Source organism: Panthera leo, chromosome F2 (genome assembly GCF_018350215.1).
Source record: "Panthera leo isolate Ple1 chromosome F2, P.leo_Ple1_pat1.1, whole genome shotgun sequence".
NCBI lineage: Eukaryota > Metazoa > Chordata > Mammalia > Carnivora > Felidae > Panthera > Panthera leo.
The window spans coordinates 28,434,881-28,506,969 of record NC_056695.1 but is presented as its reverse complement, the minus strand read 5'-3'; the positions used below and the strand labels follow the sequence as shown (position 1 = coordinate 28,506,969).

The window sequence follows — 72,089 nt, the reverse complement described above, 5'->3', positions numbered from 1 at the left end:
TTTTCCTACAGCAAATCCTTTTCATAGTAATATTAACTCATTTGCCACATGTAGTTCAGATGGTTTCTCCCAGTCTCTTGTTTGCTCTCTGCTCTTAGGGCATCTCTTGTCACATGGATTTTTTAAGTCATTCACTCTCTTTTTAGAAATCTTTCCCTTGTTTTCTGCGGTGCTGCAGTATCCCTGGTTTTTCCCTTCTTCTCTGAATGATTCTTTTTCCTTTTATCTCCTTGTTTCCTCTTCTTTTTCTTCATTTTTCCCTATAGATATGAGTTCTGACCACTTAGTCTTTTTTTTTTTCCTTTTTAAAATCTTGAACATTTATCAATTCTTTTTCATTTCTCACCTTTATGCTGATGATGCCCTGATCTATATCTCTGGCACCAACCTATATATAGCTTTAGGTTTCCAGTTGGCCATCAGACATCTGCACCTGGATCTGTCTTCCTCACCTTACAGACAACTTGGGTAAGAACGCTTACTTTAACTCCCCAAACCAGTTTCTTCCACCAACTTTCCTGACTTTCTCAATACATTCGTTCTCTGTTACCTGGACTTGAAACTTTGGGATCGCCTTCAACCCTGATGGCAAGGAACTCATCCAAGTTTTTTCAAGTCCAATCCTTTCCTCCCTATGCCTGCTGGCCCCTCCCTGGCCTAACACCTGCCAACTTGTAAGGAAATACTCCCATTTTTACGGATGTGTAGTTCCTCCCACGTGGACACAATGGTGTGGTGTATTAGGAAATGCTCTTGTGCTAGGGGAGACTGGAGACACACTTCAGGGTGAAGGTGGTAGACATGGGGGTGATGGACAGGAAATCTCACTGGTAGAATGAAGTCACATGTGATATTGATCACTTGAGGAACAGGTCTTGCAGGTAAGTCTATGGAAATGGGGCAAGAGTTCCACTAACAAAGATCTTTAAATCAGATGTCTAGATAGTTGCTCCGTACCACATGTTTGGAAGATGGTTTAGGCATATGGAACAGGCTGGAAGGAGTGCAGGGATATCAGCCTTTGGGGTGGTGTGGTGTGCAGAGGAGATCATGAAAAACAGGGCTAGTTAGCTGTAAAAGGATTAGAGACTTGTGTTTCATAAGTCAGGTTGGTTTTCTGAATATTCTTCCTGTGTTTCCACTCTACTCTTTATGATTTAGTTTATGATTTAGTGAAAACTTTGACAAGCTTTGGCTTGTGTCAGTGCTGCAAGGAACAGAGCAGACCCTTCCTGGAATTAGCATGGTGGTGGTGGTGGGTGGGCTCAAAGGGGAGGAACTGAGTCAGAGCAGTTCTTCTGGGAGGCAACGTAGTGAAACAGTTGAAGGTATGGCTGCATAGCCAGACTCCTGTCCACCACTTACTAGTTGTATGACCTTTGTCAAGTTACCGGACACTTCTGTGTCTCAGTTCTCTCAGCCATAAAATTAAAGTGACAATAATAATGATATACACTCAATATGGTTGCTGGGAAGATTAAATATATTAATATATGTGAAGTGCTTAAAACAGTGCCTGGCATATAATACATATTATATCAACCTTTGCTTTTCACCAGGAAACTCTAGGAACTAAAATTTGGAGGTTCTGTACTTGACTCTCTGAAAGGAAAGGACATTATTACCTTATATTCTTCATGCCCTGAAAAATCACTCACCTCCATTTGCCACCCTGGTCCAGATTTTCTAGTCTGTAAACCATAGACTGCATCTCACTCCCAGAATACTCTTTCTCAGAGCTCACTTCCACCATGATGTTGGACTCATTCTCTCTGTGAAACATTGCCTTTTTTCTTATGCTTTGCTTTGTTCAGGTGGGTCTCATAATTATCCTTGTTCCTCCCTCTTTGACTTCATTAAGAATATTCCCTTACCTGGAAGATCCTTCATTCCCAACTCTTTCCCTCATTTCCACCTCCACTCCACAAATACTATCTATTCTTCTAGATCTAAATTAATGCAAATGTTTCCAGGACATATTCTATGACTACCTTAGCTTTCAACTACTTATGGGTCATCTCTGGGATGCTTATGTGACTCAGTCAGCTGAACATCCAACTCTTGGTTTCAGCTCAGGTCACGATCTCACATTTTTGAGCCGTGCATTGGGCTTTGCACTGGCAGCTGGGAGCTTGCTTGGGATTCTCTCTTTCCTTCTCTCTCTGCCCCTCCCTTACTCATGCTGTCTGTCTCTCTCGAATAAATAAATAAAAACTTAAAAAAAATTATGGGATGTTTTATGGGATGTATATTAGATGTTTCACATGTACCTTTCTTTGACTCAACATATTTAGCTTTGAGCTGTTTGTCCCTCATTCCTCCCATTTGGTTTCCTATTGCTGCCTGCCAGCATGTGAGTTGAGAACACCCAATCATGGCCCAATAGAAATTAAGAACACCCAATAGAAATACATCATCACTGACACTTCTCATTCCTTATTCCAAATATCGATTGGCTACCATGTTATCTTGGTTCTACATCCTAAATCATTCTGTATTTCCTCCCTCTCATTAGTTTTTGTCTTGATTACTGAAATAGACCCCTAACTATTTCCTTGCTTCTAATCTTATTCTATTCTAAACCATTCTCCACACAGCAATTATAATAATTTTTCTAATACACAAATGAAATTGTCTCAGTCTTCTCTTTTGATATTCTAAAGGTTTTCTACTGTGGAAAGATAAAATCCTTTCCCCTTTTGCCATCTGGTCTTCTACTATTCTCCCTTCATTTCTCAACTTTCACTATGAGCTTCAGCCATTGCTGAATCATGCCATTTCCTGACTCTGTGCCCTTGCACACTTAGTTCCTTCTATCTGGAAGGAACTCTTCCAGAGTCTATCTGGAAGACTCTTCACTCATGAGTCTGCTTGGAAAACACCTTCAAGACTCCCCTTAAGTGTCACTTTTTCGTGATTTTTTTTTCTAGCTCTCATGCTCATCTGAAGCATTATCTATCTCTATCATCTATCTATAAATAATTCAATCTTTATATATTATAAAAATAAATTATATAAATGCACAAATATATGTATACTCAATAAATATAAATGATAAAATATAATATAATATAATCCAATCTTTATGTATATACTTTATATATATTATATATGTATATAATTACACATATACACTATATTGAAAGTAAATTATTTGTTTGTTTACAGGTCTGCCTCCCTTAGCAGACTGAGTTCCTTGCGGGTGGGATTGTGGGTTATTCATATCCCTCTTGTTTAGCATTATGCTTCATATGTTGTAGGTGGTTCATTAATATTTATTGAATAGATTAATAAACAGAATAACCCATCTCTTTACAACTAGAGAGTAAAGTCTGCAAAGGCAAGCAGAGTACCTTTTATATATACTCTTGCATCTCAGTCCTGTTTGGAACTTAGTAGGCAATCAACAAATATCTATTAACAACCTCTGATGAGCTCTGCCACGTAGGTCTGTTTTATATTATTATTAACAAATGTTTTCATGCATCTATGCGATGCTCTCATAATTAGATTTAAGTTCCTTTAGGGTAAGGACAATTTTCATGCATTGCTAACTGCACAGTGACTTTTGCAATACTGTTTGATGAATGCCCATTCATCGAATAATCAGGTAGCAAAGTCTGGATTATTTCCTTCCAACTTTTGTGGCTGTTTTATTTCCTGGAGCAGTATCTGGCCTCTCCCATCAAAGGTTCCTAGTGAAGATGTTGCCGAGGCCTCTGGGAACAACCTACTTTGGGCCAAGCAAGGGCTCTAAGCTCTTTATACACGTCCTGATGTGCTGTGACAGGAATAACATCTCTAGGTGTCTCAAATAACACACTCTTGAAACCACCTGGTCGTTGACTTTTGCCAGGAAATGGCAGTGCTCCAGGGCTTGTTCATTCTGGCTGGTGGTGAGCTGAGTGAGTTCTGGGCAGCCTGTCAAACTTGGGTGGCCATTTTCTATTCTGCCCCAACCAGCCGAGAACTCCTCTGTGTCTACTTATGTGCCAAGCAAAAATGATAATTGCCTCTCATCTGTCTCAATGAGTTATGATGAGGCTAAACAAGACTATTCAATATGAAGGAAGCAGCGGTTGGAAGTGCTTGAACAGCATAAATGCAGAGTAGAAACCGGAAAACTCCTTTCACCCAATATTAATACCTGCTGTGACCTGTAGTTGAGTGATGAAAATTATAAATGATCAGGAAGTGGAGATTTGTTCCGTTAGATAAGGATAATTATAGAATTATGAATATGAAACGCCTCTTTTTTTCCATTTTAATACATTTTAATCTAATTACAGTATTTATTATCTTCGAGGAATGTGTATTTCATTAGTAATGTAAAAAAATAAATAGCAGTTATGTTCAAGTCCTTTATTTTTTAACAGATGGAGCAGGAGGGAGTGTCTCCAGAACACAAAGATTGCCTGAGGCAAGAGTTGCCCTTACGTGTGATCAGACATTGCCCCCTGGTGGTCCAAAGTGATCTGGTATTTCCTCCAGAAATGGAAAATCTGAATGCAACACATTCTAGTCTGAGATACCTGAGCACCTCTCTCCCTCCCTCTCTCTCTCTCTCTCTCTCTCTCCCTCTGCCCCACTCTCCGTGCCCCTCTCACACAGACACACACACCTTCTTTCTTACTGTCCTTCCTTTTCTACCATGTTATTTAAACCACCATAACTGTCACGTGCACTTTTATAATTCTACTGAAGTCTTACTTGCTCAGTTTGATAGTCAAGGAAACATTTGTTGAGTACCTACTATGTGCCAGGATTCGTTACCAACAGAAATCTTTGGACAACTTTATCTTATCTATCCCTTTATTCTCACAGAGCATGAATCTTATCATTTTCATGGTCATTTTCCCAAACATGTGTGTGTGTGTTTGTTTATATTTAATTGTTGTCGATTTCTTCTCACAATCATCTAAGCTCTGTGAAAGCAGGCATCATTTCTGGTTTGCTCACTGTTGTCTATTTAGGACCTAGCCATGCATTTGGCATTGTCGATAATGTTTGAATGAACAGATAAGTTAAATCATTTAACTTGTAATGTGATAATTGTTGATGGAAGCAGACACACAAGCTTATAGAAACAGAGAGGAAAGCCAGCCAATTTAGGGAGAAGGGAGAGGATGGAGGTATGTTCGGGAAATGGAACATTGGATGCCTGAGCTGCACAGGGTGGTAGGCAAGCAAGCAGAGCGAATAGCATGACCAAGACCACGGGCCTTGGAAGGCACATGGAGAGTTTGGGCTGCAACGATCAGTAATGTCGGAAGGCGCCATGGCTGAGACTCTCCAGTGGGTGACCGGCAGCCACTACAAGAACACGAGATAGCAACATTTGTCTCTTAAGCAGATCACCATAAGGCTGGCCTCTGAGCCGAGGATCAGGTTCTCTTCCATGCTGGGCCTGGTGTGCAAGAAGCACTCCATAAAAGTCAAACGCAAACATGAATCAGTAAGAACAGAAGTGAAATGAGAGCAGTCATGAGGGTGATTGGAGCAAGTGGAAGGTAAGTGAAAAGAATGGCCGTATGTTCGTGTGTAGAAGAGAGAGCAAAGGACTGAGAAAGAAGGTGACATTTTTGCTCAGGCTGCGTGAACTGCATGGTAGATCCCCAGTGACTCTTTGCTGAATGAATCAATGAACCTTAGGACTAGTCGCCAGAGAAAAAAGTGAGCTGGAGTTGTTGCAGTGAAATCCTACAGATCCTGCCATTTCTTCAGTGTTCCTTCGTTGCATTAATCAAGTCCTATTTTTGTTCTGTCTGGTGTTGCACTGCTCACCCTGTAGTGTCTTGATTGTGGGCGCCACGCAAAGACCTACACCACTGATATACTTGGATTTGACCTACATTTCATAAGGTTTCATCTGTAAAATGATTGCGGGCCAAAAAAACAAAAAAAACAAAAAAACACCTGACCTCTGAGTATCACTCCTAAAATTTGATTCCTACTTCAAAGTGCGTAAGCTTTGTTCCTGATGTGGGGCTGTGAAAATTATCTTCCTGCTTATCATACAGTAGGAATTTAGCCTAAATTGATAAATATGGCAAAATCCATTTTGCAGTAATTTTCCTTACACGTTTTTCTCTTTGCAGAGACCAATTGAGATTCCTCGGTCTCTTAACCAATATATTACTCAAAGTAAAACTCGAAGTGAGTTTCACTGCATGGCAAAAACTTTCTAGAATTTACTGCAGTTTCTGGAGGACATGAAAATTTAAGAATCTAGCACCACACTTTGTAAGTATTCTAGATTTTGTAAAATTTTAAGAAACAATCTATTTTTTTTACTAAGGCTTCCTGTATTCTTAAATTTACTAAATTCTTAAGTGATGAGACTGCATGGGAAGAGCCTGATAAGAGGTTTGAAAAGAAATTTAATTTGAACTTGAAATCCAGACAGTTTCTCTTTATGAATAATACTTTTTGGATAACATTTTTTAAAAATTCCTAATTATTATTACTTTATTATTTGTTTACTTACTTCCTAATTGTTATTACTTTCAATACGGGCCATTATTGGCCAAAATTCAGTCAGAAACCACTTTAGTTATGTCAAAAGGAAAGAGATTTAAGGCAATTCGGTGTCTACCAGAACTTTGCAAGTCCTGCAAGAATGAAAGTCGAAAGGCCTTTAGCTGTGCTTTCCAGAAAGTCACAAACTGGCTGTTGCCACCCAGGAGCCAGGAGATGGCAGGAAAGGTCAATGTCCATGGTCACAGTTGTGTTGAAGTGAGGCACTGTCACGGGTATGTGACTGCTACAAAAGATCATGTTTACAGAAGCTCACACATTCACTGTTACTTCCAGAGGGGAACAAATTCCTTGTCCTCCTCTTCCACCTTCCAAATCTGATGTAAGCACATGTCAGGATCTATAGAGTATCAAGAACACTGCTGGCAAAGGAAATGTCTCTAGTCTCCGGGACTAGTTTCTAGTCTCTGGGAATAGTACGGAGGGAACAAGAATGATGCTGAATGACATTTGATGATATTTAGTATATTCTTTGACAATAATTAGAATACTTATAAATATTTTTTTTTAATTTTTAAATGTTTTATTTATTTTTGAAAGAGGGAGAGAGAGAGATGGAGTATAAGGCAGTGGGGCAGGGGATGGGCAGGGAAAGAAGGAGACACAGAATCCGAAGCAGGCTCCAGGCTCTGAGCTGTCAGCACAGAGCCCAACACTGGCTTTGAACAAACCGTGAGATCATGACCTGAGCTGAAGTCAGATGTTTAACTAACTGAGCCTCCCAGGTGCCCCAGAATATCCATAAATCTTACTGGCTTCTTATATCAACAGAGTATATCCTTGAGTAATTTTTTTTCAGAAATGAACAAAGATTCTAATGGGTTTTTATATGTCCGAAAATATCTTTACTTTGCCTTCACATTTGATTGATTACTTGATGAATATAGAATCCTATATTATTTCCTCAAGACTTTAAAAATATCATTCCATTAGCTTTTAGCGTTCAGGGTTGCCAACAGGAAGTCAGAGGCAATTTGATTTTTATTCCTTTGTAGGTACATTGTTTTTACCTCCCTTGATAATATAAATGATAGGATGTTTCAAAATTTCAGCATTTGTATGGGTATAGTCTTTTGTCATTCACTCTGCTTAGCACTTAGTCGGTTCTGACAAGAATAGTGTAGGTACAGTAGAATGAGGTAAAGCCTTTTTGGAGAGGGATCATGAGAGAAGAAAGGGAGAGAAATGATAGTGAGGGGAATTTTGTTGCAAAATGAAGCAGAGAAATATGTTAGTAGCTGTTGGAAAATTTTTTTTTAATGTTTATTTATTTTTGAGAGAGAGCACATGTGTGAGTGGACGGCAGGGCAGAGAGAGGGAGACAGAGAGAGTCCTAAGCAGGCGCCGCACTGTCAGCACAGAGCCTGACATGGGGTTTGAGCCCACAAACTGTGAGATCATGACCCGAGCTGAACTGAACAGTTGGATGCTTAACCGATTGAGCCACCCAGGTGTCCCAGAATAGAAAAAATTTTAAGATTTTTTTAAGATATTAGCATGTTTGTATGCTGACATTGTAGAAAAAAAAATGATGAAATAAGAGGGAGAGGAGAGACTTCCTGAAACAATATATCTGAGCTGGTTAGAGGAGATGTGCTCTAGGGCACAAATGGAAGGCCTGGCTTTGGACAGCTCATCTGTGGTAATGGCCAGGAAAGCAGAACATAAGTGTGGTAGGCAGATAAATGTGTTGTTGGGAGTGGATGGATATTATATTGTGATTACTTCATTTGCTCAGTGAAGTAGGCAGGAGAATCATCAGCTAAGTGTGAACACAGGGGAAGCCATGTTGGAAGTTTGAGGAGGTTTGAGAGAACATAAAGATAAAACCAGAGAAATAAAGTGTGACTGCTGGGGAAAATTAAGGGCCCAACTGAAGTTCATGTTCATGAATTTAAAGAAAGACAAGTCAGAATAGTTGTGTGGTTTCTGCAGCTCTGTTCATCTGGATGGGTACAAGCATGGACCATAGGAGAGTTAATTTACCTGGGGTTATGGGTTCGGCCAACTAAGCACGACACATCAGAGGAGGGGGTTGTAGGGATATATAAGAGAGAGGTGGCAATGATTGCCCTTGGAAAATAGGCTGATAAGGGGGAAGTGATGACTGAGGAGGGAAAGGCACGTGAAAAGTTATGATCAAGGGACTGGAGTCCCAGTGTGGTTGAGGAGAGGAGTCAAGGTATTAAAGAGCTTCAACTGGAAAGACGGGAGGTGGTGGTCAAAGAGTGAGATGCAAGGAGTAGAGATAATGGAGGGATTGGGATTATTGATAATGATAAGGCCTAGGGAATAACCATGAGGCTGAGTGACTCAGGAAAAGTGGAGGAGCATGATCACTCAAGAAGGGGAGGCCAAGCAACCCAAAGCAGACCGTGGAAGCTTCAACTGTGTGAATATTAAAATTGCCAATCATTGGGACAGAAGTAGAGTTGAAGAGAGTTACAGTGATCCAGGAACTAAAAATCGTAGAGAAACGAAGGAGTATGACCTGGAGGTTGGCAGTGAATGCCAACAATGAAGAGAAGAGGTTGAACAGTAGGGTGACATGAGCTTCAAGACTGGGTGTTTTAGAGAGGAAGTAGAATGATCTAGAAGTGGCAAACAAGAGCAAGGTAGATACTTACCATGTTTCCTTGAGACACCTGCAGAGAAGAAGTGTACTCAGGGGAGAGAGGTCTCTATTGGGAAAGACGTTCACAGAGGGAATTTGTGGTTTGAAGGAGACAAAGCACATCCGGTATTCAGGACATAAATGTGAGGGATTTATTTGTTGCCAAACCCTAAGAACTATGCTGATGCTATACCTTCCCATTTCTGAAGAGAGTTTAGATCAGCTAGACTCCCTTTCCTCAGGAACAAATGGGAGCTTCTGGCTTCAGGGACCTGTACTAGGAGCTGCCTGAAATGGCATAACTTGTGAGCAGAATCAGCAGCCCCGGTGGTGTGGTCTGTTGGGACCAGCGTTGGTTTGATGGTGTGTGGCTGAAAGTTTTGGTGTTAAAGTTATGGTCAAAGGGTTGCCCCCAAGTGATTTTTTTTTTCTGATTTTCCTTGTGGTTAGATGTAAGGAAGTTTTTTCATCCATCACAGAAGTTTGTTTTTCTGATCATCTAAAATGGTCCTTTGTATGATATAAAGCTTAATTTCAAGCTCAAATAAAAACCAAGCAGACACTATCAGACTATAATAGGAGGAAAGAGGTGGGAACTAATATTTATTAAAATGTCTCTATACACCAGGCGCTGCGTAAATATTTGTCATTTGGATTCATAAATTCATTTTGTTCACTGACTTACTAACTCACCAGAAATGTGTGTGTGTGTGTGTGTGTGCACGTGTGTGTGTGTGTGTGTGTGTGTGTAACACTTGCTAAATACTAGGGATTCAGCAATAAATTAGAAACTCCGTCTTAGAGGAGCTTATGGTTAAAGGAGCTAAGCAAACAAATTATAATGCAGTGTGATATAGGTTACTAATGACTAATTATTTAATATTTACTATGTACTATGTGCTGTGTGGAGATCTTTTGTATTAGCTCATTTACTCTTCTCAGCAATGTTCTCAGACATTGTATTAATCATCTCATAACAATGCGTTATAAGCCATTTCAAACCTCAGTGGCTCATGACAACAAATACTTCTCTTGTATATATATGTGTGTGTGTGTGTGTGTGTGTGTGTGTGTGTGTGTGTATTTTAGGCTGTCAGTCAGCTGGCCATGACTCCTTGATTGGACTTAGGTCTGCTCATGTGTCTCCACTGTTGTTACAGCAGTTCCTCTGTGACATGTTTTCATGACAGATTAATAGGAATGTAAGGTAGCAAGCCTCTGCACATTTAGAGAATTTACTCATGTCAAATTTATTATTATTCCATTGGCCAAAGTATGACACATAGTCAAACCAAACATCAGTGGGGTGGGAAAATATACTCTGCCTCCTCTAGTTGGAGGTCCTGCAAGTCACATGGCAAATGGCAAGGACACATGGAAAGAGTGACAAATTGAGAACAGTCATTCAATCAGCCATAGGCATTTAGTATTATACTATCCCGAACTTACATGTGAGGAAATTTAAAGGAGATAAGCAACTTGCCCAGGATCAGAGGGCTAGGAACCTTAAACCCCAGAGACCATGCCCTTGACCACCACAATATTTTTGCGCTGGTGCTTTGGGAACACATAAGAGGTGTCTTGCCAGCCTAGTGGGGTGTGAAGGGTATAAGGAAAGCTCGTAGGGAAGGTAAGATGTGGGGCTGACCCTAGCAGTATTTGGCCAGACTAAGAGTATCTATTTGGTTTAGCACCAAAGAGACCATAGATAGAGTAGTAGAGTGTAGTTTTCCTGGACAGGTGAGAACAGAAGGCAGATGGTGGTAGGCTAAAGGGTGCATGGGAAGTGAAGGAAGAGAAACAGCTTCTGGAAGCTTGACTGAGATGGATAAGAAAAACTATGACACTAGGATTGGAAAAGGGTAAAAGATAGCATTTTTTTTTTCTTCAAAGACCTGAGTGCTTAATGCTAGCCTGAAAGTTAGAGAGGCCCTGTTGGATTTGGATTTGGCCTCTAAAATATCCACCACATCCTTGCCCCTTGGTACAAGATGGATTATTAGGGGGTGAGGAAGAAAGAAGAGTCGGATTTGACTCAAAAACGAGAGAGAGGGGATCATATTCATGATTGTGTACGTCACTGTGTACTAACATGTGGTCTAGCTTAGTATCTGTCGTATAGCTTACAGAACTGAACTGACACATTTATCTAACTGGTATTCAGGGTATGAGGTAACATATTTATCACAAGGAGAAAGGATTTTCCCAAAGTACCCACGGATTTACATGAAATGTTAATACACCTTGCGTCTCCCTTTAATACACAAAAGGCTCTACTGAACCTCAGTCACGGGAATTGGTGTGTTAGGAAATGATAATGTTTAGAGGTAGTTGACAGAAGTACACATGTGAACACTTTGTATGCTTGAGTTTTCTTTTGTTACTTCTTTGCTCTTTTACCCTTTAAAGCGATGTGGGTGACAATAGTTGCCATCATAACAAACCAATGAAAAAAATTAATTTGCCTTTTAGTATCTGAGATAAAGAGTTCATGAGTTTAGATCAGGCCTCCCTCCCAATATCCTGGCTTTAACTGGATTCCTTGGCACTTAGCATTTAGATGAATTGAAGATATGGAAGCCACTCAGAAGCTATTGGAACATTCAATTTTGGACTGAGGATGATAAGAGACCTGTGTGATGGTGAAGAGTTTCAATCCATGAATACTTATTGATGAATGACAAACAACTCCAAAATTCAGAAGCTTAAAACGAAAAGGGTTGATCTCACTCATGCTATGTGTCTCTAACAGATGGGAACTGTGCTGTACTTCATCTTTATTCCAGGTCACAGAGGTGGAGGGGAAACAGGAAGGTGAATCATGAATGTGCTCTTAAAGCTTCCACTCTCAGGGACACGCATTACTTCTGCTCACATCTCACTGACCAAAGTAAGTCACAAAACCTTACCTGATTCCAGGTGTGAGGAGAGAGCTATCTCAAAAGGAAAGACGCAGAAATATTTAGTGAACAGTGCTAATGACAAATAAGTGACAAGGCACCATAACTGTCATTAGTGCTGTTCACTAAACCAGTCTGTGGCCTGTACTGCAGGTGGCCACATTCTCTGTTTGCCCCTCAAGGGTCTCTCTCTACCTTTCCTCTTCTTGCTCAGCCCCGGAGGCTGACTTCTATGCAGGCATCGCCTGGGCTCTTTTGCCCTCTGGTTTATGGTGGCATTTGGCCAATGAGGGGTCTTGGCTAGAGATTGAAAGGTGAGAGTGGAGACACTTACCGTTGAGACACTTATTCCCCAATCCCTCCTTGCCAGATTGCATTTGTTAGAGGCTGAATTCATCTCCAGAAGGTCATAGCCCCCAGATTAGGCAGCCTTTTTCTACAGGTACAGCTGTCTCCTGGGTCTTCAGGTCATAGGAGGAAATTATTTCTCTCTGTTGGTACACCTTCAGTGCTTTACCATCTTTTAAAATTTTTTTTAAGTGTTTATTTATTTTTGAGAGAGAGACAGAGTGTGAATGGGGGAGGGGCAGAGAGAGGGGGAGACATAGAATCGGAAGCAGGCTCCAGGCTCTGAGCTGTCAGCACCAGAGCCCGACGCGGGGCTTGAACCCACGAACCATGAGATCATGACCTAAGCAGAGGTCGGACACTTAACTGACTGAGCCACCCAGGTGCCCCAAGGGCTTTACCATCTTCAGCTGGTTTCTTTTAATCTGTCCATACCATTCTATTCTGTCTGATGGAATCTTCATTAATTTCTCTTCATCTACCCATTTATAATAATGTATCATCCATTTCTTGCCAAGATATGGACCAATTTTAGATCAGTAAAGACTTAGCATCTCTTGGAACCACATGATGGGCAGCAAGTTAGCCGAGAGAGTTCCTCGGATTCCAAGGAAGGCATATTCTCTATACCCTGTAAGATGTGGCCAAGGAGAATGAAGGAACAGGCACATCTACTTAGAAGACAGAGCCTAGAGCCACAGATGGGAGAATTCCTCTCTGGCAATCAGAATAGAGACAGAAGCAAGAAATGTTTCATCATTGTGTATTGATTATGTTGGGGAAAATAACTTGTCACCTTCATTAACTTGTCTCTGGTCAAGAGGACTCATGTCCACATCTGTCAGAGAGAGTACTGTGCATTACCCAGAGACCCTGGATGTTGAGCTTGCTGCTGTGATCAAATGGACCTGGAGATTTTATCTTAGGGACAGTGTGAGCGTACTTTACATGTGGGAAGGAGGGTGACTGAGTGTTTTGTGACCAGTAGGGTGGCAGTCACTGGTGCTGTTTATTAAATATTTATGGCTTTCCTTCTTTAGAGCTTATGTTGAGATTGTATTTTTCTGCCCATTTGGAGTTAAATGTGGTCATATCACTTGCTTTTTCCAAAGAAATGTGATGTCTGCTGCTTCTGGGCCAGTGCACAATTGGCCGGCTTCCCACTTTCCCTTTTCCACAGTGGCCAGCAGTATCTCAGATAAAGGCAGTTCCTTGGCCTTTAGCGCAGAGTGAGGAAGGACAGAGTCCACAGTGACCCATGCTGGACATGTATCAGGAGCAGAAAATAAGCCTCTGTGATTTAATAGCCCCACTTAGATTTTGTAGGTTTCATCACAGTCTGGTCTAGCATCTCCTAACTAATTTGTAGTGACCATAATTCTAAACAGAGAGTACAGCATGTGCATAGAGACCAGAAGGTTCTTGTTAGAGTGAATAGTTTGGTGTCCAAGGGGAGCAATGTTCTTGAGAAATGAGGGGGCTAGTGAGGCACTTTACCGCCATGCAGAGGAGTGCTGCTAAGGGGGACGAGGTGGTAGAGGACTGGAGAAATGTGGTCAGAGTGGAGAGGGGCCTGCAGATTAGAATGAAGGAGATACGTTGGTTGTTGTAAGAGTATAATGAAACCCAAAGTAGGGGAGTGATTATGGAAATAGAAAAGAAGCAAGAAATGAGGGGCAATTTGGGGGTCAAACTGATGATACTTGATGATTAACCGGAAGTGGGTGGTGGGGGCAGTGAAGGATCCAAGATGACTCTATGGTAATTTGGGGGAAGAGTTTGGGAATCTCAGTTTTGTTTGGGGCTGTGTGTTTGCCTTAGGAATTTTCAGCAAATGGCCTGATTAGAAGTCAAAGCTAATTGTCTCATTCAGGGCTGAGAACGCAAGATGATTGATTATTTGGTTTGTAAAATCACGGGTGCCATATCTCCTCCTTCTTCTCTCCCTCAGTGGGATGGGGGTGGATGTGGCAGAGTATGACTGTCAGTACACTCTTACATATGTTATCTCCTGAGAAATGTTATAAAGGCTGGTGCTTGCCTCCAGAGAAAACAGAATTTGTCACCGTCAGTTGTTCCATATATTTTGGGTATAGAAGAAATAGGAGAGGAGGGTAAATCTGTAAACCGATGAGCTTCTGTGAATTTTCTTCAGAGTGCATTTTAAAGTCATATATTCAATTTAAACATAGTCCCAAGGATACCGGACTCTCTGTAAAAAAAATTATAAGTGGAACAAGACTACCAAACTGTGGATAACTTGCAAAATGACATCATCTCTGCAAAGATCTCTTAGTTCAACTCTTAAAGGGTCAGGAGCATCTGAGGCGTTTTAAGCCTTACTGAAATAAGATGTTGTGAGAGAGACAACGCTTTTGGTTCCTTGACCTCATCTGTCTCTTAGACGCTTTCTATTCTTTTATGAACTTGCAAGGTCTAGTTCATTTTTTCCTTCTTCTTGGATTCCTTCGGGTTCCACTTTTTTGAATAATATTGAATGAATGAGTTTCTTTTCATGCCCCACTCCCATGGAATATGCCCTGAATGAAACAATACCACCACCGTGGCCATCACCAAGAATCCACACATCTGTACCGATTTCATTTTGCAGCGGGGCCTCTCAAGTGAGGTTGCAGGCAAGCAATGCCAGTGCCACTTGAGAACGTGATGGAAATGCACATTCTCAGGCTTCCACAGACCTCAGAAATCAGAAATTCTGGGGTTGCAGCTCAGCAATCTGTTTTTAGCAAGTCCTCCAAATGACTATGAAGCATGCCAATATTGCAAAACATTAGTCTAGGGGAACTTTATAGACATAACACATCCTTGCTGGTGTGGTAAGATTTGAGGGTGGTCTGCTGATGAGCTACCAATAAGGAGAGAAATCACGCTAAGTGGAAACCTTGACCTGGAGCAAAGTCACTTATCTTCTGTCTCTCTGGGCCTTAGTTTCTCCACCTTTGGGGTTTTCAGTTGGATTGGTCAACAGTTCCAATGTAGGGACCCACAAAGTAGTGTGAGATGTTTGTCAACTATTTCTAGTTATTTCAGAAAGCTTCACAGAAATTTTATGCTTCCCCTCAGTATGCTGCAGGGACACACCAAAATATCCCCATTGCCTCATAAGTAGATTGTGAGCTTCTTGTGGTCATTCATTTTCATGTTTCCGGGGCTCAGTCACAGGGTCTGGTCCCATGGAAACCCTTCAAATAATGTTTTACGAAAACATTACAAACTAAGTTGTATAGAAATCAGTACGAAAATGAAGATTGGTTTATGCTAATCAGAAGCTCCAACTGACTTCCCAAAGGAAGATCGTGGCGTTCAGGCTTGCAAACATGTGTATTGATCGTTGCAGTGTTAGATTCCCACAAAGATAGGGACCAGGTGGCCTTGTCCTCAAACCTGGCTCACTAGTGCTCCTATGGACTATAGCCCAGTTTACTTATTCATGAATCTGCATGGTTTCAATTATTTGTGATTTTCTGCTAAAGCTGGATGGGGTTCCTTTGGTCCTGTAAGATCCATCTGGGTCATTGACAGGACCCTGCTGTGTCCATGTGTGCAGTATGCTTACTGGTGGTGCAAAATTCAGCACTATGGCAGGGAGATCTCATTTTAACAGGCTGGTGAAGGTGTTCTGTGGCCACATGGGAGAGCACGAGGTGGTGCCAGGAACCTTCCAAGTGCTTTGAAAGGGGGTCTCGTTCTCAGAATCGTCAGTCTGAACCTGTGGTATCTCCTGCAGTCCTGAATATTTTCAAGGGGAACAGATTGAAGACCTCTCCTGCTGCGTTGGCCTGTCAGAAGCAGAGAGAAAAGAGATGCTGCCTGCTGCCCCAGAAGGGAAGTGAATCAGCAGGGCACTGGTTTCCTTCAAACTCTAATCATTGTCTCTTTGCTTATGAGATTGTCTAATCCATTGGCCACCCTTTTAAAATCTGAACTCCAGGTCAGATACATGAAGGGGCAAGAGAACAGACTGAACCTTTATTAGTTCACAGAACTCCAATTCTTTATTAATCACAGCTTGCTCACAATGACATACAGGAAAATAGCACTAATGAAGAGTAAATATGCAGGCAGCAACCTTCAGGAGTTGGGATTTGGGGGAGAAACGACTTCAAAACTGCGATAGGTACTTATGGTGGGTGTCTGGTGATTCTTAGTTGGCACAAATGCCCTGCCTAGCCCCCTTAGCTGTATCAGCCCTCACAGATAGAGTAATTTTTTTTTTAATAGGCAGGATTGCCTCACACTGGGGAAGAAAGACCAGCTTGAGTGAAAGTCCGCAGTGTTTTTGATCTCGTTTGTATGTGTGTTTCAATGCAACAACCAGCTCACAGTTTCCAAGTGGAAAAATATTCAGTAGCATCATGTACTTGTACTATAGGTAAGAGCTTAAAATGAACATCATCAATCATGGCATCCACAAATAAGCCACCTGACACATTAATTAATTCATTCCATCAAAAGAACTTAAACTAGAGAATTAAGCCCACTTCATGAAGAGCGATTTCATGGCTGCTTGAACCATTTGGATTCGAATCTGCGTTCAGCGCTTTTAAAGGGTTTAACTTTCTGCTTCTACCCAGGTTGATCTCAGCTCTGTCTTCTCATCCATCCCTTTCTAAAGCCAAAGCACATTTGTAGCACATAATCCAGGAGAAGCAGAAGTAAATGCTATGATTGGTGTTTTTGTTTTTTTTTTCTTAGCCTGGTTTTGTAGTTTCTAGGCAGTTAGTAGATTATGAGTGAACAAATGTGGAGGTTCGTGTGGAGTCATAAAACCTGTAACCTAGGTGTGGTCTTAGTCAAGTTCAGAGATTACAAAGCCATCTAGGTCATTAGGCAATGGTGGGTTTCTAGCACCATAGACTGTCTACTGACCTCATTTTTCTGTTGGAATGAAAAGGGCAGGGAATGGAGTTCGACATGAGGGCTTCAAAAAGAACAGACCTAGCAAATTCATTTGAGTGGAAAGACACAACATCAAAAGCCTGTTACAGGACATGTAAGATTATGAAATAACTTGCATAATGCAATACTTGTATTTTTTAACAAAAATGTAAGTATTTACAAAATAAGATCCAAGGTATTTTTTAAACATCAAGCAAAACATTCTGCAAAGAGACCGCATTGATTTTTTTTTTAATTTTTGATTCTGTTTTTTTGTTTTTGTTTTTTATAATGAGTTCTTTTTAAACCATGTCATACATTTCCCATACTGATATCGCATGATCCATTATAATATAGGCAGGGGGATTTACTAATGGTGGGGCGTGCCATACCCTCCATCGTTTCAGCCAGACAGTTCAACCTGGAGTTCCTTGTTCCTGCGCACCTCCGCGGCATGCCTCTCCTGGAAGACACCAAAGGGAGAAGTAATGTCACAGAGCCTGGTTGTCTGCTCCACAGAGAACCGGAAAGGCTTGCCTACTTCTTTACACAATACATGCCTCGTTGGAAGTCACCCAGTTGTTTGATGTCTATCATTAGGAATTCTCTTCACTTCACGAGAAAGGACAAGGGACCCAGTAAGTATAACATAACAGAAGATCTTGTAAGACTTACAGCGCCTAAAAAAACCCTTAATACTGTATTTGAGTAAAACTATTAAAAAGGTCATATGATCAAGGGAATCCAGAATATTATGATCGCTATATAAATCCAGAAAATGGCAATAGAACATCCTACTGTTGTTTACACTATTTAGTGGTGTTTTTCCTCTTCCTGAATATTTTAAGGGCTTTACAATTATCAGTGGACGCTTTGAGAGGATTAGACGCAGGAAGAAGACTTTTTTATATGCTTCTTAAATGCTTAACCTATTAGTCAGAGCCTTTCAAAACTTGAGTCCCAGTGACCTTTCCAGTCTTACCTTCCTTCCTCCCATCAATATAAGGGAAGTGTAATAGATCATATTTTAGCATTGTATGTAACTACTCCCTTGGTATGCAAAAATGTATGAAAGATGGTTTTAGGAAACATTCCATTTCCCTAAGAAGATGTGATTAGAGAGATTTCTGTACTGGAAGCCAAGAAATATGAGGTCTTTCTTTTTCTTCTTTCCTTTTTTTTTTTTTTTAATTTAATTATATGTATACTTTTTACCTTTTAAGGTCTCCTTTGCCTCACTAGGTATCAAATACAAACAAGGGATCTGAACTAGATGACCTAGAGTATCAGCTCCATCTGTGAAATTCTGTTGCATGAGTCGATTTAAATGCAAGATGAGGATTGCGGTCAATGTCATCAGAAATTCTTTTTACAAATGGCTACGCACTTGCAATACAAAAGAGGGGTCAGGAGTGAGCTGTGAATGCCAGGAAAGAACGTTTTCATATATCGAGATGATAGTGGTCATTGGAGCGTAAACTTCCAATGGTACTGCTAAGCCTGCTTACTGTGTGGTGTTTGATGATCGTCAACGAATTGCAGCTTCAGCTTAGTATAAAGGTTAGTATAAGGGGTGGAATGAAAAAGACAGGGGTTCAGAGCTAAACTCTGTCGTCTACTTAGCTTTGTGATCTTGACTAAATCTCTCTAAGGACAAATTCCTTAGATATGAAATGGAGACAATAACAGTATCTCCTTTCAGGGTTGTTGTTTGGATTAAATGCAGTAGTACATGCAAAATGGCTGGCCTACACGGAGCAATCAAGAACAGCTAGTTTTACGTCCTCTTTTCCTTTCATTATTCATTCCTCAGACAGGTTCAATAGTAAATAGTTACATAAATTGCATTCATGAACAAGAATGACCCCTCCCCCCAAACAAAAGTCAGAGGAGAAGAAAAGTTTATGACAGATGAAAATTAATAATGTTTGAAATCTGTATCTAAGGAGTTATATAACATCAAAATCACCTCTTCAGAAAAGAACCACAGAATCTTATTCCCTCAAAATATTTTTATTATTTTAAGCTGTATCATATTATGGGATGCTATTGTCACTGAAATAATGATACAATGTTTTTGCACCAACTTTTCTATATTGTTAGAGGTGAGATGATCAATATACTAAAACATCTCTTACTGACTAAGTACCGTCCTTTGTGGTTGGCTAGGTAAAGTAGCTGTCAAGGTTGTCTGTGTTTTTTTGCTTCTCTTACTCCTGAACACCATGGGAAGCTCCTTTGGTATTTGTTACAATATTATGATCTGGGCGGTCTTGGCCTTGGCTAGTGAATCGTGGGGTAGAGCTATAAAGGCAAGAAGATGTGACACAATTTGAATTAAGTGGAGAATTCAACAAGGTTCACTAGAAGTCCTCTTAACTGATCTGGTAGGTTAACCAACACTCTCCATTCCCGCCATCATCCTGGTATCACCTAAATGTTGGGTTGCTTATGAGGCTAGTAGGCTCTTCCCTATTATTTCCACATACTTTTCCTCTCACTGGCTGAGTTACATGCTTACTTGTAGTCAATGATATTTCCACCCTGTTCGGCTAGCTAGTTGAGAATTTAATTACATAATTTAATTAAAGATACAGTAATAGAAGCTAGTGTGGGTGGAGGAAAAGCTTTGGAAATACCTGAGAAAGGGCAGTATGATCAGATATTGGATCAAGTATAAAAGCTAGGGGAAATTTGTAAAAAAGAAAAGTTGTTAAGGTCCTATATTCATATTATTTTGCAGATATCTTTAGCCCTTACCCAATTTTAAAGAAATTGAAACTGTAAATCATAGCTAATATGATATCGGTGGATAATGGGGAAAAGGGGGACATGGTACCCCAATTAACTGATCCATCTCTCAAAATGGTCTTGGCCTACATGAAAAGATTGGTAATTGGCTGTACCTTTAAATGCTTGATGTTAAAGTTAGATGTATTATGAATGTATGCAATATTGTGAAAATGATTATACCTGCTTTAACTGGTTTTTAAAAAATACCCACTACAGATCCTGGTTGGGTCTGATGACAGAGCTGCTGTTACTCAGGGTTCCTGATGGGCCAGGCAGTGAATTTTCTGCTAGATACTGTTGAATGCGTTAGAGGAGAAAGGACATGTTGGGGGAAGAAGAAAGTGTCTCTTTAATCCTTTCGCATGGCAGGAAAAGGTGTTTTTCTATCTCTGTCTCTGTCTCTCTTTCTGTCTCTGTCTCCATCTCAGTCTCTGTCTCAGTGTGTCTCTTTCTATTATATTATTCCATGAACAAGAACATTTTAAACTTCACCAGAGTGTCAATCATTGTCCACAGACTATACTTTTGAGTCCTGGGTATGACTATTTATGTCACTCAATTTGAAGACTGTTGGGTAGTTGTAATTTCGATGTGAGTGGCATAAACAGATCAGCCTAGTGTAATTCTCGGTGGCAGATGCATTCCTTCTTTCACACCTTTCTCCACATTTGATTCTTTCCTTTATAATAAGCTGGGGTGTTGAGACGAGGTGCTATGAAAACAGACATTGAAAAAAAAAAGCGTAACATTCTTTTCTGAAGGAAAAAAGAACACTTCTATGGAACGAAGATAAAAATACTTTAATATAATTTACGACAATATAACAAAGTGTATTTAAGAAGTCTTTAGCTCAGTGGTTCTCAACTCCTGCTATTAGCATCTACTGGTAAACTTTAGAAGTAATACTGATCTCTGGGTGCCACCCCAGACAATTAAATCAAAATCTCTTAGTTTAAAGAGCACTTCAGTGGATTCTAAAGTGCAACTGAGATTGTTTTTGCTTTAGGCTTTCAGTTTTAGCTAAAGACTTTGAGCTAACATGGCTGGATCTCCAAGAAGTTTGTGGGAATTTGTCAGTGAATGACACTGAGGAAACCGCGGACACCATGGCTCTGTGGAACTGTATCAGGTCGTCTGGCTAATTGACAGGCTCAGTGAAGTGAGGCCTGTCACAGTGGTGAGAATTTAGTGTGCTAGCCTTGACATGGATTTCATTTTTACTAACATTTTTCAGTGCTTTTGTATTAACTATCTATATTGGTCCATATTATGTGTTGTCTTATTCTCTAATTTTTGGTGCTATGCTATTTGTTGCTAGTTTTATATTATCTGCATAGGGAAAGAGACGGTTGGTAAATGCTCTTTGATATTATTCCAGGTGTCTAAGCACATAGTAGGTGCTCCACGAATATGCACTGAATGATTAACTGATTAATCGGTGTCATTTTCAGTAGTAATCATCTTTTGATGCATCGGATTCCAGAACAGCTTATATATGTTAGCAGTTTCATGCATTTTCAGCATTAGTATTATTATTGATTCCCTTTTTAATTTAATCTTACTGCAGTAATTTCATTCAAACAAAAGGCTAGATATTGGTCATGATGAAAACCTTACTCTGTCTTATTTAGGAAAAAGAAAACATATTTAAAATACGTCAAAAGGAAGAAAATTTGGTACTCCCCAAGGAGTACCTCCACTTTATGGAGATGATAATGAATTTTGGAGGACACCGGCCAAAGGTCCCATTAGATTTGAAAAGCATCTCTGTGGCTGTGAAATTCCAAGGGGAATGTGGTCCTAAAAATGATCTGGGCTGCATTATCCAGTGTGGGATAGAATACTGTCAGTTGGGATTTAAATCAGAATAGGCTATAAACCCCTAGTTCTCAAACCTGGCCAAATATTGGAATCACCTGGAGGGTTTTAAAAAATATAGACGCCTGCGTCTCACTGGGAGAGTTTGCAGCTTGATGTCAGGATGTTAAGCCGTCCACAGGTTGATTATTTCTAGGACAAATTGCATGTCTGTATGCAAGTGTGTCTGAAAGGAGGTGGAGACTAAATCTGGGTGAGAATGGGAAAGAGTGCTAAAAGGTGCTGGGCTGGGGAGTGGGTGAAGAGAAATACACAGAGAAAAAGAAATTACCTATTAAAATCCAACACCTCTGGAAATACTAGTTAAAACACGCAAATTTTATGTACCACTTTATAGTTGAAATCAAGAGGGATATGCTATATATTTGCATGTGTGTAATTTCAAAAACAATAATGCTCCTGGTTGTCAGTGATATAAATCTTGCACTAGATATTACGGTCTAATTGAAAAGCCTGGAATGTGATCAGCATGCCCCATTTCTAGCAACTTCATTAATTTTTTTTTTTTTTAGGGCCTAGGATATGAGATGGTTGAGTCATAATTATCCCAAACAGAACATACGGTGGTCTTCTGCTATCCACGGTATAAGCACCAGTCAGCAGGAATCTCCTTGGTTGTACAGAAATGTGTGAACTGAGGGCAAATGGAGGAAGACTGAATGGTTCAAGGTGAGGCAGATAAATTTTGCCCAATGGAACTTTGCTCTCCTGCATCTCAGCAAAGCACTTGCTATGGTACCACCATGTGTAACATGCAGAGAGCTGAACTGCCTCCTTGAAATCCTGACCTGATGCACTTGGGTGAAACACATGACATTGTTCTGAGAGTATGGAAGCACCAGCTTATATGCATAAATTAAATTTTAACTTTAAGGTTCTGACCAAGGCATTCAGTGGTTCTCTGCTCCTGACCAGGTCATCTAGTACTTTCTCCACATACCTCTGAGAGCCTCAGTGTCCTACTGCTGTGTCAGAGCCCATAGGCCCTTCCCTAGGCAATGCTTTAAAAAATCCCTCAAAAGCACAGATGCCCATGAAAATCTCCATGAAATTATATATATATGCATATATTATATACTATATATATATGTGTATATATATATATATGCATATTTATGTTTTGTGCCTGATTTCCTTTGGTTCTGGATTGATATTTGTCATCAGAGAATGAGAGTAAAAACAGAGTCATCAGAACTTCAGAACAGAGTTGCCTGATCCCTGGGTCTTCCTAAGAAATACTCAGAAAACAGGAGGCTGATCTTGTCTAAACTCTTAGTGCTCTGATGACAGGGACAGTCCTACTTCCGTCTGTATCTCCAGTGCCAACATGTAATAGTACTCAGTGCTGGTGCAGAGGGCAACGGCTCAGAAAAGGACTGAGGCATTGTTTCTCAAAGATCATATTTCTCAATGCTTAATCCAATTTCTGGAGATGGAAAAAGCTACACTATTCATATCTATACTACACATTTTCAAAGGAAACTTTTCTGGGTGGTGGTGGTGGTGATGGATAGATAGCATAGCGTCAACAACAGGGAAAGAGAGAATACTTTTCAGAGGATCTCCTGCTCTGCTCATCCTGATTGATGGGAATGGGTATATTTCAGGGTTGGTGAGGAGAAAGACACCAGGATATCAGAACGTGAGGAAATAAACATCCCTTACTAGCTTCCCTTCCCTTTGGTTCCATGAATGTTACTATACCCTGGTTTCCCATGTAGATTCTCCTACATAGACAGAATGGGCTTTCCATTTTTCCTAGGTAGTCTGTCATTTCTTGAATATATTTTTCCAAGTTATTATTTATTTTTATTTATCTATTTATTTAAAAAAAATTTTTTTTAACGTTTATTTATTTTTGAGACAGAGAGAGACAGAGCATGAACGGGGGAGGAGCAGAGAGAGAGGGAGACACAGAATCGGAAGCAGGCTCCAGGCTCTGGGCCATCAGCCCAGAGCCCGACGTGGGGCTTGAACTCACAGACCGTGAGATCGTGACCTGAGCTGAAGTCGGACACTCAACCGACTGAGCCACCCAGGCACCCCCCAAGTTATTATTTATATATTCAATATTACACTCAATGAAGTAGTAAAGTAAATATTGAATGTATTATTTTGTTATATATTATTGTTACTTATTAATATATATTTTTATGGCGTGTTTCATATTTCCAATTTAATATTTTTCTAATGGATTGGTTCTTAAAGTTTGTGCAAGTCTTTTATATATTTGAAAAGCATGAATCAGCTTCCCTGAATCCATTCACTACTAAAACATTTCACCAAATTCTAGCTTTAACATTGGATTCCCATTCCTCTCCCATGTCGCAGTGCCCACAGAGTCAGTGCTACAATGGAAGAACCTGTCCAAGGCGTTAGCTGTCTCTGTACTTGAAACAAGTTTTGACTAAGTCCCTGGTGCCGGGCATTTGGAACTTCACCCAGCTGTGTTGCGTATGAATGCATGCTTATGCCCAGAACTTTGTCGGGATTACCTTTTCCTGCAGACGTTCAATAATAGCAGCTAGATTAGCCTCACGGTTTTCTTTAATTTGTTCCATTTTCAGGATCAGCTTTTCCTCCGCCATTTTGCTGAAGTTGTTGTTCTCCTCCAAAGCCTTCTGAAGGACTTCTCGCTCATGTTCCCTCTTCTCTGCCAATTGTTTCAGCACCTGGGCCTCCTGAGACTGGGGAAGAAAAACATATCCATTTTATAATCACCCAAAAGCAAACCTGGCAGAATAATGGTCCACTGATTTGAGAGAGCGGGTCCACCGATTTGAGGGTTCCAATGAACACTTGTTCTAGCCTTAAGCACTATTGTCAATTCAGTACTCATCTACATGGCTTTGAGTTTTCTACTGAATGTGGCTAGCTGAATTTTCAGCTGGGGATTTTTTGGACACACCGTCTTAGAAGAAGCATTTAACCCTCATTGAGGAGTTTTTGTTTTGTTTTGTTTTTTAGAATAAAACAAGCTAAGCATTGATGCTAAGCATTCATGCAACCGGGAATGCTATAATTAATCATTGGATAGCAGCGTCCATTGAAGCCTAAGGAAAATATGGGAGGATTGGGACAAGTTCACCTCTTTCCCCTGCTCCATTTTTCATCAGCTGTAGGCTAAGTCTTGAGCTTTTCAACTTTAGCCAATCAAATCTCCAAATGTACTTTCTCGTTTTATTCCACACGCACCTCTCCTCACTTGCCTGTTTTACTTTCATTACCCAAATTTTCTTTGGAGACGTGTGAATGGTGTAAAGGTAATATCCACTTGGCCACAGAAAACAGAAAGTCCTTGTTCTGGCCCCCTCTTGAACATGCCAAGGTCACCTGGGTAATCTTTGAAACCCTGTGGTTACTTAGTGATTAGAGTAGAAACGCCAGAGGCAGTTGCACCCCACCTGGCATCCCCCCACATTTTGTGCACTGTAGTTTCCCTGCAGCATCAGGAGGCTGTATGACTCTGTACAGTGTATATTAACAATCACTGAAGTGGTTGATAAAAATGCAGAGGCCTGGTATCCACTCCCCAAAGTTCTGATTCTGTGGTTCTTTGGTTAAGACCCAGGTTAAGACCCATAGATAATATATGTATATATGTAATATAAGTTTATTTATTTATTTTGAGAGAGAGAGAGAGGATGGGGAGAGAGGCAGAGCGAGAAGAAGAGAATCCCAGGCAGGCTCTGAACTGTCAGCATAGAGCCCCATGCGGGGCTTGAACTCATGAACCATGAAATCACGACCTGAGGTGAAATCAAGAGTTGGATGCTTAACTGACTGAGCCACCAGGCACCCCCAGGAATCTATATGTTTGATAAGTATCCCCGGTGATTCTAATGCAGGCTATTCAGGGTACCTTTTGGAAAATGCACTGGCATGGCCTCTGGTGTCAGGCCTGTGTTGGTGACCTGGATGTGCTATTTAACTTCTTCCCACATTCATTGTTTCTTTCACAGTATGCAGTTAAGTCTTACTCAATGCCGAGCTATCCAGGTTGAAGACTAAATTATTACACAGGCATTGTTCCTGGGTAATTTCTTAGGACTGGCTGGTGCTCTGAGGTGAGACTTTGCAGGAGTGACTGTAACTCTGAACGCCTAAACAATGGCAGCTTAAAAATGTGTTTCATGGCTTGTCAAATATTGATTAATTAATGTTAATGTTAAAAGCATTAATAGGAAAATATTTAGTTGATAGCCATCATGGGGTCTCACAGGAGAGATCTTGGTATACATACAGTATGAGGCTTGACGGAGAAGAAACTTTTCTTCAGATAGGAAGGGGAAAATCAGACAGCCTTGAGACTCTTTGCTGATATGTTTATCCTGAAGTTTACCAGGAATAGGTCTTGTGACTCATGGGAGATTAGAAAATTTGGGGAACTAGCCCCGCATCTTGTTTTAGTCCCCAAATGGTTTCACTGACATCCTTAGGAGACTACATCACATACTTGCTTTGTTATAGCTTATGGTAAAACCCAATATGAAAAACAACGGGAAATGTTAACACGGAATAAATTCAAAATCAAACGGCACCTTTCTGGAAAAAACCTGAAAAAATATTTTCTAGCTGGTTCATCCTTCTGCCTCTAGGTGGGACTATTGGTAAAGCATCCTACATTGATTTGCTTCTTTACTGCTACTAGGACCACTGACTTCAATGTGAGAGACAGACTGACTAAAGGTGTGTGTGTGTGTAAAAGCTTCTCTCTGATGGACTTCATGGCAAGGGGCCATATGCCTGCCGTTCTTTACTATATCAGCTCACAGAGAAAGTTACCAAGGATGGTTAATCAATGAGCAACTGAGTAATTTTTAATTTTCAGAGGCTCAAATTTACTGAGGCACTTTTAAAATTGTATTTTAACTTACAGTTCATATTTGCATTCTTAATTTTCTTTTGTGAGAGACTTAAAGACAGGAGACAGCAGAGGAAGGGAATCGAGAAGGGAAACCCTGGGGACTAAAAGGGCAATATCGCAGCACATACCTTTTCAAATGTCTTGCCTTGGTGGGGCACATTTGGCTTGCGTGAACAAACACTCCCACTGGCCCCGTTACCAGTAATGGAGAGACAGGCCTATTGCCTTACTGGGCGCAGCATTTGGCTCTGTTTGAGGTGCCTCAATTAATGGCGTTAGTACTTTTGCAGCCATTGGGGCTAAATGAGATTACCCAGCACAGGTGTCGAGTGTATTTCTTTAGCACAATTAATGGGGTGAAACAGAAACAGAAGGCAGTACAGAGCGTTCTCACATGAGGCTGCTGATAGGTGACGGAGACCCGCCAAACTGGGCCAGCCCCCTTCGGGGCTGCTCATTTCTGTGGTGCCTTTTCCTCTACTGAGGGAATGTTGCATCCACCCTCCTCTCCACTGATACATTTTTGGGACCTATTGATCATCTATGTTTCAAATATCTAAAGCCACATCCGTTAAAAAAAATACATCGATTACGGAAAGGATCCCACACTGAGAAGATACTTTTGGCACCCTATTTTGGTTTTTCCTCACAGGCACTCAACTCTTAGACAAACTCTTCTGTGGAGCTAATAGTCTCGGGGCCTTTACCTCAGTTCTTAAGGTCTCCACCGCTGAAGACAGCACTACTCCCTTTTCCTTCTTTCACACCCTAGCATCCAGATGTCACTGCCTACAACTTCTCTGACTTTATTCCTGGGGAGAGACTGATTCTCTCATCAATACACCTTTTAATCTCCCGGTCACAGCCTCAAGGAAGAAAACTGGTTACGCTTCAGTGAGCAAATAAGCATTTAGTTCAGAAAACTGCCCTGAAACATAACATGTGTGAGGATCCAGAATAAAAATATGTTTTCGACAAAAGTGGAAGCATTTCCCTTCATTTTGGTAAACGTTCTCACCACATGGTTGAAGAGGTGATTTTATTTTCTTCCTCGCTTGGGCAGATTAGCAGAAAAGAATCTTGACTGGGAGGCTTAAAAGGTAGGATTTGCTGAAAGCTGTTAAAAATAAATTGTTTAAGGGCGAAGGATCTGACCACGGAGGACCGTCTCTGAATGGCATGTACCTAACATAGAAGGTCACTGAAATACTGAAATGGAAAATTAGGGCATGATAACGATCAGCTGATACAATGCAAATGTCAAGACAAACTATTTATAGAGCTAAGACATCCAACATGACATTCTGGGAGACCAGGGAACCTTCTCCACCTTGCTATTGTAATAATGGAGGCGCAGAATTGGTGCCCACTTTTTCTAAGCATACACTGAACTCAGCATCACCGAAATGATTACATGAGAGGTACGTGAAGGGAAAAATAATGAGACAGGGACAAGAGTTATTGTACATTTAGGAACACTTTAACATTTTCCAGAGAGGTTCATTACCATGCCTTATATTACTGAGTATAAGAGTTTAATTACTATACAAATGAAATGGAAGATAAATTTGAGTTAAGTGATATATAAAACTCAATTTTATTTTATGTACTCTTATGAGATTTAAGACTATATTTTAGTTAGTACTAGTGTTCCATTTCTTTCTGGAGTGAACACATTTCTAACCCTTTATTTTATTGTCCCCTTTCATCATCTGGATATATTACTTGCCACTAACTAGAACCATTTATCAGACACTAGATCTCTGAGTACCTAAATATCTTTAAAGGATGTGTCTCTAATTATTGGCTTTACTGTTAACAGTGACAAACCATTAGCAACCCAGTTAGAGTCATAAATAATGTCTTGTTAAAATATGATAATTGAGGGTCACCTGGATGGCTCCGTCGTTAAGCATCTGACTGTTGATTTCGACTTAGGGCATGATCTCACAGTTGGTGAGATCGAGCCCTGAGTGGAGCTCAGCATTGGCAGCACAGAGCCTGCTTGGTATTTTCTCTTCCCCCACCCCCCCTTCTCTGCCCCTTCCCTGCTTGTGCTCTCTCTCAAAATAAACAAACATTAAAAAATATGATAATTGAGTATAATTGTGCAAAACAAAAGTGTGCAATATTCACTGTGTGTTGAAGTGAGAAGCATAATAAAACATTTTAAATGGTTAAAACCCAAGCCCTTTAGAATGAGCTCTTCTGCTAAAGCCTGGAATGCGTTTACTGTGGTTAACTCCTAGGAAAAGAACCATGGGGGTGCTCTTCCCTGAGGGACAACACATGACACATGTGAGGGTTCTGTGGACCAAGTGTCACATCCTCCAAGGAGCAGATGCCTCCCGAATGTTGAATCACAAATAAGCCAGCACTTGAGTTTATAATCGTTGCTGTACAAACCACCCCCTCTTTTCCTGGATGTGACAGTAATTACCATCTATAATGTGAGATGCCAACAAACAAGAAAGTTAAGTCTATCAGGTTTGGTGACTAATCATGGCCCAGTTTACACCATTTTATTTAAAAAAAAAAAAAGCAATGCAGGGGTGCCTGGGTGGCTCAGTGGGTTAAGTGTCCAACTTCAATTCATGTCATGATGTAATTAATGGCTTTGTGAGTCTCAGCCCCACATTAGGCTCCATGCTGACAGTGCAGAGCCTGCTTGGGATTCTCTCTCTCCCACCCCGACCCTCCCCTACTTGCATGCTCTCTCTCTCTCTCAAAAAAATAAAATAAAATAAGCAATGCATCTTTCTTTCAGAGGTTCAGGGACTTTGCAGTTGATTGTACCAATATCGTCAGTGTGTCAATTATCTCACTGAACTGTGAGTACTGTTTGTGTAGTACTCTTCTTAATTCAATCTGTTTTAGGGTGAGATTTTATTAATGTCATTAAAATTCTTAAATTGCCATCTTTTTTTCATAATACTTATTTTTTTCAAGCCACTGTTAGTTGGGCAGACCCATTTATATACCTGTCACCTGTCAAACTGTTTCTCCTTTGTAACTTGATAAACAATATTTTATAACATTTAAAAATGTTCAAGAAATGTATGGTAACATTTCAGTATCTTTTTTAGCAAGAAACTTCTTTTCTCTATATGATTCTGAGTTTGCTGGACTATAGTTTCTGCAGGCAGGAACCAGCTGTGTTTTGCATAATAATAGCTGGTTGTCTCTCACAGTACTTGCCTGCGGCTTCATGTAGGATAGGTCTTTTAATTCTCATTGACCCATGGTCAATAACTCCATGACCCAGGTCCTATCATTAGGCTCATTTTACAGATGGGTAAAATAAGACATAGATGGACAGGTTAGTCACTTGTCCAAGGTCACACAGCTATTATGTGATAGAGCCAGACTTTGATTATGGGTATTGCCTTAAGCATGTTCTTAACCACTGTGCTTTAAAGACACTCTTAAAAACTATTGCTTGGCTTAGATGACCATATAATTTATTGTCCAAACTGGGCACTTATGACATTGAAATGATAATGATGATATCAAAAAAAGGAATAAACAGGAGTTGTCCTGGGCCAATTGGGAAGTGGTTAGCTTAGGTCTGCTGTTACTTGCTAAATGTTTGTTGAATGAATAAATGGCGGGCTGGCTGGCTGGCCGACTAAAGTCTTTATATTGCTTCACCCTTGTGGGCCAGTTGTGGTATGGAAATTTTGATTTCAAAATGTGAGCTACAAGCTGACCTCACGATATAATATATAGTCTCATGGAGGTGAAAGCTGAGTCCCAGAGATAATCAAAGAGAGCAGAAAAAGCAGGAAAAAGGGCTATTTCTTGTATAACAAATTTCTTCTACCAGCAAATCAAAGGGGCATTAATTCTGGCTCAAAGAAGCCCGAGGGAGGGTTGTCCAACCCAGTAACCAGGTGGTCAGTGCTGCGATAGTGGCAACAGATGGAGTGAGGGACTGGGGACACTGCCAAAACATTTGTCACACAGTGAGTCTGGGCCCAGTGGAAATGACTCCGTGGCAGTCCTCCAGCTGTAAATCCAGAAGGACTCACACAGGCAACACAGCCTGGGTCACGGGTTCTCAGATGTGGTCCCTAAACTCCCAGAAGCAGGCCTTTCAATGGTACCAATGGAGGCGAGAGAAGCTCACAAACTTTTTTATGTTTTAAAAGCCTATCAGAAATCTTATTTTGCTTGTATGGCTATGTCTATTTTTACATTTACTTTGAGTTAGAATTAAGTTAATTTAGTGAGAATATGCTTATTTTTATGATAATAAAAATATTAACTGGCACTTATAGATTCCTTTGACTGTAACCACGACAAAGGAATTTATTAATACTATTTAATGTATTCATACTATTATACTATTATTATACTACTATTAATATTAATAGTATGTTTGATAGGCAGAATCTTTAGAAACTTGTAACTTTGAGAAAGGAAATGGATCCAGGGCAAAATGTTGCTGATCACCGGGCTCGGCTGAACATCTATTATTAGGAACTATTTTAAAAAATAGTAAAGTTGAAATTGAATAATTATCTGGTATCAATTTGAAAAAGTAAAGGCCTAAAATTCCTCCACGGTTCCCTAAAATTTTTCTGGTCTGATCATCTGTCTCTGTGCTGTCCAACTCAGTAGCTACTAGTTACCTATGGCTCTTTCACGTTTCCTTTTACTTTTAAAAACGCAACTGCTAGAAAAACTGAAAATGCATATGTGCTCACATTGTATTTCTATCGAGCAGCACTATTCTATATAGCTGCAGACATTTATTTTTTATCCATGTTGGCAGGGCTACAAGCTAACCGATTGTACGGTTATGAGCTAAATAGTTACTATAATTGTTATACTAACACTAAACGTTTACAGATAAAATTGTGGACATCTGCAATTTTGCTTATCTAAATTCTATTTCCCCTTCTCTGGATGAGAACATCTCAATTTGCTTTTAGGGGTCTATATGTCCACATTTCTCTGCAGAGATCTTACCTATTCGGGGAGCGCCTGGATGGCTCAGTCGGTTATGCTTCCAACTCTTGATTTAGATTCAGGTCTTGATTTCATGTTTCCCAGTTCATGAGATGGAGCCCTGTGACTGGCTCTGAGTTGACAGCATGAAGCCTTCTTGGGATTCTCTCTCTCTCTCTCTCTCTGCCCCTCTCCCATGCATTCTCTCTCTCTCTCTTTCTCTCTCTCTCTCTCTCTCTCCCTCCCTCTCTCTCTCTCTCTCAAAATAAATAAATACACATAAAAAAAGAACTATTGAGGGGCGCCTGGGTGGCTCAGTCGGTTAAGCATCTGCTTCGGCTCAGGTCATGATCCCGTGGTTCATGGGTTCAAGCCCCACATTGGGCTCTGGGCTGGCAGCTCAGAGCCTGGAGACTGCTTCAGATTCTGTCTCCTTTCTCTCTCTACCCCTCCCCCACTTGTGCTCTGTCTCTCTCAAAAATAAACATTAAAAAAAAAAAGAACTATTGGGAAGGAAAAGCCCTCTTTCTGCAGGAGTTGCTAATTTGTGAGGAAAAGAAATGTGGACTGATGGTTGAAAACTAAACTTTCTTGGTATTGAAACCAATTAGATGCAGCAAGAGACAGATGACAGATATAAAAAGGTTTTCTGACCTTATTGCTTGATCTGGATCCAGCTGTTTTTGAAGCTGTAACCATTCCTAGACTTTTTAGTCACATACCCACTTTGTATTCTAGCTAGTTGAATTGAGTTTTGGTTACATGCATGTCCTCACTAAGGTAATCACTGAGATATATGCACTGGCTGGAGGCTCTTTGACGAGAACTAACAGTTCTTCTAATGAGCACTTATTAAGTCAGCACAACCCAACAGAATAAAATCAATTAATGATTTTTGTAAGTTGGCACTTTCTGTTAATTATAGTTTCTTCTAATTAAAACCCTACTACCAGGACATAATCTATACAATGATTTTTGCCTTGAAAATTTTAACGAGTAATACCAGACATGTGAAGGAATACTGATTTTAAGGGTTTCAAAAAACATTTTTCCTAGTGTCATAATGTTAGATAATATTTGTAAATGTCTTTTAGCCATGTGGCTGGTTTCTAGTTCCATTCACTTATATAAACGTGTAATTGTTGATAATTTATCATTGCCAGGGTGTAGGAATTTTACTGGAATCAGTCATTAGCTAACTCAGGGAGTTTTGTGAGAACAGCGAGTTAATTTTGATAATCTCTGTGTCGTTCTTTTCCTTTTAATAATATCCTTCAAATCAAATACATTACCTTAGAAACACCAGCAGCCTTCTGAACCATGATCTCAAAGTTTCAGTTGCAGCTCAGTCACTGACTTCCTATTCTAATCAGGTCACGGCATCTCTATGTGGCAACCTAGGATCTGTACCTGGTGCCCATTACCTCTAAGAGGACTTGAGCTGCTTTGATGCAACCCACTGTCACTGCTGGAGTTACTTACTTAGAGCTGTTGGCAGCAAAGTCTTGATGGATCGTAAATGCAAGTTAAGTTAGCTTTACTATGAGAAGAAAGCTCTAAGTAACAACATTTGTTAAAGCAACTTCCGGTACACAGATTTGAGTTAGTAGCTCAGTTTCCTCCTTTTAAAATCCACCTCTATGACAACAGTAATTGACTAACTACAATAAATATACATGTAAAGAAATACTTGTCAGATGCTTGGAGAACCTCACTCTTCAGTGAAAACTGAAAATGTGATTAGGATGTTTTCTGACACAGGAAGATTTTTCAACTACAAAGGTCAGAACAGAACGTAATTTTTAGTTCAGAAAATGTAATCTGAGGACTTCTAATCTTTGGCTCTTTCTTCCTGATCTGAAGATACACATAGTGTATCTGTTATTTGTACATACACATACATGTGTTTGGTTTTGTCCCGCTTTGACTGTTAGAGAATTCAGTTTTTAGGAGAAAGACTGTCTTTGTTTTCTTTGTAACTATCCAACATAGAGGTGTTGGATGTATTGGCTAACTTTTTATAGGCAATATATTAATAAAGTTATACATTATTATAAATGCGGACTGTCCATTCAAATAAGACTATGCATGGAGCATATTTTTAGTGACTACATGCTTCTAAAAAGAAATGATAAAGTCAGTGGAAAATACAATGTAGGAATGAATTTCCTAAAAATAATTCCATTTGGGTTGATTAAGAGCATCTTGATGGGATGAACTCTAATAATCACATGGTACACATGTGTTTAGACATAACTTCTATCTTTATGTGCAGAGTCCTTGGGATTTCTGAGTGCCCCTTCATTTTTAGTACCTTTGGCTTCTTGGTCACCTGATTGTGAAAAATTGGAGATCTGGAAAAAGAAAAGTGCTCTAATACAAAGAAAGGCTAATGGAAAAAAGGGAAAAAGATGCCATCAAGGTTTGGAACTGAGTAGAGGAGGATACTAATAGATCCCGGAGAAGGTCCTGATCTTAGAAGCACAAACTTTAAGGGCAGGAAGTGAGGCCTTTAGGAGGACAAGGTCAAGCTCGGGGCCCCTATTCCTGGGTGAACAGCATCTGGGAAGAAATATTTCACAAGATCTGGTGGTCTATAGTTTCAAGGAAAACCATGTGTTCCAGTGGGGAAAGGACACAGACCCTGAGAAGGAGGAATCACCACTCCTGCACCCCTCCCCACCTCCAAACACTGGAGTAAAGTTACTTAAGGCTGTGCTTTCTCAGTTATGCACCGTGTACTACAGCAGGGAGATTTTATGATAAGGGATCCAGGAGAGGGAGAAAGGCACTTTTAGTGTCTAAGGGCTTTGGCTTTAACTAGCCTAAAAGCAGCAATGTTTACTTGAACTAGCCTGGCTCTGTGTCTGTTGAAGACCTACACGTGCTGGGGATGTTGCAGGTGTAGAGGTGGGTGTCTCCTGGAACCTCTGCCAGCATGTGTGTGCGTGGAGGGGGAGTGTGTGGAGAGGAGATGGAGGGAGGGAGGGAAAAGAGGAGGGAAGGGAAGAAAACGAGTAAAGACAGAATTTAAAAATGTATGGAAAAAGTTACCTTTCTTCTTTCCTCTGCAGCCTCCAGTTTTTTCTGGATCTCCTCCAGAGACAGGTCTTTCTTCTTTGGAGAAGCTAAAGTTCGTGGGGCTTCTGAGATAGGAGATGGTGGTTTTAGGATCAGCTCAAAAGCCTGGCCAGAGGCACGTTTGTTGATTTGCTTCACTTCCATATCTGAGAAATGAATTATTTGAGAATGTTAACATACATACAGAGTGTGAAGCATGTGTTTATTTAAGTAATTTGAATTCAGGCAATTGAAAGTAGCGTTCTTATTCTGGCAAATAGCAAAATGCTGCATGGGATTATTTGCTCTACATTGTTCTGAACACATTAGACTTCTTTCATCAGTATAAGGACAGATATATTTTAACAGAATAAATATTTAGTGTTGAGAAATTCAACAACGTCCATAGGGAGTTGAATAATGGTAGGCATACTTAGGAAAAAAATAGCCTGAATTGATTTTAAGCTAAACTTTATTTTTCTCTTGAATAAACATGAACTTCACATGAAAATAAAGAGGTACAGATTTAGATTTATTTTTTGAAAATTACCATGGCTGGAGCATTTTTCAGGCTAAATGATGAAGAAAAAGGTTAACAAAGATTTATTGGAAATTTGAAATTCTCTAGGACGCAGTGCACGAACAATGTTGAATTACCTATTTAGCTTCTAAAACTCAACTTATACATAACTTCTGACTTTCTACTTCCCCCGGCTTCAATCCCTAAAGCTGCAGAAATTGTCATTGTCACTGTCTTTCCTGTCTTACTGGTGCACTTCGTGTAACCTCTGGTTTAGCACACTTAACCACACTGTGTTCTGCTTACTGATTATTTGTATATTGTACGTATGTCTCTTCTTCCAGGCTTTAAGTTCCTCCAAGGACAGGGCTGTTCTGTACTTATCTTTGGAGCCTCTGTGACAACACGTAGAGAGATATTAGAATCTTAGAATAAACATGGCTGGATTACTGGTCACTGGTGTCCAGCAGAGTAAGAATCTCCCTGGTTTATTTGTTGGCTCAATGAACTTACACAAAGCAGACACTGGGCTTGCGTTCTAATGAAAGTTTTGGTTGGCAACTGAAACCTTTTCACATGAAGGACATCTCCTTATGAAATTGCTAATTGTTATGTTGATGATTGCATTTATGACACGTGTGCTGTGATAGAATAACTTTGGGAGGAAAAAGCCCGAGTCCTAGAACAGGCTGTAAAGGCACAGAAGGGGTTAACTGCTACAGATGCCTTCAGCTTATCTTCAGTGTATGTTTCCACATATGGAAAAGAAAAACGATCAGTCCACAGGTAGTAAAATATACCTCAGCTCCATCTGCTACACACATAACGGTATCAAACCATTTGATTAAATTGACTGAACTAAGTGAGGATGATATTGTTTGGTCGTGATAGCTACTATTTTTGAGTGCTTACCAGAGGTCAGGCTTGGCGCCTAAGCATCTGACTTGAATTTGACCACTTAAACCCTACAACAACTGAGGGAGGAAAATACTAGAGACAAGTAAACCTCAGAAAAATCAAAGTAACTTGCCTGAGGTCAGGCAGATAGTGGCAGAGCCAGGAGGAAAACCGCACTAAATAGAATGAATTTGGATAAATCAAACTGAAAATGTTGCGCTACAAATGAAGTTCGTAGTCATGCCAATGCTTTAGGCTTTTCTTTTAAAATTCTCGTTATCTGGGGCCTTAGTCCTAGGTCACATTTATCATGGAAACTTGTCAGCTTGTGGACATGCATGCACAAAATACGCACACTTTATGAAGACAGTGATAAGGGGAAAACGGTGGTGGTTGTTGATTTTTACTCTTGAAGTTTCCTTAGTATAAAGCATTTTCTTGCAAATTATGATCTGGCCTCACTAAAGCTCAGCATATTATATTATTTGCAAAGAAAAGCTTTGAACATGCTGTGGGTGTTGCTATGCTGCTAACAATCTAGTCATGTGTCTTAAGAGACATTAATGTGCTGGTGTTAGCATCAAATTCAAACTGTTTCAGGGGCGTCTGGCTGACTGAGTTAGTGCAGCGTGTGACCCTTGATCTCCAGGTTGTGAGTTTGAGCCCCATGTTGGGGGTAGAGTTTACTTAAAAAAAAAAGCCCCTCAAGCTGTTTCAAGCAATAGGCAATCAATGAGACCTAATAGCTAGACACAACAAGTCAATAGTGAGATCTACAAAATATCGATTTAATTATACCAGGAGCTGTGAGAGAGAAACAAAGGTATCTAAGCTTTTCCAAATGATCTTGTTAGCAGGAGCATTTCTGTTGCAGGGAACTCACCATCGTAGGTGTAGATGTTGATGTTGCGAGGTTCCGGGTAAAAGCAAGAGCAGATCAGTGACAGCATGGACAGTTCCTTCATTTTTTCCTTGTAGGCTACAACGAGAGGCTCAAGATTAGTGTCTTTCATTTCCTGAATTGCCTCTTAATGCTTCTTTTAACCCAAATAATATTACAGCCTCCTGCAGAATGAATATTGCCAGGGACCCTGCTCTGCAAAAATAAAGACTGAAATGGGACTTTCAAGTGTGTATTCCTTATTCCAGAGGGCATAAATTACATGTTATAGCAGGTTAACTATAAAGTGAGAGAAAGGAAGTTAGAGAAAGAAAGGAAAGTAGAAGGAATTGAGATCCAGCAGGACAGGGAGGAGAGACAGAAAAGCCATGGAAGAAGCAAAAACAGACAAAGTTAGCAGAGAGATAGGTCTGTTCTAGCACAAATGTAGGCAGGTCTACTGTATATACAAGTATGACTCAGGAGGTGTCCTTTGCTGCTTCGGCCTCAGTGGCCACGTATTCAGCTGGGGATAGGCAGAGAACCCATCAGGAGGGTTATTAAGCAGATACATCCTCCAAGGACCCGTGTTGCTGCTTTCTCTTCATCCCCAAGTGCACTTTCTTGTAGCAACTTCTTTCCACACACACCATAAACCTAGATCTGAGATCTGATGAGGCTCCCCTTTCCTCTGTATAACCCAGCTTGGGCACCCACCTTGCCAAGCAGGCGCAGTAATTCAGCGAGTGATTCCCTTCCTCCTTCCCTCCCAGGATGAACCACAACCAGATGGGGATAAGGAGGTGGGGACTTCTCACTATTGTTGATTATCAATAAGTTAAGAAAATGAAAGAAAAATGAAGGTATACTGTGCACTAACTTGTGAAAATGTATAAACAAAGGGCAATGGTCTAACATGTTGAGTCTCATAAGGTAACATTCACCTCGTGGGAGGGGCTTCTGATCATTACAGCAACCCAAGGGAGGGCGAGTACCTTGGGGAGATGGGAATTCCCAGAAGGTTAATTTGGGCATTATTGACAAGTACATCTTTTGTTGGCTAAGAGGAAAGAGATTCAACACCCAGATGCTTTAGAACTACAGAATGTTACATTAGAAGGGTCCTAAAAGATCATTTAGCGAACTGTCCGCCCACCCCATCAACAATTTTGCAAATAACACTGGCCCACAGAGGATAAAGTCATATGTGGCCTCCAGATAAAAATGCAGGAAATTGATCAATGTCAAGTTTGCCAAGATGCCTTTTTCGACCTCTCTTTTTGGGAGGAGATTCAATGTGCCAAGAGGGCTGCAAATATTCGCACATCTTTGAACCATATGCAAAAATCAAATATTGTCATACTGTGTATATGGTTCAACCTACCACATCCAGAGGGTCTCTTTAAGAGAATTTCCCTCCTTATTTAGCTGATTTCCTTTAAAATAAGCAACACAATTTGCCCTTTGCCATAACAGTCCTGACACCCACTCTGAGAGACTTTATCAGATGCCTTTGGAATTTTAGAAGGCAAAAACTATATTTCTTCATCTTTTTTGTCTATCTAGTTAATGAAATTATGTCACTTATGAAGGTCCAAGCAGTCTTTACATGGATGCTCAGTGTACCTCACAGTTTCTTTTGGATAGAAACATTTGATGATTTAATACATTCAATTCCATGAAGAATAAAACCCAAACCAGCAAGTTTTTATAGGCTGTGCCTTTTTGTAAGATAAAGCAATATGGCATTGAGAGTAATTTGCAAAATTAAGCTCATATTAGGAGCATATGTTAAAGATACCAACTTTATTAGGGAGGGCCAACCCAAGAATAAAAATAAAATAAAAGATTTTCCTTCTCATAAAGTAGTAACTGATTAAAGCTATAGGAGAATAGGAATTCCCACTGAAAAAAAATACTCCTCAATTCTGTCTTCAGTTTCTTGTGAACAAAATTCAATAATTTTCAGTAAAGCCACTGCTCTGTTAAGCTTGATAATTTAATAAAGGCAGGGGATATAAAAGTTGTCAGGGGCTAATACTTTAAAGCCCTATGTGTAATGTATGATAACCATGATTGATAAAAAGTTTTCTTCTTTCCTCTGCTACATGGTCTGGGGACAAAACCCCATTGACCTTTGTGGGTGATTACTTAAGAGATTCTTTACATAAGTTCTTTTATTTTGAGAGAGACAGAGAGAGTGAGCAGGGGAGGGCCAGAGACAGAGGGAAAGAGAATCCCAAACAGGCTCTGTGCTGAGCCTGATGTGAGGCTCAATCTCATGAACCCAGAGATCATGACCTGAGCCAAAATCAAGAGTGGGATGCTTAGCAGACTGAGCCACCCAGGCGCCCCTTTACATTGTATTTATTGCTGGTTTGGATTTATTCTTTACATGGCATGAACCTACCCAGTAGCAGCCATTGCATAGATTCTCACTCATATAGTTGCTCTGAATCCTAGGGAGCTGCTTAAAACCAGTTGCAGCCACAACCCAAACAACTCTTGACTGTTGCTCTGCAGTAAAGGCAGAAGTTTCCTCTTCACTGGGTGCAGTTTCCCAAACTTTCCCCCAGGTGGCATTGCCCTTCCTAATCCTCTCCTCTCATCTAAATTCTTGCCAAAATTTCAATCCCAATTCAGATCTTCCCTCCCAGCGTTTCCCTCGCTTGGGGGGGAGGGGGGGGTACTACCCACATTGATCTCCTATTGCCTTTAGTTGGCTGTACTTGATTATATACCGTTTTACGTGATTCTATATTGTCTAGGGTCATTCATTACTATTTTTTGATGTGTAATTTTTGTTTATAGAACTATAGGTTCTTAGAGGCCAAATGCTACATTTTACTTATCTATGAAAAATTTCACAGCACAGGTCTGGATGGAACAGAAAGCAATTGTTTAAAAAAAAAAGAAAGTTATTGTTTTTATTTTTTAAAAAATGTTTATTTATTTTTGAGAGACACAGTTATATTTTTTAACTAGAACGTCAGAATATCATGAATTTTAAACAGGTTACTTAAAAGAAATTTAAGCTCAAGCATCAGGTTTGAGTCCACTCTTAGGAATATTTTTTTGTGGGGAAGTTTGAGAGGCACAGAGATGAAAATGAGTGAGTTAGCTGGAAGTCCTGGTTGAAGCCATTAAAAATCTCTTCTTTCACTCTTAGAATTTGGCCATCACAATGATCTTAGCAATAGGGAGCCATTGAACATTTTGAAAGGGAGGGTGACCTGATGAAAGCCTCCTACTAGATTTATCTAGCCATTTTATACAGGAAAGATCTGTTACCAAGGGATACACTTAAGACACAACTGAATGAAGTTCAGCAGGAAATGTGGCGTGGCTTAAGAAAACAGTAGGAAATGGCAACGGAAAAAGAAAGGGAAGATCCAAGAGACTTTAGGAAAGAAGAATGGACAGTAAATAATAACTGTATTTGGAACCAAGGGTAGAGGGAAGACAGCAAGAAATCCTTGTGGTTGGGTGGTCAGGGAAGCTTTCCAAGTGTCACTAAAACTGAGCCCAGTAAAATGAGTTGGCCTAGCAGAATATAGAGTGTGGGTTGAAATATATGTAATTTGGATAACCGTCTTTTACCAACAATGAAAAATCCCAAGCAAATGCGAAGGCTATTAGAAATGTGGTAATAACATTTCACTATTGATATTTCATACTTTAAATTGATAGGTCTGTTCATCAGTGTTTGGAACTCGGCATATATTAATTTTTCACTACATCCCAACACGAAGTAGAATTGTAAGCATGTTTGTAAGGATGTGGGAGGCAACAGGTAATTCCATATAATTTTTCTCATAGTTGGTCGCATTTGCTATTAACTATTAATGTGTGCAAGTTTGCGCATTTGTCTAGTGAATTCATTTAAAATGTAACCCATATGATGTATAACGGTTCTATTGCAATATCCATGTGACCTAATGATTTTTGAACATTGTTTTCCATTCTTCCAAATGGCTACAAGGAACTGTGAATAATGGTAACAGCTGCTGTTTATTGAGCACAAACAATATATCAGGCTCTGGGCTAAGATATTTGCATGAATTTTCTCATTCAATCATCTGAATAATGCTATGAGAAGGTATTATAATTAGACTAGACTTACAGATGAAAGAAAAAGATGCAGAGAAGTGGAGTAACTTGCCCAACATCCAACTGATCATAAAGCGTGGAGTTCAGTTTGAATGTAGGTCTGTCTGACTCTATGTGTCCTGCTTTTAATGCTCTTTACTTCCTCCAACAATTTGTTCAGACGCATTACACACACCTTGGCCATCTACAAATTGTGCTTAACAAGAAAATGATGTATATTACTACTACCCACTTTTAAAATAAAGAATCCAAGATCTTTTTCTCTTCCCATTTTTCTTTGGCATTTATTCTTTAATTCCCACGTGTGACTTATTGACTCCATGACTATAAATTCAGGATAGAGATTTACAGAAAGAAAATATAACTTTTTCTCACTTGTGTGTTTTGCTTGGATAGTAAATATTGGTGCAGAGATGGCTAGAAAACTCAGGAACAGTTTCTCAAAAGGATCTCTGAGTGTATATATTCTTATACGACTGAATATATCTTTAACATTCGTATCACAGCTAATGAGGCAAGTGGACCAAGTGGTAGTTACCTAGGTATTTTAAGGAAAAAGCTCCTTTGAATCAGTTATTGAATATTTTTTAAAATATAATTTATTGTCAAGTTAGCTAACATACAGTGTATATAGTGTGCTCTTGGCTTTGGGAGTAGATTCCCATGATTCAGTTATTGAATATTTTAAGAGTGATTTATTTTGGCAGACAACTACCAAGTTTTCTCTATTTTTTTCTTTTTCCTTTGTGTATGTGTGTATGTGAATCTGAAGAGTATTTTTTCCTTTGAGGAACAAAAAGCATCAAGGAGAACAATATGATCAATACTAGAGATTTCATGGTCAGATTAGATCTTGGATTAGATTAGATTAAAGCAGCAGAGAGGTTATGTTTATTTAGTAAAATATGAAATAGACAAACACACATATATAATTATTTCCCTACTCTTTTAAATATATAGTCTTTACATAGATCAGAATCAGTAATCTTCCAGCTCTGTTTCTGGTACCTTTCTTTTCCAGGTTATAAATTAAACTCTTCATCCTCCTTTTAACTTGATTTTGACCATATCGTGTGTGTGTGTGTGTGTGTGTGTGTGTGTATTGCATTTGGTAGTTCGATTGCTTTGGGATCCTAGAGACTGAGGTCAGATTATTTTTTAAAAGTCAAATCTGTCATCCCATTTAGAAATACTTTTGGGAACTCTACCACTGTGATTTGCTTCTTGAAAGATGAAACAGACTAAAAGGATTTTATTTAAAACACTTGTATAGTACATTAGCTTGAATTTGGACCTTAAAAAAAGGTTGATGAATATGGTTGATGAAAATGTAATTTAAGATTCAACATTTAAATGAAAAAATAAATCTTACATTTTTGAAGATCTATTTTAACATCCCAGAAGATCACTGATATGAGATAATGTTCTAGATATTTCTGCTATGATGATGTAATGCTAATTGGCTTAGTACAGAAATGGATTCAGTCTATATTCATTCTACCCACCTCTCCCCCACCCCCCAAATTATGGCTTCCTAAGATATAATGACCAAGGAGGGTTTGAAAGATTAATGTTTGATCAGCTGATACAGCATACTTTTTCTGCAGGAATAGGTATCAAATCAAATTAGGGGACATTTAAGGTCAAAGCTGTACAACCCATCACTGGGCTGTACAGAAACATAGGAGGTTCTTAAATTTCAATTCAGTTGATTCTTGGCAAAACAATTGTGACAAGGAAAAGAAATTGGATGACATGAATCAGTCCTTGTGATCAAGACTGTAATAAGAGCAGTAAATTGTACCAATCTGAGACCTTACCTTACCCTCATTCCAGTTACAGCTCTGGCTGAGTTTAATAAGAATCCTACTTATCGTGCAGGGTTTGGTCCTTTTTTTTTCTCTCTCTAATGAAAGAAATTCTTATAGTCCTACATGGAGATAAAACTACACTGGTTTATAGGAGTAATGAAAGCACTTTATTCTGTTTATATTTCAAGACTTTCTTACCAAGCTAATTTTGAGTACTAAAGGATATATTTTTTAAGCCCTCAACATGGCCAGGTTATATGAATAAGCTTAAAATGATAGCTCGATTGATTGGCACTTAAATGACAGAAAGCCATCTCAGACACTCAGGAGAGTTGGTCCATCTGGCTAAGTACAGTTCTCACATAGGAATGACTCTTCCCTGCCCTGTAGTCTCCTGAGCCGGATGCAGCTGTCATTTGAGGCTGCCATGACCTGAATTGTGTCTCCATAATTGCTTAATGTGGCACCTAAGTAGTTTAAATCACTCCCCATTACTTCTTAATATTTTTGGTGGAAGACTAGAAAAACATTTTCATTCATTTCTAATTCAGCAAAGATCACAGTGCCTACGCAGACTAATTATTGCATTTGTGGGCTCAATTTCTAGAATAAAAAATGTTTTGGTTATCAATGATAAGGATGTTGGCTTCCTTCTTCACTTTGTTGTAATGTGTGACCTTTCTCCAGAAAAAGAAGTTCTTGCTTCTATTTCATATGGATTTAGAATGAAGTCCATGACTTGTGTCTTTGCATTGAATAAAGTGGTACAAAACTACAAATACAGTAAATTACTTATTATGTTCTCAGTGAAAGCAAGAACTTTCAGAAATGGAAAAATGCAAATCTGTTATCACAACTGCAAAAAATAAAACCTGTCATATAAGATTCAGATGACTTTACCTCTGTTAATGGGCCAGTTGGCTTTCCCCTTGAATGGACCAGTGGTTTACATAACTGAGGACACAGAAAATGAATTCAAAGGAAATCCTATATATCAGTCACAAGACGGGGTTGTTCATCTTCATATATTGGAATACGTTAATTTATATAAAACACCGTATGAAAACACAGTAGGATTAAGCAGAGACTCAACAGCAATTTGTGTGACAAGCCCTATAAATTAATCTTGATTTAATTCTTCTCTCAGTCTGAAAACTTGCTAAAAGATGAAAGCGTATTTCTTGAAGAGTTTCTATGTAAACTTGTACTTTCTTGGAATAGTGTGAAGTTTCTCTGCATTTGAAAAGCTCCCTATTGCTGTTTTATTTCTGAGTATGTCTTACAAAATACATAGTACTTAGAATAGTTACCAGCATCAACTGAGAATAAAAGTTATTTTAGCTTGGTGTTATTGCCACATGATATTTCTTAAGGTTTCGCTGGATAGAATCCTTATCTGGATAGTATACAATCTATACTTCATACTAGTATTCCTAAATGTTTTCGTAGGAAATGAATGGCACATAAATAACTAACAGAAAGTAACCATTTCAGGCAAAGTCCACAAAAATCTCATGTAGGAAGAGCAGTCGTTTTGCTTGCTTCCAAAAATGTAATGAGAATTCCAGGGTCTCATTTAATGAAATTTTGTAAAATGCACAGTATGTGCATCAGGTTTAGAACTACCTGATATTAAAAAAAATTATTATAGTGATATTATTCTTGGGTGCCTCTGGGAATTTGTGAGAGTAACAGAGCCTTTGAGATGAAAACGAAGCATCTTAATGTTACAGTTTCCACATCCTGATGATCTTCAGTACCCGTTTTCAAGGCAGCCAAATAGCATGGAAGAAACCGTTCAGGTTAATCTAGCTGTGTGATGAAAATGGCTTTTTCATTTTGGAAATTAAATGCTACTTCCTCAAGCTCTGCCATGTAAAGACTCACTTTCTGAAATAGGATTCATCAGACTGTATACTAGAACTTGAATTAGTAATAATTTTCTGCAGGGCACGTAAAGCAACATACAAAGCAAGTACATAGGTGTCTGAAGCCTCTGCAATGAACAGTCAGTTTGTGTCACCACTGCTACAAACAGGATTAAAATGTAAAAGACAACTTAGTCTAATGCAATTGGAGTCACCAGCCACAGAATTTTAGAACTGGAAGGAAGCCTTGAAATCATCGAAATCATCTAATCATTTTTGTTTGTTTTTGAGGGAGGGAGGGAGGGGGAGAGAGAGGGAGAGAGAGAGAGAGAGAAAACATAACTGAAGGGCAGAGAAAGAGGGAGAGAGAATTCCAAGCAGGCTCCATGTCAGTACAGAGCCTGATGCAGGGATTGATCTCACAACTGTTAAGCTCATGGCCTGAGCAAATATCAAGAGTTGGATGCTTAACTGACTGAGCCACCACGTGCTCCTAAATCATTTAATGTTATTCTCATTTTATAGGTGAAGAAACCAGATCTAATAACCTTTATTTCTTTGAAGGTCCCCTGTGGGGGTGAGAGATGGTGGGGCGATGTTGGTGGCAGGGACAGAATGGAAAACAGAGGTGGGAAAGGGGTGTCATAAATGGAAGTGATGGTAGACTTTACAAAAAAATAAGTGTCTTTCTTTAAAAAGCATTTATTTTGCATTGTGGCAGTTCCTAGTTCTCCCCTCTAACCCCTGCCCCTCACCCCAGACTTGGGAAATCTTTAATCCCCTCTTTCAGAGCACTTGGGAACAGCCCTTCAAAGATGGCCACACAATTTAGCTTCTCTTGGGAAGCAAATTTCACTTCATGTGAAGACGACAGCCTCAGGTACGGACACAAAGTTCTTGGGATGTATGGTACTTGTCGCAATAGGTGTACTGTTATTACTTCTGGAGTTCCTTCCAGTTACAAAATTGTCAGGAACAATGGATTGTCCTTTTACTCTAAAAAATTATGAAATGGATTGAGACTCTTTCAAGTGAAACTATGATCTTGTGTAGTGACACAAGTCTGAACTAATCCCATGTGAGAGCTAGGAAAATAAGCATTGACATGGTGACTGCATCACAGGGCCTTTACGATCTTCTTAGAACTTCAGGTTTTTTAAGACCTTGAGCAAGTCCTTTAAGCAATTTGGACCTTTTCCGCATCTACAATTAATAGCTCCAAGCTCTGGAATTTTTGGATTCTACGAATTTAGCAAATTTTGTCTTTAAATAGAGTAACTTTCTCATTACATACAGATTCATCTTTTTTTTTTTTTGCATTTTCTGCAGTAAGCATTTTCTGTACTGATGTTTTTTAAACAGATTATTTTAAGGTATTACATTTTAAAGAAAAGGAAAACTTACTCTTGATATTTCTACTTTGCAAAATTTTTCCTTTTTTCAAATTTTGGCATTTCATAATAAATATTTATATTACATAAAATAGTATAACATAGAACATGCTTCATAAAGCAATTCATGTTTTAAGTTTCAAATTGTCAAACCATTAGGGAAAATTTCACTTTTCCACATGCTACATGTAAGATTTAGTTTGGCTTTCAATATGTATAACATTAGCCAGAATAAATGGTGCACACAAGGTAAACTTTTTGGATAACAGCTAGAACTCCTTTTGAATTCGTAACACTCATCTTAAGATGTGAAGAAGATTACATGTTGCTATACTGATTGAATGAGATTGGAATAACTTATGCATTGTATTTATTTATGGCAGAAAATACCACATGATTTGGTGATAAATACTAAAAAACTGAAGGTGAAAAGGGAATCAAGTGTTTGGTCTGTATAGACAAATGTGGATTGGATTTTGGCATAAGTTGCTGATGTTATTTTGAAAATCACAACGTGGTCATACGTAATATGCAAAGGCATCATGTTGATTTTATTCGATGGTTTATTTTCTATAGACTTATTCTGCCTGAACATTATTCATAAAAGAGTAGACTTGTGGTTGGGAATGTTGCTCACATCTTCAAAACACTTGCCAAGTAATAATACAGCAGGACAGATCTGTGTCCTAGGATGTGGTGCCAATTCAGAACTGTCTCCAACAGTTGTGACTCATGCAATTCCGTAAGGCTGGGTTTGTACCTTCCTAAAAACAGAAGTGAATCAAGCATAATGGTTTCCATCTCTAGGGCCTTTGAGTTTCTTCTTTCAAAGACAATCACTCTCCTGTCTTGTTTCACAGAGGTTGGCCCTTATTTGCCTATTTGTTTGCTGCTAATTATTTCTTACCAACTATATTTAAATTTTTTTGAGGATGAGGGAAGGTGTCTCATTTAATGTTTTCTGTATTCCACCTCCCCCCCACCCCCACCATGTAGGAGTACATACAGCTGTTAGAAGGTGGGCTGTAAATACTTATCATTTAGCGTTTTCTGTATTTCCCCCCACATGTAGGAGTACGTATAGCTGTTAGAAGGTGGGCTGTAAACACTTATCATTTAATGTTTTCTGTATTTCCCCCCACATGTAGGAGTACATATAACTGTTAGAAGATGGGCTGTAAACACTTATCCATGGGTTGCTGAGCAGGGTGGGGCTGTTCATCAGCTGCAAAAGATACTTGAATCAGTCAGTGGCCCAGCTGGTTTTCCCATTGAAACCAGGTATAGAGTGGGAGTTAAGAGCCCAGATGTTAGAGCCACATTGAGCTCAACTGTTCTCCCCACTAAATTCATTAGCTTCATTTTCTGCTACAGACTGGTGTTTCTGCATACTTGAAGTTGGTTGCTTCTCTCCCTACAGCCCTAGCTACAGCTATGTGGATAGTTTCAAAATGGCACTAGTGAGAGGTACAACCATAATTGTGTAGTTTCCTGGCAGAATTTAAGAAAGCTCCACCACCTTTATCCTTCACAATAGCAGGTAATCAACTCTCTCTATTCAAGGAGAAAAAGAGGTCAATGTTTCCTCTACATTTATATGCTGTGTTGCTTCCCCCACCTCCCCCATGGGAAGAATATGAATAGGAGCTGAAGACTTATGCTCTAGCTCAGGATCTTTTCAACCTTAGACAATTTATTAAACCTGAACAGAAGTTTATTTATCCACAAAATGGAGACAGGATATTTTTGTGAGGATTGAATTAGGTATGTGTTAAGAAACTGAAATGCTGTACTGATATGATATTGTTAGTGAAGATGAGTCTTCTGCAAATTAATCTTTATTCTTTGAGTGACCTTTTGAAGCTTTCCTGGGCTTGGCTATAGGGAGATGTTGTGGATCCTTATTTGGTACAGTTCTGCCAGCTTCTCTTAGTTCATTCTTATGTCATCGAGTCAACGAACACAGAGGTCCTACGATGTCCAGGAGAGACACAGTGGTTAACCAGGTGAACTCTGGGATTGGACTGATTTGTCTTAAATCCTGACCCACCACCTATTGGCTGTGTGTGACTTTTTCTCTCTCCCTTTCTCACCTGTGGAAATGGGAATGATAATACCCTTTGTAAAGTGTTCGGCATAGTCACAGAACCTGACAAAGTATTCAATGCATGTTAGACAACAGTAGTATTATTATTGTCAGCCACAGAGGTGATTACAGGGGGGACAAAGTGAGTGAAACATAATTGTGTACTAAAAAACAGCCCTCAATATAGTTCGACCTAAGACAAAGAAGTGTCTGCAGCAAAACAAAGTAAGAACAGCTCATGATGAGGAAGCCAGAGTGCAGTGAAGTGAGCGCTAGATTTGAAACCTAGATCTGCCCTGAATGTTTGCACTACAGAGCAAGTCACTTAACTTCCTTGGCTTCTGCTTTCCTTCCTTGTCAGGTGGGGATAATGAAACCTGCTTGAGGGTTGCCATAAAAATTGAGGAAAAAGAGCACAGGGAGGACATATGACGCGTGGGTGGCTCATGCATGGTAAGGGAACAATAAAGGACAAGGTAGATGATAGCAGAAGGTGCTATTTGGTGATAAATGGCCATATACTAGGAGATAGGAAATCTGTTCGAAGAGTTCACAGGAAGGAAAGATCAAGAAAAGCTGGACTGGAGGTTGACTTGAGAAACCTACTGTTACTTGTTTCAAGGAGTACAAATCCTTTCCCAGAAGCAATTCTGAGAAATCCTACTTGACTTCTTAGCTGACTACCCTATATATTACGTATTCCCCACTCACTTCTAAAATTTATCAGAAGTGATAAAACATGCAGTTTTCTGGATAGAAAAACTTCAGGGTTATTCGTTATTTGTTGTTTATTTTTCATGAGCGACATCTTCCCTTTGTATTTAGATGGGTGAGCTTTCATTTGGCCAGGCAGGCAGGGCACAAAGTCCAGTGTTCTCCTCAAGTTACACTTTTCTGCATTTCTTCTCTAGGATATGTTGTAACATATACTGCAATTTGTGACCAATACAGACTGCAACTGGGAATACCATTTTAAGGTTTCATTTTAAGAAAAATTTCAAAATTTGAAATCTAATTCTTTCAAAGCTCCCTAATTCAGTATTTCTTCCACTTGGAAAAAAATTTCATCCTAAATATTGAGTTTCGTTTTCTTTTATTTGTTCTACTACAAAACTTTTTTCTTTTTTTCCAAGCCAAGTTTTTGGTTGATAGGAGAGACGCAGTTCTTTTCTCTTCACCTTGTGTTTTGGCTAGGTATTTCAGAACCTAGCTAGAATTTTTTTTTTTTTTTAATGAGGAAATGCCTACATTTTCTTTAAAACTGAACTTTCCTACCCTGTGCAATGAACTTGTACATTGTATTATGAGCTTGTAAGGACTTATGTTATTTTAATGCTTTCAGGTAAAGCTCCTCCTTTGTCATTATTCTATGTTTTTGAGAAAGTATGGAGAAATGGAGATTGCTATAATCAACAGAATCTAGTTTGAAAAAGACCTATGTAGCACTTATAAATGTAAGCACATATTTCTATCATGTTCTCAGTTATGTCATAAATACAGTTGCAAGTTTATATACCACACATTTATATTAAGTTTTAGAGGCAAAATATTTAAAATGATCTTTTAGATTGGTAGTCAATTATTAACTAAGCCTTTGTAAAGTCAGAAACCCAACGAATGTTAATTTGATTTCTTAGTTTCTTTATTCTAGTCATTACATTCTGCTAACATCCTCTACATTTATAATGACTGGTACCTGAAACACTACTGACTGAAAAGGTGTTACTGTCATGAATGATTGAAGAATAATATGAAACTCTACGTATTCATAGCCTTGTACCACCACAGTCATCTAAGGAATACTATGTTCATATTGTTTGGCTCTAGTGTCTTTGTTGTACTTATCTACTAATGGAAGAAGAGGGAGACTAAATTGATCCAGAGAGAAAAGCTCCTGGAGTTATCTCTGAAAGAAAAGGTCTAATTGGAAGAAGGGTGTTGGAAATGGCAGTAGTAGGTCAGGAGAGTGCCAGGTAGGGAGAAGACTAGAGAATCAGGTGTGAAGGATTTTGCAACAGCTCAGTGATGGGGAGTGATGGGGTTCAGATGAAATTGATGGTTTAATAAGAATGTAAGGACAAGAGACTCTGTGTGTCTGGTGTGTGTGTGTGTTATGTCATATAATCCCCCGCTTTCCTGCCCTTTAAGAGACCTCAGTGTAGACTTTTACATCTTAATGTTTCTGGAATCAGTTTTTATTTCTATGGAATGTGACATCTTATGTAGATGAACCTTACTGGGCAGGCAAGAAGGGTCAATTTTTTTGATATTTTGTATGTATTTGAAGTAGGATGAGATATGAAATAGGGCAGTGAAACATAAAATGAGAAATAAATGCAAGAGAAGTGTACTTTTAATTCTGGCATATTCCCCAGAACGGATTTGCTTTGGCGATATACTATACTGGCAGCTGCATCATAAATATATCAGCTCTCCCTCTGTCACAAAGAATTACTGAGTAGTGATCATTTCTTAAATTCCAAGTAATTTCTAGTAGATTTGTTACTACATGTGGAAATTTACAAAGTCCAAGAATTTAGATGTTTACTTTAAATGATTGTTTTTATTTAATATTTCCATCATCTGTTCAGGGAGTCTTGGATGGAGATTAATTTTTTTTATTAAAAGTGCTTGATATTCAATTGATGAGTTAATCCTCACAACGACCGTGTGATTTAAGTGGTATTATTTTCCCCATTCATAACTGAGAAAACTGTGGTATAGAAATGATAATTTGCACAAGGAGTATCTGATAATGACGAGTGGGGCAGGGTTCAAAACTATGTCCATCTAATATGCAACCCACTTCTAATCTGCCAGAATGCACTCTTACACATAACAGCAACATTCTTGACCTAAGCTTTTTTGGGGGTGGGGGGGGGGCGGTGAAGGGGGAATTTATATTACTGTTTTAAATTTTCATAGCATTTTGCACTCTTTTAAGTTCCACGACAAGTTGCTTTTTCCTATTACACAGAGCTTTTCCTTTTTGTTTTTAACTTTTGGAGGCAGCTTTAAACCAAGCTTTCAGCACACCTGAACATTTGGGCTTGGGTTGCTTTGTCTAAGGTGGGCCTGCTTGTATAGTTGCTCAAGAGGGAAGACTTAGACTCAGAGGGTAGAGAAGGTCAAGGTGGTGCTGGCAAGGGGCAATCATGGAACCAGCAGAAAAATCTGTACTAAGTGTTACCTTTTCCTTGTCAACCCTCTCACATTTTCTATTTCTCTTTGCAGGGGCACCCCTGCTTTGCCCAGCAGCCCTCTTAGCTTGAGGGTACCATCTTGGGTCACTACTTACCACCGTTCCCTTGGGTTGGGGACTGTAATAAATTAAACTTTGGGTGACTTAGTTGTTGCTTCTCAGCCAATGCTCACTTAAGAATTCTAAAGAAGAATCTTGGATGAAACCTAAGCACAAGCCCCTCAAAATATCCGATACTGCTGTCCAAGCAAATCACTCAACATTTTATTTCAATTTATTATTTAGAAAGTATTTTTCAAAAAACAAAAGGCCCAGTTTCGTCAACCCCCGTTTCCTCGTTACTCATTCTAAATGTGCATTGGTATCTTGACGAGTAAAATATCCACTCATTCTATTTAATGACAAAAAAAATGCAATGGGTTATATTTACAGTGTACTTGACAGGTATTAATCACTTTCACGTTTGCTTCCTTGGTTCTGAAAAGGACCCTCTGAAACAGACAAGGCAGTATGTTGCCACTTTACAGATGCTGCAGTAGAGGCAGAGAGAGAAAAAGTGACCTGACCAAAGTTGGTTAGCTGAGAGAGTAAAGACTAGAGCTCAGGGCATCAGGATCCTGCTCCTGGCCTCTTCCTGCAATGCAGCACCAGCAGCATGTGGAGACGGGTGGAGCTGTTGGGGCTTAAGTCCTCTATTCTTTTGAGTCCACTGTGCTGAGCTGGTCAGAGCAGGGAACTCACACCAGAGGGCCATGCTTCTTCCCCCACTGCTCCAGGTACCTCACTGGTCACTGACATTAGGTTTAATCCAAGTGTGGTTCTGGACCAGAAGCATCAGCACCACCCAGAAGCTTGTTAGAAATGCAAATTAAGGAGACCCACCTCAGACCCACAGAATCAGAACTTCTGGGGGTGGGATCTGAAGTTCCCAAGTGCTGCTGATGCTCAGTAAAATTTGAGGAGCATTTTAACTAAGGGGTTTCCTGGCTGGTCTGGTTGATAGAGGAGATTAGTTAAATATTTTAATTTTGTCCTTTGGGTAGATCACAGTACTTCCTAACTGATATTCTTTGTGTATAATTATGTACTGTCTTGTAATAATTGTAGGGTAGTATAACAAAATTATTAAAGTGGTGGAGACTTCCAGGGGCAGCTGGGTGGCTCAGTAGGTTGAGTGTTGGGACTCTTGATTTCAGCTCAGGTCTTGAGCTCATGGCTCAAGAGTTCGAGCCCCACATTGGGCTCTGAGCTGACAGTGGAGCCTGCTTGGGATTCTTTCTCTCTCTCTCTCTGTTGCCTCCCCTGCTTATACTCGCACTCTCTCTCTCTCAAAGTAAATAAACTTAAAAGTGGTGGAGGCTTCCAGTGATGGTTTAAGTTACTACTATTGGTATTCAACTTTTTTGTAAGTACAGAATCTTGTCTTCTTCAAAAGACTAAATTCCCCAAGCATGAGAATCATGTTCATTTTTATTCTCACAATACTTGGCTTCAGAGGAGAATTGGTGCTTGACTCTATTTTACTTTAGTAAATCTTGCCATTAACTATTAACGACATTGGACTAAAGACAAATATGTTTAGTGTGTGACTTCCCTCACATATGCATCTTTGATTACAGGACATATTTGATTATAGGGCTTACAGGACTAAGTGCTAAACTTTATTAGTTTTATTTTTTATCAAAAAATCATTATAATAATATATATAATATGTAATATATATCACACATATTAAATTATATGATATATATTACACATATTATACCATTATAATCATATATATACACATTTTACATATATATAATAATATATATACATTTATATTTTATATATAAAATGTATATGTATATGGCCTGAAGCTTACACATATGAACTAGACCTGGTAAATTCTTTTGAGCTTAAATTTATTCATTTTAAACAGAGCAACATGTATACTATTCCCATTTCATAGGGACTATATGAAGATTAAAAAGGATACAGCAAGTAAATATTTTCTAAGAACTACAAGGTCCAACATAGATCATGCTATCTAACTTTTCTTTTGAACACTTTACATTTTCAATCTTCTGTGTTTGTCTGCTCTTTTGTTGTTGTTGTTTTAATATAAAAGGAAAAAGTGAATCTGAAGTAGAATGAGGATTTTCAAGTGACAGGAGTCTTGGATCATGTAATCTGTGCATCAAAAGACTAGAATTGACTCATAATTTTTCATGTGTTTGAATGAGGATAATGAGAAGGATGCTAACTGGCACTTCTCAGATAAAGCTGCTAAGGTTTAAATAACACGGTAGATATTGGTATTGGGAATAAAAAAGAACTTTGCAGTCATAAAGACAACATGTCTGGAAGCAGAGTTCCCAAGAAGGCTTCAGAAACTCTAGGGTCAGCTCAACTGCCTGACTAGCTTAGCGCCCCTCCCTGTAAGAGTCTGGAAGTGACTCTAGCAAGTAGAGTCACTAGCAAGTAACGTTTTGATAAAATTTTCGGGTCTCAGTGTTGCAACAGTCAATATCTTGTAAGTTGAGCTTTGTCATGTGCATTAGGCTTCTATCTACTAGGAAGCCTGAGCTAGAAGATTATCATTAGGTTTACTGTGAGTGGTTTTGCTGAATGGAAATCAAACTGTGGCTGCAGTTTATAGGAAAAAAAAAAAAAATCCCTAAAGAGGGAGTAGAGTGCTAATAAAAATTTAAAGTTTAAAATGCTCTCTTGTGTGAGTATTTGTGGAACTAGGTTTAGATAAATTTCATCCATGTCTTTTTATCCTGATATAAAGACTTACCACTGAAAAACTGAAAGACTAACAGATTCATATTCTGATGATCTATTGTTTTTTTTATTCTGATGATCTATTGTTTGTAATTACATAATTACTTGTGCTGTGGATGATGTACGAACTCTGACATCGAAAGTACAATTATTCTAAAAGAATAACTGTTAAATAAGCACTTTTACAGGCATTGCTTTATGATTTTGGTGAAAAAAATCAGTCCCAGACAATATTATTTTAAGGTACTACACAGAAATTATCTACTTCTGGTCAAACTTTTTGAATTTTGTAATTTTTCCAAATATTAAATATTTTAATCTGGAGGCCAACAAAATTGCAAGTGTGAAAAATCTTTAAAAAATTTAAAAAAAAAATGTTTATTTTTGAGACAGAGAGAGAGTATGAGTGGGGGAGGGGTAGAGCGATTGGGAGACACAGAATCCAAAGCAGGCTCCAGGCTCTGAGCTGTCAGCGCAGAGCCTGACGCGGGGCTAGAGCCCATGAGCTGTGATGTGAGATCATGACCTGAGCTGAAGTCAGATGCCCAACTGACTGAGCTACCCAGGGGCCCAGCAAGTGAGAAAAATCTTAAAATTTTTGTTATGGTTTTATAGTCTAAGGTATGGCTGCTTCTCTTAAGTACAATTCCTAGAGAAGCTATATTTCCAGATGACTAGCAAAATGATTGCTGAAATGCATTAATTAACCTTTATATTCACATAAAAGTGTTTTGTGAGAACAAATGTACACAAAATGTTATCTTTAATCATGGTTAATAAAAATGGGTTATATAAACACAGGTTTTACTACTGCAAATGTCTCCTTGACAAATGACAGGACCTGATTCCTTTATTAAAAGATAATTAGCAATGTTTCACAAGGGATTCAGAGCCTTCCTCCTGCTTGCTTGCTTTTGACGTAATAAGATGAAGAGTCTTGAAGAACATCTAATGATTATACTAACTGTGGATGCCTGGGTTGTATATCTCCTTTAGTTCTAGATTTATTTCATAAAACAAAATATTGAAGTTAAATATCTGGTGTTTATGGAAGGAGGTAAGGGCCCATTTTAAAATGCGATAGCCATGATGATATTGATTACATTATTTTTTTTTAAATTTTTTTTTCAACGTTTTTTATTTATTTTTGGGACAGAGAGAGACAGAGCATGAACGGGGGAGGGGCAGAGAGAGAGGGAGACACAGAATCGGAAACAGGCTCCAGGCTCCGAGCCATCAGCCCAGAGCCTGACGCGGGGCTCGAACTCACGGACCGCGAGATCGTGACCTGGCTGAAGTCGGACGCTTAACCGACTGCGCCACCCAGGCGCCCCGATATTGATTACATTAAGTCAAGATTTTTGTTTGTTTGTTTCCCCCCCAAACCTGGTCATCCTGGTGTGTCCACACCCAAAGTCCCTGCTGATTTCTTAGCTGAGCCTTCAGACAGCCATGTGTTCCATACATTATACCCCCTCAGAGCTTTTTTTCCCTCAAAGCCTAAATCATGGCAATTATTCTTAATGAATCCCGGGTCAGGTCTTAAATGTAATCATCAGGTTGAGTGTATTTCCTCTTCAAAGTGTGTCTGTGCTAGCAAAGGATAATCTCAGGATTGTTAGACAAAATGGAGGTTTCACAGGTTTGACCTCCATGGTGGGAACACTTCTGCCACGGAGCATATAAGAGTGGCTAGTACTGGTTAAAAGGACAGATTCTGGGACCAGATGGCCCGGGCTCAAATTCTGTATCTAACTGTGTGACCTTGGGTGAAAATCACTTTATCTTTCTGTGCCTCAGTTTCCTCATCTGTAAAAGTACCTACTTTTTAGGATTATTGGATGATTAACATCACTAATATGTGCAAAGTGCTTAGTTCCTAGCCTGTTATATATGCTACATAAGGGTCAAATCAATAAATAAAAGTCATTTCTCATAGACACTCTATAAGGTTTAGGTCTACGCCAGAAAAATGAATCTTGAAAGAAAACAATGGCAGAGAAAAACCTGTCAATGAACAACAGCAACAACAACAACAACAACAACAACAACAACAAAGGAAGGGATAACCTTGAGGCTTAATCCAACTTTGTGTTGACTAACAGTATATCCTACCAACTTTGTGGCCAGTTCTATTTGGGACTATGCTTTTAGTGCCCTATTTGGGAAATGTTGTATTTCTAATTGGAGATATTTTATGTAGTATAATTTTTCAGGTTGCATTTCCAGAAATGTGGTAATGTTTGCATGGTCAGCCACCCACTGCATGGGAGGACTGACATATGGTATTTTTGATAGTATTCTTCAAAGACCAATTTTTTTCCTCTGGGTTGACTTTCTTGAATAGTATCAAATAATGGAAGCCCTTTATTGGCTTAAGTAAGGAGAAAACACATGTGTAATCTGTTTCCAATTATGCACCCACACTCACTAAATTATTAATAATTTTCTCATGTGCTATCCAGAAAGAAATTCAATTGGGTAAGTAGTAAGTATGGGATATGTTGAAAAGCAATTTTAGTACTGTTCCATCTTCTAATTTCTACAATATGTGGAGTATTTGTAGCAAATTAGCTATATGGCAAACGGGTTACAGACTTTTAGATTATCCCATAACTGAAAGGTTGTGTGTTGAACTTGTTCTGCACATTGTTTTGCTAATAATAGTAAGCTAGCAATATTGATTTATCATCTTCCCAACTGTGCCACAAGCCATATTCGTTTTGTGTTAGATACACACACAGAGTCAAATTCTCATTTTCCACCTTTCTCTTGAAGGTCTTCTGCTGAGTGCTACAATATGAATATATTTTTAAAAATCCAATTAAGAGAAGGTGATGACAGAGAACACATAACTCCCAGAGGTATACAATCCCTAAAAGAATGAGTTTGGAAACGAAATATTTTGTAAGGACTGCCATGCATTTGAAAATATTGAGACCTAATGTCAAAGCTTATTGTGGGAGGAACATGTATATCACAGTTCTCTACTTCTAAATCTGATATGTTTGGTGGTTAGAATCAGCATCATCTGGTAGTTTGTTAGGAATGCAGAATGTCTGGCCTCAGTGAGACCTTCTGGATCGGAATTTGCATTTTAATGCAAATCACAGGTAATTCATATGCAGATTAAAATTAGCAGGACACAGTAATATGAAACTATTAAATATTTTACAGATGGATTATAGTTTCATGAAACATAAGAGAAAAAAAAAATCCCTGCCAATGCAAACATGAAAAAAAATCCACTTTTGATGATCCTAAAAATTAGTTTATGCTTGTTTTTGGTACCTCTCCTCAGATATCACTTTGTGTCTACCTTTTAACTGCTAGCCTGCAGGCTCCCTGAAGGTGGACGTTGACATTCAGGTGTGTCCACAACATCTGGAGCACATTTTAAACAAATGAATAAGTAAATAATGTTTTTGTTTAATTTATTCCTTTATTCAAACATTAAAACATTCTCTTCCTAAATAATTTTGCTATTACCACTGACTATTTTCTACCATTCATCCACTACAAACTCCCAAAAGTAACATAAGTGATGTAACAGCAAGGTAATGAAACTAGAAAGTAAAATCGTAACAAATAACTAACCAGGGTCTACACCTACTTCCAAGTAAGTCTCCTTGAAAAGGTGAACACTCTTTTCATCCACTAGGGTAAAGTATGGCATTAATTTATTGAACAAGCAACTGAATGTTCCAGATTTAAAAAAAAAAAAAAAAAGATTTTATTAAATAGCATTTGAAACTGGGTTAAAAAAAATCAGGGGTGCCTGGGTGGCTCAGTTGGTAAGGCATCCGACTTCTGCTCAGGTCATGATCTCACCATTTGTGAGTTCACGTCCTGTGTCGGGCTCCGTGCTGACAGCTCAGAGCCAGGAGTCTCCTTAGGTATTGTGTCTCCCTCTCTCTCTGCCCCTCCCCTGCTTGTCCGCTGTCTCTGTCTCTCTCAAAAATAAACACTAAAAATATTAAAAAAAAAAAAAAAAAAAAAATCAATCATCTATTTCTTAAGAGAACTTGATTGCCCTCTAGTGGGGTGAAAGGTAATGTGGACTCCAAGGTTTTCCAATTGAGAGAAGGAGGAAAGAGAACTAGCCTCAGTTCTCTGATTCGGTCTTTTCTTCTTGTTTGACAGATGTCTTGCATTTTCATATAAGGTCACAGACCCTGAGACAACAGAATAGTGTGTATTTTCCCAAGAACCAATAGGAAATTGATGTGAGCTGGAATTAGGTATCAGCAGCTTGGGAGCAGCCACACCCAAAGCAAGTAGCTTTGGGCCAGCTTCATCCAGGCTTATGAGCAAGGAGCTATTGCAGGGGAATAGGGCATATAAGTCAGTTCTGTTCAGTTGGAGTAAAAAACAGTGGTGATCGATAAATCAGGAATTTTCCTAAAGATGGTCTGGATTCATTAATGAGAAAAATGCTCAGTTAAATATGTAATCGATTCATCTCCCATTTCATTTTTAACTATACAGATTTAACTTAAAATTCTGGATGATAGCAACTACTAGATATTCACAGAATTAAATAACTATTTCGATCCTAAATTACAGGGAGGAAAACTATCTTATTGTGTGAATCAGCTTTCTGGCACTCTGAAGTGGCTGAAGGGCACTCTTGAATCCGGGTAAAATGTAACCTCTTGCAGCCTTTTCATCACAGAGAACCGGTTATTTGGTAGAAGACATACTGGGCCACACGATTGAATGCTTATTCCAGAATCTATCCATTAATAATTAAAAAAATCCCCAAAGTAAGCAAACGTGTTTTTAGTGCAACAGATAAAATCCTGCTAAAAATGTTAATGATTAAGAGCAGAGGCAATTGTTCTAACAATAAAAATACTCCCCTCCCCCTTAGGATGGAATCGTTTACTACAAATTACTTCACAAAACCATTGCGAATTGTGACTGAACAAAGTTCCAGATTTTAATGTTAAAACCCATTCAATCTTAATTATTCATTATTTCAAAATGTACTTTCAGAGAATTTTAACATGTGTAGACAAATATCACCAGCTATATTAATTTGTACCATCATTCTAGCCATGTGTGTTAGGAATACGCTGGGTCACATAATGCTTATTGCGGGCTCAGCTTACTCAGCAGGTATTAATCACATATATCATTAATTGATAAGCTACTGCTGTTTCTTTTTTAGTTTTATCTTGAAATCCTGACCAAATCCTCATTTTTCCACTTCTGGTTATTTATATATCCATTTAGAAGGCGCCCACTTCATCGGTGAAGATAATGGGGAATTCTATATGCACCTAGTACAATCATGCTGAATAATTGTTTAATGAATCAGGAAAAAGCACCCGCCCTGGTGATTAATTGATTATGCTTTGCAACTGAAACGATGTCAAAATCCGTTATTTTAATATTGCGGAGGTTGTACTTCTTTTCATGTTTTGCAAATACAGCTTATTCATGGCAGAAAGGACCCTTGCATTGTCATATTATGGGTGGGATTTTTATTAATGGGATAGTGGCTACCATTTCAAGATCCAGGTTTCTGTGCAGAATTGAGACTGTATCAAGAATCAGCAATTGGAAGATCAGTTTCAAAAAAAAAAAAAAGGAAAAAAAAACAGTTAAAATTTTTTGCATAACCTGTATTTATATATTGATAGATATAACCTTATGGAATATACAGTGAAAATCATAACCTCTTAATTATAAATGTATAATTTTACCCATTGCAGTAACAATTATGTGCGGAGAATTTTCCAGCAATCTTTGGCACACAAATCCTACTCTTAGTAAGCACCTGCACGTAATATCCGACCCACATGAACATACGTGATCCGGACAGGGATTGAAAATACATTCGCTTTATAATGTAAAATGAACAACAGGACAAAAAATTCTTTTTTTAAGGGGTGGGGGAGAAGGCAGGGAGGAGTAGAAGGAAGAAAAGTGAGTGCAACAAAGGTTAATAATCCTTAATCAAATTCAATCACTTGAACCTTTTGAACACATAAGGCCGTTGAGTCATGAAATAATAATATTATAATGATAATGATTTAAAGTAATATTGATAATGATGAGTTTGTAGCCGCCCTCCTGCAGCAGAAACCTCTTGGTGGGGGTGCAGAGCGCAGAGCGAGATCGCCCCTGTCCCTCATTTTGAGAACCTTTCTGGACTTGCGGGTGAACCGCGAACTGTGCGAAGCGGGGGTAGCTCAGGACACTGCGCAGAAACCGGTCTCCCGGGCTGCACCCGCGGGGGCGAGCGCCCAGCTCGGGGGAGGGGAGTACAGGGCGCGGCGCTGGGCTCTGCAGGGCTGGCAGCGCTCCACGCGCCGGCTCGCCCAGTGCGCCCCCATCCGGCCAGCGGCTGACTGGTCTAGGTCGCAGCTGGGAGGGGTGGGGCCGAGCCGCGCCCCGCTGAATTAGTGAGGGTCCTCCTAGAGAGAGTCTCCAAAGGGTCTTCGTCCCGGGAAATAATAGAGAACCGCGCGTGGGCCGAGGGTTTCAGCTAGGGGAAAGTGCCTGAGCTCCGAGGGCTAGGGGAGAGCGAGAAGAGAAAAACCCTTCCCGCACCCCTGGGCAGGGGTCACCTCTGCGGTCTTGCGGCCGGCTGGGGTGGGGCCGCGCCTTTGTGTGGCCGGGCGGGGCTCGAGCCAGCTTTTCTGCAGGCTCTGGGCTGGGAGGGGCTCGGCGCCAGGACCCAGAGCAAAGCCGGGTGTCTGCGCATCTCGAGGGGTGTCTGGGCTGTTCTGGACTGCGGGCCTGCAAAAAGGGGCTCTAGGACTGCAGACCGTTCAACAGCCTTTCCCCAGCTCCGTTTCCTTGCCGAGCCTCGGAGCCCGAGGTCTTCCCAGCACCACGGAAAGGGTGGGGCAGGGCGGAGCTGTGCAGAGAGAGCCCTGTCCATCGCTTTTCCCCTTCTCCGCAACCAGCACCGGGTCCCGGGGGAGGGGTGCTTCCAGCAGCCACCAGACCTCGGGTGCCTCCCTGCCTGTCCACCCCCGGGGCCACCGAGCGCCAGAACCGTGGGACACTAGAGGCGCACGACCGGTGGGGGATCTCTGTGTCTGGACTGTTTCTCTGATACAGGTTGAGCCTATGAAAATTGCCATTTTTCGGCCCTGTTTGACCTACAAGACGGGTATTTCGCGTGGCTCAATTTAAGAAGTTGGCCTTTCTTGGATCTGTATTATGATTATATCTACACACACCTAGGTTCCCGAAGCTTTTACCCAAAATGATCAATGAGTTCAAAGAAGCCTTCATCGGCGTCAATGTCTAGCCACCCTATGTGGTTTTGAAAAGAAAAATGTTAACCCACTTTTTCCCTCCTCTCTCTGTAAAACGGAACAATGAGGCCAGGGTCGGGAAGGCTGGGGCAATGGTCGGGTCTGTTTCGGAAATCCAGGCTGGGAGTCAGGAGCGCGAAGCGCGGGGCGTGGCCCTGCTGTCCCTCCTGGGCTGGGCTCCTGGGCGTCGCGCTGCGTTCCCCACCCGGCCCTCTTTCGGCTGATGCTGCTGCACCCCGCAGCGGGGAGGAGTGAGGGCGCCGGCGCGGCTTCGCACAGGGTGGGGCCGTCCGCATTGTGCGCCCAGCGCTGCAGGTGCCTCCCCCTGGGACCGCTCGTCCTCACACAAAGAAACCCCACCCCAGTGCCTTCGAAACCGCTGTCCCTCCACCCCTCCCCACCGCGCGCTTCCCCGCCCCTGCAGCTGCCCACCCGCGCCCTCCAAGCCCTCCCCGACTTCCTCTCTCCTTCCCCTCCCTTTCCCTAAAACAAAGGAGCGTAGCACCCCCACCCCCGCCCTAACCTCCCCGCACCGCGCCCCAGGACTAGCGGTTTCTCCGACGAGACAATACCATAAAATTTGCCCCGTTCTCCACCCGTCCCCCCCCCCCCCCCCCCCAGTCTCCACCCATCTTTCAAACAGCCTAGAAGGGACCGATTTGACTTCGCATTCTGTTTTTTCTTTCCCTCACCTTGCCCTCCTCTTCCCCATTTTCTTTTTTTAACTAGAGAAGAAATAAAGGATGTTACAAAGCACTTTCCAAAATGTCCCTTAACCCCATTTAAGGCAAACAGTAAAGGTAGCTCCCCCCACCCCCCACGATTGAGCCCTAATTTTAAACATGGAAACAGAATAAATTCTCTACCCATGGGAGGGCAACTTACCTGCTTCTACCTTTCAAAAGAAAATTTTAGTTTTAGATTTCCATAGACACCCTCTTTGCCCTTCCCAAACCCCCAGAACTGCCTTCGTCCTTCCCGGTTCCTGTTTTACCCTTAACGTCTTTTTCTCTATAAAATATCTCTGAATGCCTTCAAAACTCTAAGAGAGAAGGTGAGAGGTGGGCTCCAGGTCGAGCCGAGGGAGAACGAGGCGCGATGCCTTACCCATTGCTGTTTTAGCCATTGTAGGGATGTGCAGATGCTGAGCGGTGGAGAAGGCGAAGGGTCCAGCTACAGCAGCGGAGAGAGCGAGAGAGAAGACTGAATAAGGCACTGAGTCTGCAGAGTGGGACCGTGCGAGAGAAAGAGCAAGAGGCAGGAGCCCATGAATAATTATCACTCAGAAGCTCAAGCAGATTGGCTCCCAAGGTCCCCTGACATGACTCCCGCAGAGTCAGAATCTCCAAGCATTAAATATTGATCGACCAATGGTGCTGGAGTACAAAGTACCAGAATGCAGTTTGAAATGGAAATCAGTCCTTCCCTAGCAGCTCCCCCCCGTTTTGGGGGCCTGATAGTACAGTCCAAGTAGAGTGGAGCCTTAGCCCAGAAGCCTCCTAGGAGCTAAGAACTGGGCTGTGCCTACCTGGGAGCCAAGAGGATTGACTTTGCTCACACTTGTTTTATCTCACAAATAGACATGAAAAAGGTGAAGGGATTTAAAGCTCTGAAAAGTCTTCGCAGCATGCCGACTAGTGAAAACATCTGTTTAAACGTTGTGGTTTTACTTGTTCATGTTTTCTCTTTCACCTTTGACCCTGTTTTGGTAGTTTCTAGTCCCCCAGAGTGACCCCATGTCTGGCTATGGTAGCAACTTGAAACAGAACTGCATTATTGACTTTTGTCTCTCAGCACAGTGGGACTCAGATGTCTCGGACTCTTGAAGGTCTCTGGGCAGAGTGAGGCCTGGTGTTTTCTACTCTTGGCACAGAAGGAAGGGGCTGTCTGGGTTACTTAGGAATAGGGACAAATAGTTATGGTCCACCTGGGTACCTCAAGGAGGAAGGGAAGAGTCAGCTTCCAGTGTCTGTGACCTCTCCATCTGGTTACATGGCAGAACCAGGTTGACTGATTGGCTTGGGTATTGGAGGACCATAGATGGGTAATGCCATTCTACCTTGGAGATGTAGAATTGCATCTCTGGATTGAAACCCCAGTGACTCTTTCAGGTTTCAAAGAAGAAACCTTCATGCTGAAAGCTTAGTGGCAATGAAAGGTGTGATCTGGGGGATGATTTTTCAGAGATCTGCAGACCCAATTGATACAGGTCAAAGAAAGATGTGTTAAAGTTTCAGGCTGAGCGATGTGGTATGTGAGGATCTGTGAGATCAGGTGCAAAAAGCGACCTTTGACTAGAGAGAAGGCATTCATCAATTCATTCTTATTGACTTAATGAGTGTCATTCATTAATTCGTTCTTTCTCAGAAGACTCACATAAATATTCATTGAGCGTTTATCACATGCCAAGCTTTGAGGACACAACAGTGAAAAAGATTTTAGGCCTTGTTCTCATAGAGATTTTAATTTAACACTTATGTGATTTCTCTGAGCCTTCCTCTAGTCTAGATCCATTCAGGAAACTGTGGTTTTTGACATTTGAAAAAAGGGAAAGAATCGCTAATTCCATTGCAGTTGATAGCTAAAAGAATAGCACATTGTTGAAATCATGAATACATACAGAATCCTGGCAAATTTTTAATTTTACAGAAATGATTGGGATTATTCTAATGAATGAAATAATTTCTTAGCAGCTTTCTATTAAGTCATATATCAAAAATTCTAGGCTCATGAATAATATGCAGTTTTAAACATAAAACTATTTGAAAATAACAGGCACTCTCCTTGGTGCTGAAATAAATTTCTTCACCTCCTATTAACTTGTAAGACATTTAAACCCCATGGACATCTGCTGAGTGATAGAAAACTATTGGAACTAGAGCAATTCTGACCTGCTGAATCATAGGAAAAATAAAAGATAAAGTGGAGATCAATAAAATTACTTCTTGAACAGGAAGATTAGAAATTATTTTTCCTGTCATTGTACAGGTCTGTGACTATGACACAGCAAGAGAGCAGTATGGAAGTTGGCAGGGTCTGGAAATATATAGCCATTTTCTCCCTTTCTATGGTCATTTCCCACTTTAAATGTGAGAGCTAATTCCTTCTCAGTGGAGTAGTTACCAGTAATGAGATGAGAGATCTTCAGCAGGTCTGTGTGACTCAAATCTTTATGGTACTCCTCTTCTCCCCACCACACCTTTTCCCCTCAGGTTATGTATCATGTTTACATATTCTCTAGCTTCCTTGGAGAACAGGATCCCTAAGTCATGACATTAATGTCTGTAACAACTACCACTGGCAGTTGAGTGAGATCTTTTTCTGCACTTTGATCAAACAAAACAAAACAGAACAAAACTCGCACACATTCTATTGTCTAATCTCTCATCCTTTGGGGAACATGACTTACTGATGGATAGAAATGTGAGAAGGAAGTCAGTATACATAGGGGCAAGTGTCAGATGTGTGACTCTTTTCTATTTCTGACTCTTTGGGTGCTAGCCACCTAACCTCAGCTTTGTGTGATTTTTAAGTAATGTCAAGCAGGGAAGAGGGTAGGTTAGTATGATTTACTATAGTATACAGAGATAGCAGGCTATCATCAACTGGCTAAAAAAAAAAAACCCTAAATAAATTAAAAAAGCTGACTTATAATCAATTATTGTTCTTTCTTTTCTTCTAACATAACAATTTGAATCATGGATATTGGCCTGGGAGGGTAGGGGCAAATAGGAATAGAGAATTATTTTATATTCAATAGTTTATTCATTATTCATTCACTTGCTTAGCCAATTTATTCACCCAACAAATATTTATTTAGTGAAATTTCAGGCTTTTATATTATGAAACCACCAACCTTCTCCTTAATGTTTAAAATTTTTAATACACAATGAAAGAAAGTGTAACCTTCACCTCTTTAAGAAAATTATATTTATTTTGGAGGATAAATATCCTGGGTATCAGTTAGACTGCTTTTGGTTGCAAAGTATAGAAAAAACAATCAAGTTGCTCTGATTAAAAAAAAAAAAAAAGAGGATTTTTGACTCATCTAACTACAGAGATAGAATAGGCCCCAGAAGCCTGGAGATAAAAATCAGCTTTCCCTGAAACAAATGATTTTGATAAGGATGGGTGGATACCCAAATTAAGGAATAAGTACTAAATTTCTACAATGTGACATAAGGCCTGTATTCCAGGATTTGGGGTAGACTGTAGGGTTATCATGTATAAACTGCCTAAATCACTATGGATACTTAATAAATTATAGCTACTATGTTTACCATTTCCAATACATTTAAACTTTTTAAGGGTATGGACTGAATAGTGTATATCTTTATATCCTTTATAGTGCTTGGCTTCATGATTCACACAGTTGAAAGTCCACAAATACTTGTGAACTAACAGTGACAATAATAAAATACGGTGGAAAATAATTCAAAATGATTGAACCTGGTGAAGCCACAGTGATGCTTTCAACCACATTTCTTTGCATAGCTCCTGTCAGGAGCAGTTACTAAGCTGTTTACTATTGTTTATTTATATTCTTCCCCATTCCCTAAAGGACAGAGGTGGATAAAACCTTTGTCAATTTTTTAAAATCTTTAACAGTAGTAAGAGGAAGCTGTGGAAATGAAAGATGTGCTAACAGAGATTTTAATTACTGTGGGTTACAGTGTATTGTGTTTTATCTCTGTGAGGAAGCCTGAGGTGTTGATTTCTTTCCAAAGTGGAGAGGAACAGTTGCTTTGGAGGTTTAGCTGATGTAATCTAATGTAGTCATATGACTTTCTGCTATTAATAATCAAGTGTCTGGGAAGGAATTCTAAAGTAATTATTAAAAGCTAGTGAGATACAAAAAATATTGTTAGAGTTGAGTTAATCGTTTTGATCTGACATTAGTTGATTACAAAGGAAGTTTGGGGGGGCAGCAGGGGAAGCCATAAAATTTCTTTTTAGGTAGTTGGGAATGCAGTTATAACTGAAGATATCTAGTAATGCATCGAAAATAGTAAGATGAAAAAATAGTTAATTGACTAACATTTTGACTATTTTGCTATATTTAAACTTTTATAGATTAAAAAAGAATCAAAAGAATCAGGTGCCCTTCAACAGCACTATCTAATATGGTTTAATTAAAAGGAAGTCATCCTGAGAAAGGGGAGTATTCCTTATTAATAATGAAATCTATGTAGTTCAGGAATTTTCCAGTGTTTTAGAGTTGTTTTCTGAAATGATGAATGAACATATCTTATTACTTCCTCTTAGATCAGTTATTTAAATATGAAGGATGTTTAGTTAATTATTATCTCCTTTTTTTTGTACCTAAGGTTTTCTTTATGTACAAATGGGACTTGTACATATTAATAATTAGTATAATTTACCTGGAAACAAAATGACCTATTGAGATGAGTAAGTCCTATTGATGGTTTTATAATTGAACTTTTTTGGGAACGAACTTGCTCTAATCATAAAAGGGACAATATAAATTTAATAAGTTGAATCTTTACATTAAATTGGTAGTGTTCGAAAACTGTTTACTCTCTTGGCAGCAACTACTATGACTCTTTCCTTCTCTCTGTGAGTTGATTTACAACTTGCGTTCAAGGAGAACATTAGTTGGACACCACCGAAGCTGGGAAGTTGATTCCCCTTGGGATTCCACTCAGCATTTTAGTTTACAACACTCAAGTGGGAACACAATGGAGATAATACTGAAATGCCTGGAAGAGAAATCTAGGAGAAGTATGACTCACTCTATTTATCCCATAGGCCCCATTTTATTTTATTTTTTAAACAGAAGCCCCACAACGAGCACAGTACTATACATACAATTAACATTAGTTGCCCAAGAACTTTGTTTATTTTAAATCACAGCCAGGAGGAGGGGGAGGAGGAGGAGGAGAAGGAGGAGGAGGCAGGGGAGGATGAAGAGGAGGAATTAGGGAAGAAAAAAGCAAAAGCATTTTATTATACTGCCTTCCAGGGATATTTTTCCATTAATCATTTATTAACTCGTTCTCTGACCCTCTGAACTTACCCCACCCCTGTTCTGCTTTATTATCAAATGAAATTGAATTAATAGATCTAAGTAATATTTTTAAAAAGCTATTTCATCAAAAATTCAATTTGACAGTAGCATTAGCTTTGAGCTCAAATGTGTATTTAACTATTAGTTAAAACTTATCAGGGGGAACATTTTCTTTGAAGCAAACTGGCATTTGTCAGGGAAGGTAACTGTAGTTATTTATGAGTTTTCTGAAAACTCTTTCTGAAAACTCTGAAAATGATGTGTTTTATTTCTGGGCATGACTATTGCTGAACTGTTGCCTGGACTTCGCTGAACACCCCTCCTTAGTGAAACGATGACTGTACTATTTCTTGCTTATCATAATACTGTCCTCTTTTTGGTCAAAGTGGGCTAAGTGAGTTGTAGTGACTTCAGTTGTTTTGACAGTGGTAGCATCAGCTAGTTGTCACTCTGGCATAGTGGCAATGGAATAGCTTTTAAGCAATATGATTCAGTAGAAAAGGGAAGATGTATGAGGACAGTCATAATATTAAAAGAAATATTTGCAATCCCACTTCGTATCTAATTTTTAATTGGCCTAGAACCAACCAGGAGTATAAGTCTCATGGATAAATTTGGCCAACCCTAAAATCTATGTACCATTCCAACCCCTTCCTTCTCCCCCAAATTAATGATTCCACTTTTCTTCAAGTGTTTCCCTGGGCATTAGTTATTGTATTGATTCAGGATTTGGTTGGCCTGTAAATAGTCAGGGACAATTTTATTAGCTGGAACTAGTCTAGCCAACAATTTTTTTGTGGGTTGAGTGCTTAAGCTCTTTTATTTGTCATTCAGTTATAGTCAGTTATAAATTGTGGATCACACATTTCAGTCTGAGGACGACATTTTCATGGTACCTGGTATCTTGGATCTTTTTTGATAAGTTACCTTGCCAGGTTTCTTACCACAAATATGAGATGCAGAGGGATTTGTCTTGAATCCTTAGAAAAGCACTATGATTTTCTCAAAGTATACGTCATATGTTGATGTCATTAGCATGGAAGGCCCATCTAATTATATAGGAAAAATAGTCCCCTGGGTGTGTACTGAGAGGGCATAAAGATAATCAGTCAGTACCAGTTTCTGCCTAGTTGTAATTAGTCTAATTGTGAAGAACAAACATTTTTGGTAGCTTTAAACAAATCACGTGATGGTTCTGAACTGATTTGTGACAAAACAGTTGACTTATAATTTGCATCGTTAGTGACGTGTCCCTTCCCATTTTTGACGTCATATAGGTGATTGTGAGGCCCTGGGTATATATGTAACAGCAGTAATTGTGGGAGGCCTAGAGTTCGATTGAGACGTATGCATTAGATGTGTTTGGGTTAATACTTTTTAGGAGGATCTGGACCAGATATAAAATTCCACAATTGGCAATGTTGGCAGCCATGGCAATGGTCTGTGGCAGTTGTCTTTTTTATTTCTGTAAATATCCTGCTTCTGAATTAGATCTCCAATGGGAATGGATATTTAGGTTGTAAAAATCCTTGGTACATTTGCATTGGAAAGTATAAATCCATGGATTATGTGTTCTGGAATTTAAGAACAGCATTAGTGGTGAGAAACACTTGAATGACCCTGCTTTCAATACAGTTCTAAAACTGATTTTCATCGGTGTCTTTCCCCATATAACCAATCTACCAGTTGTGTATTACATAGGGGTGTGTGCACAGGTATCTCTTTAGGAAGTACAGTTTGCACCTGTTGGGTATGATTGTAGATGATACTAGGTTTTGAAAATACCTGTCAAGATCAAGATGTAATAAGGATAACTTAGTAAAAACGTGAGAATTTATGGGGATTTTGTGATGTACATTATATCATAATTAAGGTTAGGGAAGAACTTTAAGATAAGGAGGATCAAATTCTTCTGTAAATATTAATTGTTCTAATTTTAAATACTCTTAGTTCATAACTTTTAAACACAGTGCTTTGATTATACACCCTCAATTTAAAGACAACAAAACTACAAACTCCCCCACCCCCACAACCCAAAACAACTGTGAATCCAAAAAACCAAATCCTGTTCCTTGAACATTTCAAAATTGTTCTCGTTTGTATAGTACTGGGTGTGGAAATTCTGGAACCATTTTGTATATACAGTAAGATTGAGAACTGAGTCAATATAATCTTATTATTGGGAGTCAGGTTTGTCTCTGTGGCGGAAGAGAGATACAAATATAGAATTTGGAAAGGTAGAAAAGAATATTGTGGTATTAGGGGCACTTGGGTGGTGGCTGACTCTTAATTTCAGCTCAGATCATGATCTCACAGTTCTTGAGTTTGAGCCCTGAATTGGGCTCAGTACTGACAATGCAGAGCCTGCTTGATATTCTGTCTCCCTCTTCTCTCTCTGCCCCTTCCCTGCTTGCTCTCACTATCTCTCTCAAAATAAATAAAAATAAATTAAAAAAATAAAGAATATTGTGGTATTAGATTGGAATTAGATGTCTAAAAATTCATAGTATAAAAATATATACGCATTTCCTAATTCATGGTTTAAAATACACCATATCTATAATAAAAGTCTATGCTTCTTAGTTTTATCTGCTGATTGAGCTAAGAAACAATTACACACTGGTATAATGAGCAGTTAACACCCAGAGTTTGGTTTTGAAATACCATTCTCCACTAAAAACAGCTAGGGCAGGATGATCTTGTCAAAGTATATACCACATTTTCATGTAGTCAGCATGAGAAAACATAAATGTAGGAAAAAGATTCCTTGAGAGCATATGTTGAGGAGACATAAACTTATTGATATTATTGTACAGAACAAACACTCTAGGTAGATTTAAACAAACCACATAAGGGGTGCCTGGGTGGCTCAGTTGGTTAAGCGTCCAACTTTGGCTCAGGTCATAATCTCACATCATGGGTTCAAGCCCCATTGGATTCTGTGCTGACAGCTCAGAGCCTGGAACCTGCTTCAGATTCTGTGTCTACTTTTCTCTCTGACCCTCTCCTGCTCATACTCTGTCTGTCTCTCTCTAAAAAATAAATAAACATTAAACAAACCATGTGATGGTTTCTCAGTAGATTAGAGACTTGCCTGATTCCAGGGCTGGGACACAGAAAATTCAAGATAAGTCTGAAGGACCTTATTTAATAAAAAAAAAAAAAAAAAAAGGAAGCTCTAAAAACTAATGGGCATTGTAAAAAGGACACAGGAGCCAGCTTGAAGGGATCTCAATGGCAAATCTGGGACAATCTAACTATCAATACAAATATAGCAGCAAAGGGGCTTCTGGGTGGCTCAGTTGGTTAAGCAACTCTTTTTTTTTAATTTTTTTAAACGTTTATTTATTTTTGAGACAGAGAGAGACAGAGCATGAATGGGGGAGGGTCAGAGAGAGAGGGAGACACAGAATCCGAAACAGGATCCAGGCTCTGAGCTGTCAGCACGGAGCCTGACCGGGGCTCGAACTCACAGACTGTGAGATCATGACCTGAGCCGAGGTCGGATGCTCAACCGACTGAGCCACCCAGGAGCCCCGAGAAACTCTTGATTTCAACTCTCACAATCGTAAGACTGAGCCTTGCATTGGGCTCTGCGCTTCCATGGAACCTACTTAAGATTCTCTCTCTCCCTCTCCCTCTGTCCCATCCCCATTTGTGTGTGCTCTCTCTCTTTCAAAAAAAGAACACATTAAATCAAATAATAATTAATTATGCATTTATGATAAGTAAATACATGGAAGAAAAGGAAAAGCTCTTCTTTTATCATGGAATATTATATAATAAATGTAGGAGGAAAGATAGAGTTGGAAAAAAATCATCATTCTGCAAGTGCCATAATGATCACTGACTTAGGCAATAATCATTAAATGCTGAAATGACTAGGTGAAAGTTTGATGAGGAAGAGATAATTAAACTGTTTTAGAATATTTCCTCACAGATTACTTATTAATTACAAAGGAAATATTGATGATGGAAACTTGAAATCTTATGGAAGCCAACTGAGCCAAGCAATTGAAGTTAACATCACTAGCAATAGTGATAAATGACCATCATGTGTCTCTAGATGTGGTACACTACAAACAGCATCAGTTACTTGGTTCTCCTGCCAAACATCTAAAAATTAATTATAACAAAACATCAAAAAGCCCATACTGATGGAGAATCCATAAAACAACTTGCTTGTATGCTTAAAAAATATCAATCTCATAAAGGTAAAAACAGATGAGAAACTGTGACAGATAAAGTAAAGAGACATGACAATCAGTGATTGCAACTGGTGATTCCAGAATGGATTCTAGATCAAGAATGATGTATAGGAGATGAGTAGTGTATTATATTATGACACTGTACCAATATTGATTTTTCTGAATTTGATCACTGGAATGAGGTTTTGTAAGA

General features: G+C 39.4%; 1 protein-coding gene across 1 annotated transcript; it reads right to left on the bottom strand.

Annotated features, from left to right (window-relative positions):
* Positions 1-16,484: 16,484 nt before the first annotated feature.
* STMN2 (stathmin 2) lies at positions 16,485-62,827 on the bottom strand. The gene is made up of 5 exons (XM_042923727.1): positions 62,768-62,827; positions 37,150-37,245; positions 34,844-35,016; positions 24,465-24,656; positions 16,485-17,761 (listed from the first exon to the last, which is right to left on the bottom strand). Exons 1-5 carry the CDS (start codon positions 62,784-62,786, stop codon positions 17,702-17,704), a joined length of 540 nt encoding a protein of 179 aa, XP_042779661.1. The 5' UTR covers positions 62,787-62,827; the 3' UTR covers positions 16,485-17,701.
* Positions 62,828-72,089: the final 9,262 nt, after the last annotated feature.

What these genes read in the sequence shown, in the direction of transcription:
- STMN2 (XM_042923727.1), bottom strand. An exon ending in CAACATCTACACCTACGATG is followed by an intron (nt 35,017 to 37,149) that starts GTGAGTTCCCTG and finishes TTCATTTCTCAG; the next exon opens with ATATGGAAGTGAAGCAAATC. An exon ending in TTGAACGTCTGCAGGAAAAG is followed by an intron (nt 17,762 to 24,464) that starts GTAATCCCGACA and finishes GGTGTCTTCCAG; the next exon opens with GAGAGGCATGCCGCGGAGGT.